The 72,089-nt window shown below is 36.9% G+C and overlaps 1 protein-coding gene across 3 annotated transcripts; it reads right to left on the bottom strand.

Moving 5' to 3' along the window:
• Positions 1-40,760: 40,760 nt before the first annotated feature.
• On the bottom strand, positions 40,761-59,402 carry LOC129891082 (3-hydroxyisobutyryl-CoA hydrolase-like protein 3, mitochondrial). Of its 3 annotated transcripts, none has more exons than XM_055966331.1 (10): positions 59,137-59,402; positions 58,475-58,576; positions 58,212-58,276; positions 56,384-56,518; positions 56,216-56,312; positions 47,570-47,699; positions 41,773-41,951; positions 41,502-41,647; positions 41,287-41,388; positions 40,761-41,007 (listed from the first exon to the last, which is right to left on the bottom strand). In XM_055966331.1, the coding sequence occupies exons 1-10, from the start codon at positions 59,237-59,239 to the stop codon at positions 40,909-40,911; spliced, it is 1,158 nt and encodes a 385-aa protein (XP_055822306.1). In that variant the 5' UTR covers positions 59,240-59,402; the 3' UTR covers positions 40,761-40,908. The 3 variants fall into 3 exon arrangements, with proteins under 3 accessions (XP_055822306.1, XP_055822307.1, XP_055822308.1); XM_055966332.1 differs by having other exon boundaries at positions 41,505-41,647; XM_055966333.1 differs by having other exon boundaries at positions 41,520-41,647; positions 59,137-59,400.
• Positions 59,403-72,089: the final 12,687 nt, after the last annotated feature.

The following is a 72,089-nucleotide window of genomic DNA, read 5'->3' as shown; positions in this document are numbered from 1 at the left end:
AAGACTTGAAAGGTGAGGAATCCACTTATTGTGAGAGTTTTAACATCCATAAGTGAACAAGGGTCTTGAATCCTACTCAAGTCTTTATGAATGGAATGACTCCCAAATTTTATATATATATATATATATATATAACTTAAGGCTGAGACATGCCAAAAGAAAAGAAAGGGTAAGCTTTACATACCTTTTGTGGATTAACTGTAATCCAGCTTGCCTCGTTACCTCCTTGACTTAATAACATGAGAGAAATACTGAGGTTAATGACCTTTATCTTTCCGATTTCCAACTCTACAACCAAGTACCCATAGGAATCATTTCCTTATCCAATACCCTCAACTAGTTTGATACTAGTTCCAAAGTTACCGAAAATCGGACAGCATCTCCCCTATAACTTCAACATCCCCAAGATTTCACTCGGAAAAAATGTCAACAACCATACCAAAAACAACAACCAGCAGCATATATATAAATAAATCACTTCAACATTACCCAATAACCCTCCAAACAACTAGCTCAAAACTACGATACCAAAATAGAGTTTTAAACCTTTATTTCACAAAACCTTTAACCATACTGAATGCGGGATCGTGTGGCTACAACCAGAAGCACCCACACCTTTTTAAGAACCCTTTACAACCCTGAAACACACAACCACACCAGCTACAACCGTGGCCCACAATCACAACACCCTACGCGACATTGATTTAGCTATGACGACTTCAATTTAGTTTTTTCTAACGTCAAGTATCCTTATGCAATTTTTCCACTTGCAACCTTATTTAAGACATGTAATATACCTTATAACATCATCATAAACTCCAATTTGAAAGAGAAACCCTTACCTTTCCTGACACGCGTCAAACTCGTCGAATTTTACCACGGAAGTTCCCTTAGTGCGACTAAAACTTTGTGGCTGCTTGCAAACGTTTTGGTGCTGCTCCAAACCAGAAATTTACATTAGTAAAATCTTATTAACATCATGGTATACCCTTTTTCTGTAGAAGCCTCTTGAACTTGGAAGATAATTACTTATTGATAAGGTTGATCATAAAATAAATATATATATATATATAGTCCACTTTAGGAGGTGACATGTGTCAACCCCTAAGTGGTGACACGTGTCAAGCCCTCATTAGGCCAACACACCACCCCCTCCAACCTTGGACTGCCTCATGGCATGTAGGGCCCACCACCCTTGCTCTAGCTGCTGCCATATGGCACTCTCTCATGCATCTATGTGGCACTCTCTCATACTGCCACATGGCACTCTCTTTTCCCCCTTGTAGGTTCGTAATCTCATCTTACTTTACAAACTTATGTAATCCTTGCTATGTAAGCTTGGTATGTTCTCAAGTATCTTAAGTATGTAAGATTTCCAAATTGGTAACTTACGTAAGTAAGTCGAGTCCTACAACTCATTATTTGGTCTCCAACTTCTTCTAGATTCTTACAATGCTATTTCCAATCATCCCTATCATGAGGTGTCATATTCTCCCTTCATTAGAGTTGTTTGATAGAGTTATGGGCTATCTGGCTCCCATGGTAACTTCTCAGAAGCTTGAGAAGCTTTAAGAAACTTAAGAATCCTTCCAAAGACTTAAGAACCTTTAAAGATACTTAAGAAGCTTAAGAACCTTCCAAGGTACAAAATTACGGGGTGTAATATCCTTTCCCTCTTTAGAACATTCATGCTCGAATATAAACAAAAACCCTCCTCAAGATCTCATACCGACTATATAGAGAGTTTTTTTGTTCAATCGCAATAAGACATACTTTCACCGAGCAATCAATATCAGATTTCCAAAGGATGGGATTACCTGTAGATGTAGAGAATAGGTACGGATACTTGTGCTTTATTTTCCTTTCAGCTCCCCAGGTCATTTTTTCGCGACTCTCATTTTACCATAACACCTTGATAGAATCTACGTCCTTAATTCACCACCCCCTACTCTGCTGATCTAGGATGGTGACCGGTTGCTTCTCGTAGGATAACTCCTCTGTGACCTGGATATCCTTTGTGGAATATACTCGAGATGGATCACCAACACACTTACAAAGCATCGATACTTGGAAGACTGGATGTATTGCTTCTAGATCCGCAGGTAAGTCCAACTTGCAGTCCACCTTGCCTATTCAGCGGAGGGTCTAATAAGAGCCAATGCATCTCGGACTAAGGTCCTCTTTCTTAATGGCTCTCATCACTTTCTCTGTGGATGACACTTTTGAGAGTGCTTAATTAAAACTTGAAACTCTAGAGATCGACGTCGATCATCCGCGTATGACTTCTGTCGACTCGGATATGCTAATAATCTATCCCGAATAAGCTTTACCTTCTATAGAGCTTATTGAACCACATCTAGGCGTATTAATCATGATTTACTACTATCAAATAAATCAATTAGCAACCTACACTGTCCGCCATACCAAGTCTCATACGGGGCCATCTGGATACTAGAATGATAGATAATATCATAAGTATTTTTGATAGGTGGTAGGCAATTGTCCGAGCTACCTTTGGAGTCAACCGCATAGGCCCGCAACATATCGTCTAATGTTTAGCTAGTAACCTTAGTCATTCCATCAGTCTGAGGGTAAAATGGTGTACGAAGACCTATCTGTCTTCCCAATCTCTCCGTAAACTAATCTTCGGTAGTTAATTATAACTTGGGCTCCTTCATTTAGGACAATAACTATGGGAACTTCATAAGGTCCTACCACCCTCTTGACCTATAATTTCACACTATCTTGGCTGACTAGGTACTCTTTAATTGGAGGAACATAGGCTGATCTTGTTAATCTGCGGATAACATTCCGTATAGAATTATCTGTCCAGGGAGTTCAAAGTGAGTCTTGTAGCCAAGGTCGTGTTTTGGAATCTTTGTCCTCGTATATTACTTCTTGCCTTCTTTAGAGGACATCAACTGGTACCCTCGCCTTTTTGGGTTTTTCTTTTTGCCCATCAAAGTCGGCTACCAAGTTGTGCTGAAGTCCACTCATACAATGACCTGTATAGACATTCCGTGGTATGCCTATTATTAACTGGTATTATGTTGAAGAATTGTGGCATACAAGTGTGTCATATGTTAGTAATCAGCTAATCCTTCTTGCTTTGCTTAAGCCCTTTTATAATTCCCTTAACGTAACTTATAACACTCTAGGTACATAATATCGTGTCATTGCTTCTCTGCTAGTTCGGATTCTACCATCTCGTGCGATCATAGAAGCACTAACGCACCTGATCCCACCGAAATTTTGAAGATAAATGTTCTTGGGAGAGAGTAGTACAAGGATGGGTGACCCTCCGGGGAAGTCCTCATGTCACGTTCCATTGCTATCCTTGCAATAATGTGTGAAGGCACTCAACCTAGCCCAAGATTTACCTTAGCGTCTTCTTTCTAGTCTTCATGCTTTGCCTTTCCCTCTCTTCCCCTTTCTTACACTCGATGTCAGGATAGATCGTTGGTTCAACCACGTCTAGGTCTTATTTTTCCCTTAGTACTCACCCCATCTCGGTAGTTTGGTCTAACCCATCTTGACATCTCTCTGTAACATATCCAAAACATCCTAGCTCTTTTTCTCATGTACTTCTCACTTGACCTTATACTCAACATATACATATCCATAGGTTACATAACCATTCTGATACAACCTATATAAGATAGACATAATCTTTTCATTTCTCGGCCCATCTTGCTTTACATATCGACTTCACACTAGAACTTGCTCGCGCCAATGCTATTTTGTTCTACTCCTTTCTTTTCTTCTTTTACGTACTCCATGGTCTCCTCATTTCCTATCGTAAGAGATTTTCTATTCTTTCTCCTTGCTACTTGTATGTCACCATATCAGCGGCCAATGACATTGTTTCCATATCTTAATCTTTACCCAAACACGGCCCGACTACCCTTTACACAGTCCTTAGTTTGCTCAGTCCTACTCTCTTATCGTATTCACCCTTTGTGGTAGGCACCCATCCCTTAGGGTTCTACCAATGATTCTTTGCATGGTCTCAAATACCGCAGCTCATATCTGTTTATTGTTGGCCTCGAGCTCCTGCTAACTATGCTAGTATAGGATATTGTTTGAAATTTTTGCATTCCTGTCAACATGTGATAGTGTCAGTTGATTTCATCTCACGCTGTATTTCTCTCATCCACTTCCCCCATTTAGGGTGTACCCATGTCATCCTCTGTTTAATTTCAACTGTTCATACGCATATGATTCTGTTCCAACACATTTGACATACTGCACCATGTCTACACCTTTTGTTAACTCATCTATACTTTAGGTTGCCCCTGTAAGAAACCTTAATACAACCATAGGGTGCTTGGAATTCTCGATAAATAGTACACAATCTAGTCCAATTACTGGTACTCGAGTTATATAACTAATGTAGTAGCTTAGTCGAAGCCACATTTTCCTTCATCCCAATTAATACGTCACTACTTCTTATAATCGTGTCCAATTCTCCATTCGGGGGCAGTTATACTCTGATGACACGTGTTTCTAGCTTTGCTATAACACTATCTTCATCCCAATGAATACCACTTGTTACTCTTAATGGACTCGCAACGCATTAATGGTCTTGCAGAGCTACCTCCCTCATCCTTGAGGGGTCTTACTATTTTCCATGGTGGAGGCACATATACACAATACCCCTTTCTGCTTCATGCGCTTTCATCCTTATTGTGTACTCAATGCTGACTCCTAATCTTACTCACAATCACATTCTTTAGTTACTTCATTACTAGGACCTACGTACTTCCATGATGATCATCATTATATTCACACTATATTCTGCTCATGGTCAATCCTGGAGGGTAATATTTCTTAACCTTTATTCACGACCCTTACTCTAGACTAATTCCACCTGGTGGAGAAAGCGTACTTAATCCCCTTATCCTTCCTCGTCATTCTCATCCTTAATACCTCGCAGGCAATCTTAAGACATTTATATCCATCACTATTCTTCTCACCAAATCAGTATCAACCTTCTAATTACCACCCATACCGTAATTTACTTATTTCCCAAAGTCAGTTATACTCCTAGTTTAGTCGGATCTTATCGTTACCATGGATACAATCTCTCAAGATATACTAAAACCTTATATCTCATTCTATTTTTATTTCAAAAAGAAATCGGCAGAGTTTCTCTATATTCCTTACTATCCCAAACCTGCACTCAAGAAATACCAACAATGCCTCACAGGGCCAACATATATATATTTATATCACCGCCACACAAGGCATCCAATATCAACAACAGTATAAAATAATGGACTTACCTCGTATGTCCAACTTAAACTACGCCCGTTACACTTTCCTGTCTATTTTTCCCTTCAATCTTTGAATTTACATTTCAATCATATTTCAATCTTCTTACCTTATCCAGCATGCCTCCTTCATACCATTATTTACCTGTATACAAGGTAGCTTCTAATATCATCCGTCATTATCTTCTGTCGATGTCGTTCTTCAACTGAAACCAAAGGTTAGAAAAAGGAATTTCATGTCCTATGGCTAGGCTCTATCGCACGATATTAGATATGAAGGAAAGGTGACATCCTAAATGCCTTGTATCCTCTTGTTTATATATATGGCGCACAACACACCGATAAACATGATACTACTAGACATGGTCTGTAGACATTCCGAGGAAGAACCGCTCGCATACCACTTCTATAACTACCCAACTCTATAGGCCATGATTGGGGTCCGACCTGGACCCCGTATACATAAATCTCAACTATAAGAACTATACACAAGAATCCAGAGGGTGATAGCAAATTCGTCTGCATATAGCCTTTTTCATTTGCACCATGTCATGCAAGGGCCGACAAGGCTGCCTTAACATAATAACATTTATAATATGCCATATAGGCACAACTAAATCAAACTCGTAAATAACCCACCTATATATGACTACAGACCTATAAGAATATTAACAGTGACATATGGCAGCACAAAGTCCCCGTCGTACCCCTGAATAAACAACTATATACATTATACGATCAACACCAAAAGCTAGGCTCAAGAATAGTGGAGCACTTTTGACATAGCTAAGTGGGAGTCCTAAGCTGGTGGATCTCCAAAGTAAGTACCTATACCTGTGAGCAAGAAATGCAGCCCCCCTTCCCCGAAGAAAGCGAGGTCAGTACGATATATGTACTGAGTAGGTAAAACATAACACATCATAGCTGAGACCATAACTGAAACAAGGATGCAGGGGACAAGTGTAATAATTAACCAATTTATGTACCTGCACCTTAGGACATGTAGTCATATACATCATCATACACTATGCTCGGCTTGCTAAGGAACTCGGTATCATAACTATTTCATCATATTACCATATCACCATATCATCATCCCCTCTCATCATGTATATTATTTCATTAGGTCATCATATACGTCATCATATCATCATATACGGCATAATCTTATTGTATATGTCATCATAGTACATCCGGTCCATTATGGGGCTCAGGGTCACAATTGTATCCCTATGTTTTCATATGCTTACCTACGTAAGTATCCAGCCCTTTAGTGAGGAACTCGGTGAAAGAGTAGTGTACATAACGTACCACACCCGGCCTCTTTATGGGATTTGGTGCCATTATCACATAGTAAAATATATCGAGAAACATTTGGCCTGATCCATAATTTAAAACAATGCTGAGGAATATACAGCTCGATCCCTATTTTCATCATATTATCATATATATATATATTCGGCCCGGGACTCAGTGAATAACTTCATCACATACGGCGTCATCGTATGCTTCAACTTCATCATATATGGTATTTTATCATCGTATACTTCATACATACATGTACATCGCCGGCCCGGGACTCAGTGAAGGAGTAATAAAGTTGTCTATGATAATGTTCCTGGCCCATCATGAGACTCGGTGAAAGAAGGGTTACCGTATGCACGAGTACAGTAGTCAGAAACCTTATGCAACTAGGTCATCTCTTGAGACTCAATGAAGTAGTCAAGTGAACCGTCACTTGAAGACTTGGGAAGTAATTATTCAACGTACCCTTTAGATGTTATTAGGGATTTCATCAATTAGGGCCTCAGGAACCACAGGCATGTACCAAGATAATGCCACACATTTTATGCAATCAAAGACACAATTTATGCAATATGACACATAGCTTATGCAATCAGAGATACAGCTTATGCAATCAGAGACATTTATCCTCTCAAAGCCTTTCAGAATAGGAGCTTATATATCCACATACTATTCAAGATATAGGTGGCTCGGGAGTAGTAATCTAACTACTTTAGGACCCTTAGTATTCAAATTTAAAATAGAAACCCTTACCTTTCCCGAAACTCATCAAACTCATCGAAACTTACCTCAGAAGTTCCCTTAGCGCGACTAAAACTTTGTGGCTTCTTGCTAACATTTTGGTGCTGCTCCAAACCACAAATTTACATTACTAACATCTTCTTAACATAATGTTATACCCTAGATAATTAATTCATGGAACAAAATCAGAGACTCACCTTTTCTTTCTCCTTGGCTAAACCTACTCTCTCTCTAGTTCTAGATTTCTCTTCTCTTCTTTCTTTCTATAGAAGCCTCTTGAACTTGGAAGATAATTATTTGTTCATAAGGTTGATCATAAAATATCTATATATATAGTCCACTTTAGGAGGTGACATGTGTTAACCCCTAAGTGGTGACACGTGTCAAGCCCTCATTGGGCCAACACACCACCCCCTCCAACCTTGGGCTACCACGTGGCATATGGGGCCCACCACCCTTGCTCCAGCTGCTTCCACATGGAACTCTCTCATGCTTTCATGTGGCACTCTCTCATACTGCTACATGGCACTCTCTTATGCTCCTCGTAGGTTCGTAATCTCGTCTTACTTTACAAACCTATGTAATCCTTGCTATGTAAGCTTAGTATGTTCTCAAGTAGCTTAAGTATGTAAGATTTCCAAGTTGGTAGCTTACGTAATTAAGTTGAGTCCTACGACTCATTATTTGGTCTCCAACTTCTTCTAGATTCTTACAATGCTATTTACAATCATCCCTATCATGAGGTGTCATATTCTCCCTTCCTTAGAGTTGTTTGATAGCGTTATGGGCTATCTAGATCCCATGGTAACTTCTCAGAAGCTTGAGAAGCTTTAAGAAGCTTTAAGAAACTTAAGAATCCTTCCAAAAACTTAAGAACCTTTCAAGATACATAAGAATATTAAGAACCTTCCAAGGTACAAAATTATGGGGTGTAACATCCTTTCCCCTTTAGAACAATCATCCTCGAATGTGAACCAAAACCCTCCCCAAGATCTCATACCGACTATACAGAGAGTTTTTTTGTTCCATCGCAATAATACATACTTTAACCGAGCAATCAATATCAGATTTCCAAAGGTTGGGATTACCTGTAGACATAGAGAATAGGTACGGATACTTGTGCTTTATTTTCCATTCAGCTCCCCAGGTTATTTTTTTGCGACTCTCATTTCGCCATAACACCTTGATGGAATCTATGTCCTTAATTCACCACCCCTTCTTTGACAATCTAGGATGGATACCGGTTGCTTCTTATAGGATAACTCCTCTGTGACCTAGATAACCTCTACAGAATATACTCGGGATGGATCACCAGTACACTTACGAAGCATCGATACTTGGAAGACTGGATGTACTGCTTTTGGATCTGCCAGTAAGTCTAACTCACAGGCAACCTTGCCTATTCGACAGAGGGTCTGATAAGAGCCAATGTATCTCGGACTAACGTCCTTTTTCTTACTAGCTCTCATCACTTTCTCTGTGGATGACACTTTTGAGAGTTCTTAATTAAAAGTTGAAACTCTAGATATCGACGTTGATTATCCGTGTATGACTTCTGTCGACTCAGATATGCTAATAATCTATCCCAAATAAGCTTCACCTTCTATAGAGCTTATTGAACCACATTTGGGCGTATTGGTCATGTTTTACTACTATCAAATCAATCAATTGGCGACCTACACTGTCTGCCATACCAAGTCTCGTACGGGGCCATCTGGATACTAGAATGATAGTTAATATCGTAAGTACTTTTGATAGATGGTAGGCAATTGTCCGAGCTACCTTTGAAGACAACCGTATTGGCCCGCAACATATCGTCTAATGTTTAGCTAGTAAGCTTAGTCTGTCCATCAGTATGAGGGTAAAATGGTGTGTGAAGACCTATCTGTCTTCCCAATCTCTTCATAAACTGATCTTCGGTAGTTAATTGTAACTTGGACCCCTTCATCTAGGATAATAACTATGGGAATTTCGTAACGTCCTACCACCCTCTTGACCTATAATTTCACACCATCTTGGCTGAGCAGGTAGTCTTTGATTGGAGGAACATGGGCTGATCTTGTTAATCTGCGGATAACATTCCATATAGAATTATCTGTCCAGAGAGTGCAAAGTGAGTCTTGTAGCCAAGGTCGTGTTATGGAATCTTTGACCTCGTATATTACTTCTTGCCTTCCTTAGATGACATCAACTGGTACCCTCGCCTTTTTGGGTTTTGCTTTTTTCCCATCAAACTCGGCTACCAAGTTGTGCTAAAGTCCACTCACACAATGACCTGTACATCCATTCCGTGGTTTGCCTATCATTAACTGGTATTACATTGAAGAATTTTGGCATACAAGTGTGTCATATGTTAGTAATCAGCTAATCCTTCTTGCTTTGCTTAAGACCTTTTATAATTCCCTTAACGCAACTTATAACACTCTAGGTACATAATCTTGTGTCGTTGCTTCACTGCTAGTTCGGATTCTTCCATCTCGTGCGATCATAGCAGCACTAACACACCCGATCCCACCGGAATTTTGAATTTTAAACATGCTTGGGAGAGAGTAGTACTTAGATGGGTGACCCCTTTGGGAAGTCCTCGTGTCACGTTCCATTGCAATCCTTGCAATAATATGTGAAGGCACTCAACCTAGCCCAAGATATACCTTAGCGTCTTCTTGCTAGTCTTCATGCTTTGCCTTGCCCTCTCTGCCCCTGTCTTACGCTCGATGTCAGGATAGATCGTTGGTTCAACCACAGCTAGGTCTTATGTTTCCCTTAGTACTCACCCCATCTCGGTAGTTTAGTCTAACCCATCTTGACATCTCTCTGTAACGTATCCAAAACATCCTAGCTCTTTTTCTCATGTACTTCTCACTTGACCTTATACTCAACATAGACATATCCATAGGTTACATAACCATTCTGATACAACCTATATAAGATAGACATAATCTTTTCATTTCTTGGCCCATCTTGCTTTACATATCAACTTCACACTAAAACTTGCTCGCGCCAATGCTATTTTGTCCTACTCCTTTCTTTTCTTCTTTTACGTACTCCATGGTCTCCTCATTTCCTACCGTAAGAGATTTTCTATTCTTTCTCCTTGCTACTTGTATGTCACCATATCAGCGGCCAATGACATTGTTGCCATATCATAACCTTTACCCAAACATGGCCCGACTACCCTTTACACGGTCCTTAGTTTGCTCAGTCCTACTCTCTTATCGTATTCACCCTTTGTGGTAGGAACCCATCCCTTAGAGTTCTACTAATGATTCTTCGCATGGTCTCAAATACCGCAGCTCCTATCTGTTTATTGTTTGCCTCGAGCTCCTGCTAACTTGTGCTAGTATGGGATCTCGCTTGAAATTTAAGCATTCCTGTCAACATGTGATAGTGTTAGTTGATTTTATCTCACGCTGTATTTCTCTCATCCACTTCCCCCATTTAGGGCTTACCCATGTCATCCTCTGTTTATTTTTAACTGTTCGTACGCATATGATTCTATTCCAACACATTTGACATACTACACCATGTCTACACCTTCTGTTAACTCATCTATACTTTAGGTTTACCCTGTAAGAAACCTTAATACAACCATAGGGCTCTTGGAATTCTCGATAAATAGTACACAATCTAGTCTAAATACTGGTACTCGAGTCATATAACTAATGTAGTAGCTTAGTCGAAGCCACATTTCCTTCATCCCAATCAGTATGTTACTAATGCTTATAATCATGTCCAATTCTCCATTTGGGGGCAGTTATACTCTGATGACACGTGTTTCTAGCTTTGCTATAACACTATCTTCATCCCAATGAATACCACTTGTTACTCTTAATGGACTCGCAATGCATCAATGGTCTTGCAGAGCTACCTCTCTCATCCTTGAGGGGTCTTCCTATTTTCCACGGTGGAGGTACATATACATAATACCCCTTTCTTCTTCATGCGCTTTCATCCTTATCATGTACTCAATGATGACTCCTAATCTTACTTACAATCACATTCTTTAGTTACTTCCATACTAGGCCCAACGTACTTCCATGATGATCATTATTATATTCACACTATATTTTGTTCATGGTCAATTCCGGAGGGTAATATTTCTTAACCTTTATGCACGATCCTTACTCTGGACTAATTCCACCTGGTGGAGCAAGCGTACTTAATCCCCTTATCCTTCCTCGTCTTTCTCATCCTTAATACCTCGCAGGCAGTCTTAAGACTTCATTTCCATCACCATTCTTTTCACCATATCAGTATCAACCTTCTAATTACCACCCATACCGTAATTTACTTATTTCCCAAAGTCAGTTATACTCCTAGTTTAGTCGGATCTTATCATTACTATGGATATAATCTCTCAAGATATACTACAACCTTATATCTCATTCTATTTTTATTTCAAAAAGAAATCGGCAGAGTTCCTCTATATTCCTTACTATCCCAAACCTGCACTAAAGAAATACCAACAATGCCTCATAGGGCCAACATATATATATTCATATCACTGCCACACAAGGTATCCAATATCAACAACAGTATAAAATAATGGACTTACCTCGTATGTCCAACTCAAACTACGCCCGTTACACTTTCCTATCTATTTTTCCCTTCAATCTTTGAATTTACATTTCAATCATATTTCAATCTTCTTACCTTATCCAGCATGCCTCCTTCATACCATTATTTACCTGTATACAAGGTAGCTTCTAATATCATCTGTCATTATCTTTTGTCGATGTCGTTCTTCAACTGAAACCAAAGGTTAGAAAAAGGAATTTCATGTCCTATGGCTAGGCTCTATCGCACGATATTAGATATGAAGGAAAGGTGACATCCTAAATGCCTTGTATCCTCTTGTTTATATATATGGCGCACAACACACCGATAAACACGACACTACTAGACATAGTCTGTAGACATTCCGAGGAAGAACCGCTCGCATACTATTTCTATAACGACCCAACTCTGTAGGCCATGACTGGGTCTGACTTGGACCCCCGTATACATAAATCTCAACTATAAGAACTATACACAAGAATCCAGAGGGTGATAGCAAATTTATCTGCATATAGCCTCTTTTATTTGTACCATGTCATGCAAGGGCCTATAAGGCTGCCTTAACATAATAACATTTATAATATGCCATATAGGCACAACTGAATCAAACTCGTAAACAACTTACCTACATATGACTACAGACCTATAAGAATATTAACAGTGATATATGGCGGGAAAGGGCCCCCGCCGTACCCCTGAATAAACAACTATATACATTATATGATAAGCACCAAAAGCTAGGCTCTGAAATAGTGAAGCACTTCTGATATAGCTGAGTGGGAGTCCTAAGCTGGCGAATCTCCAAAGTAAGTACCTGTACATGCGAATAAGAAATGCATCCCCCTCTGCTCGAATAAAGGGAGGTCAGTACGATATATGTACTGAGTAGGTAAAACATAACACATCATAGCTGAGACCATAACTGAAACAAGGATACAGGGGACAAGTGTAATAATTAACCAATTTATGTACCTGCACCTTAGGACACGTAGTCATATACATTATCATACACTGTGCCCGGCTCGCTAAGGAACTCGGTATCATAACTATTTCATCATATTACCATATCACCATAACATCATCCCCTCTCATCATGTATATTATTTTATCAGTCATCGTATACAGCATCATATCATCATATACAGCATAATCTTATCGTATATGTCATCATAGTACATCCGGTCCACTATGGGGCTCAGAGTCACAATTGTATCCCTATGTTTTCATATGCATGCCTACGTAAGTATTCGGACCTTTAGTGAGGGACTCGCTGAAAGAGTAGTGTACATAACGTACCGCACCCAGCCCTTTTATGGGACTTGGTGCCATTATCATATAGTAAAATATACCGAGGAACATTCGGCCTGATCCATAATTTAAAACAATGCCGAGGAATATACGGCTCGATCCACATTTTCATCATATCATCATAGATATATATTCGGCTCGGGACTCGGTGAATAACTTAATCACATACGGCATTATCGTATGCTTCAACTTCATCATATACGGTATTTCATCATCGTATACTTCATACATATATGTACATCACCAGCCCGGGACTCAGTGAAGGAGTAATAAATTTATCCACCATAATGTTCATGGCCCATCATGGGACTTGGTAAAAAATAGGTTACCATATGCACGAGTAGAGTAGTGAGAAACCATATGCAACTTGGTCATCTCCTGAGACTCAATGAAACAGTCAAGTTAACCATCACTTGAAGACCAGGGAAGTAATTCTCCGATGTACCCTTTAGATGTTATTAGGGATTTCATCAATTAGGGCCTCAGGAACCACAGGCGCATACCAAGATAATGCCATACAGTTTATGCAATCGAAGACACAATTTATGCAATATGACACATAGCTTATGCAATTAGAGATACAGCTTATGCAATCAGAGACATTTATCCTCTCAGAGCCTTTCAGAATAGGATCTAATATTTCCACTTACTATCAACATATAGGTGGCTTGAGAGTAGTAATCTAACTACTTTAGGACCCTTAGTATTCAGAGAAGACTACGAGTCATGAATTACGTCTGGAACCTCTAAATGGAATTATCTCTAAACTCGTATCAGACATCATTTCCCTTACCTTAAGCCCCTTTCAAAGAGATTAATAGGCGAGCATTATATGTACTACTTATCATCCTACAGAAGACTCGAAAGGCGAGGACTCCACTTATTGCAAGAGTTCTAACATCCATAAGTGAACAAGGGTCATGAATCCTACTCAACGCTTTATGAATGGAATGACTCCCAAATTTCATATATATATATATAACTTAAGGCTAAGACATGCCAAAAGAAAAGAAAGGGTAAGCTTCACATACCTTTTGTGGATTAACTATAATCCAGCTTGCCTCGTTACCTCCTTGACCTAATAATATGAGAGTAATACTGAGGTTAATGACCTTTAGATTTCTGATTTCCAACTCTACAACTAAGTACCCATAGGAATCATTTCCTTATTCAATACCCTCGACTAGTTTGATACTAGTTCCAAAATTACCAAAAATCGGACAGCATCTCCCCTATAACTTCAACATCCCCAAGATTTCACTCTGCCAAAATGTCAACAACCATACCAACAACAATAACCAGAAGCATATATATAAATAAATCACTTCAAAATTACCCAATAACCCTCCAAACAACTAGCTCAAAACTACGATACCAAAATAGAGTTTTTAACCTTTATTTCGTAAATCCTTTAACCATACTAAATGAGGGGTCATGTTGCTGAAACCAGAAGCACCCACACCATTTTTAGAACCCCTTACATCTCTGAAACACAAAACCACACCAGCTACAACCGCGTCCCACAATCACAATACCCTACGCGACTTCGATTTAGCTATGACGACTTCAATTTAGTTTATTTCTAACGTCAGGCATTGTTATGCAATTTTTCCACTTCCAACCTTATTTAAGACATGTAATATACCTTATAACATCATCATAAACTCCAATTTGAAAGCAAAACCCTTACCTTGCTCGAAACGCATCAAACTCGTCGAAACTTGCCTTGAAAGTTCCCTTAGCACGACTAAAACTTTGTGGCTGCTTGCTAACATTTTGGTGCTACTCCAAACCATAAATTTACATTACTAACATCTTCTTAACATTGTTGTATACCCTATATGATTAATTCACAGAACAAAATTGGAGACTCACCTTTTTTTTGTCCTTGGCCGAACCTACTCTCTCTCTAATTCTAGATTTCTCTTCTCTTCTTTCTTTCTCTAGAAACCTCTTGAACTTGGAATATAATGATTTGTTGATAAGGTTGATTATAAAATATCTATATATATATAGTCCACTTTAGGAGGTGACATGTGTCAACCCCTAAGTGATTACATGTGTCAAGCCCTCATTGGGACAATACACCACCCCCTCTAACCTTGGGCTACCATATGGCATATGGGGCCCACCACCCTTGCTCCAGCTACTTCCATGTGGCACTCTCTTTTCCTCCTCATGGGTTCGTAATCTCATCTTACTTTATGAACCTATGTAATCCTTGCTACATAAGCTTGGTATGTTCTCAAGTAGCTTAATTATGTAAGATTTCCAATTTGGTAGATTACGTAAGTAAGTCGAGTCCTACGACTCATTATTTAGTCTCTAACTTCTTCCGGATTCTTACAATGCTATTTCCAATCTTCCCTATCATGAGGTGTCATATTCTCCCTTCCTTAGAGTTGTTTGATAGCGTTATGGCTATCCGGCTCCCATGGTAACTTCTAAGAATCTTTAGAAGCTTTAAGAAGCTTTAAGAAACTTAAGAATCCTTCCAAAAACTTAAGAACCTTTCAAGATACTTAAGAACCTTCCAAGGTACAAAAGTACGGGGTATAACAAAAGGAACTATCCAAACCATGATCTTGAAATTGTGGTGGTCGTGTTTATATTAAAATTTGGTGCCATTATCTTTATGGGGTGCATATTGATGTGTTTACCGACTAAAAAAGGTTGAAATATGTGTTAAGTCAAAGAGACTTGAACCTTAGGCAAAGGAGGTGGCTGAAACTCCTAAAAGACTATGACATGAGCATATTGTACCATTCGGGTAAGGAACATATTGTAGCTGATGCCCTTAGTCGGTTGTCAATGGGTAGTGTTGCACATGTTGAGAAAGATAAAAAGGAATTAGTTAAAAAGGTCCATAGATTGGAATGTTTAGGTGTGTGTTTGGTTGATTCCAATGACGCAGGCATTCTTATACATAATGGTTTGGAATTGTCTCTTGCAGCAGATGTTAAGGCCAAATAAGACAATGATTCAATTTTGATAGAATTGAAAAAGTCGGTGCCGAAAAATCTGTTGAGGCTTTCTCCATAGGAGAAGACAGGGTACTACATTACCAAGGTCGTTTATGTGTTACAAATGTTGATGGATTAAGAGAGTTGATATTGAATAAGGCCCATAGTTCTCGGTATTCAATTCATCTGGGATCCACCAAGATGTATCATAACTTGAGGAAAGTGTATTGGTGGAATGGCATGAAGAAGGACATAGCGGAGTTTGTGGCTAAGTGTCCAAATTGTCAACAAGTGAAAGTTGAACATCAAAGGCCAGGAGGTCTAGCTCAAGAAATTGAAATTCCTACATGGAAGTGGGAAGATGTGAATATGGACTTTGTCACAAGTTTGCCTTGTACTAGAAGACAACATGATTCTATTTGGGTCATTGTGGACTGAATGACCAAATCAACATATTTTCTACTAGTCAAGACTTCTTATGGTACTGAAGACTATGCTAAGTTGTACATTCGTGAGCTTGTGAAACTTCATGGTGTTTTTTTTTTTGATTATATTGGATAGAGGTATCCAATTCACTTTATATTTTTGGAAGTCATTTCAGAAAGGTCTTGGTACTAGAGTCAAGCTAAGTACCTCTTTCCATCCTCAAATCGATGGACAAGCCGAAATAACAATTCAAACCTTGGAGGATATGTTAAGGGCATGTGTGATTGATCTTAGAGAAAGTTGGGATGAGCATTTTCCATTGATTGAGTTTACCTATAATAATAGTTATCACTCTAGCATCCAAATGGCTCCTTTTAAAGTCTTGCACGAGAGAAGATGTAGGTCTTCAGTGGGGTGGTTTGAAGTGGGTGAGATGGAATTGATTGGTCCAGATTTGGTAGTTTATGTAATGGAGAAAGTAAGGCTCATAAGAAACAGATTGAAAGCATCTCAAAGTCGTCGAAAGTCTTATTCGAACTCTAGGAGGAGAGAACTTGAATTTGATATGGATGATATGGTGTATATGAAGATTTCACATATGAAAGGGGTAATGCAGTTTGGTAAGAAAGGGAAGTTGAGTCCTAGATATATAGGACGCTATAGAATATTGAAGCGCATTGGAAAAGTAGCATACAAGTTAGACTTGCCACTTGAGTTGGCTTTGGTTCATCCAGTATTTCATGTGTCAATATTGAGAAAGTTTGTGGGCAAACCAAATTCTATTGAGCCAATGGAGAATGTGAGTATTGAAGATAATTTAACTTATGAGGAGGTCCTAATTGAGATTTTAGAATGGCAAATAAAGAGGTTAAGAAATAAAGAAGTTGTGTCTGTCAAAGTATTATGGAGGAATCAACAAGTAGAGAGTACTACGTGGGAAGCGGAATTGGACATGATGAAGCGTTATCCATATCTCTTTCCTTCCACTCAAGCCTAAAGGTACTAAGTTGTTCATGATCAAATCGATTAAACTCCTATGTTTTAGTTCCATATGTCATTCTTATGCGTGCATGATTCAAACTGAAACCAAACATAATATGGAGACTTTGTGAAAATAGGACATCATCTCATGCGTTACATACATGTATTAGGATAACCTATCTCCTAGGGAATCACAATCAAATTAACAGATCATAATAAATGAGCTGACAAGGCTGTCACTACATACAACATCCCAAAATATGTACGTATGCAAGCCGATAAGGCTGCCACTATGAATGGGAATGTCCCAACATACAAGTCCTATAGGCACAACCGAACATATATAGACACAACCCACACATATGTCTATAGACCTCTAAAAGTATCATTAGTATCATATGGCGGGGCAGGCCCCCTCCGTACCCCTAAATAAATATATATATATATATATATATATATATATATATATATATATATCAAAAAGGGTATGTACGAAAAGTCTAGGCTTCGAGACAAAAGAGCACTCCAAGATAGCTGAATAGAAGTCATACTATGGTGGATCACCGAAGCTAGCATCTATACCTGTGGTCATGAAATACAGCCCCCCCGAAGAAGGGGTGGTCAGTACGAGATGTGTACTGTGTATGCAAAGCATGAAATACAATAAGAAAGATCATAACTGAAGTAGAAAGTCCAGGAGACAAGTATGATAATCAAGAACTCACTATACTTGTGCCTTACGAAACAAATCATACATATCATTATCACATATCGTATCCGGCCCATTATGGGATGCGGTTCTATAATTGTATCATTATATTATTATATCATCATATATATATACTGTATCTAGCCCTCTAGTAAGGGACTCAGTGAACAAAGTCGTACGCACATATACAGTACCCGAACCATCATGGGACTCGGTGTCATAACCATATCATTACATCATTATATCATCATATAGTGTACCCGGCCCCTAGTGAAGGTTTCGGTGGATAGTGTAGTAAAATATGCATGATAACATACCCTGCCCTGGACTCAGTGAAAGTTGTAATAAAAGTATGCACGAGCAGACTAGTGAGTAACCATCTATATTTAGATCATTATTTGAGACTTCCAAAGATAAGTAGGCTAATTAATACTTGAGTATCATGGAGATAGTCATGTTCAGTATTCTTTGAATGTCATTATGAACCATATTAGATAAATCCTCAAGGATCATAGACACGTATCAAGATAACACGAGACAACTTATGAAAGTTAAGGACATTAATCATTATAGGGTCCTTAAGATTAGGGACTTTCATATACCAACTACTTTCCAACGTATAGAAGACTCAAGGGCAATAGTTCAACTACTTTAAGAGTTTTAACGTCAAGAAGTGAATAAGAATCATGAATCATAATCAGAACCTATGAATGGAATTATCCCAAAGCTCATATCATAGACCACTTATATTTAAGACATGCCAAAAGAAAGAAGGGATAGCTTTACATACCTTCAATGCTTATCTGCAACACAATACGTACACGCTTCCCATAGTGTCTCAACCTATATTGAGATGTCAAGAACAGTGGTTAAGCTACAGGAAGGTTTCAAAACGTACTCCAACGTTAGCAGCTCATTTCTAGAAAATTGGCGATATTTCTCTTATATTCAAACCAAGTACGTAACAACCACATCAACATCAACAACCACACGTTCAAGTGTGATATCAAAGTTAGCCAAGGAAAGATTCAAGAATATTCCAAAACAGTCCGTACAATACGATGTTCCATAATTTTTAACATAACGACTATGACGTAATCAAGTTACTCTTAATAATCTATAGCCACAATACTTCATGGAATGACCTTATAATAGTCCAATAATTACAACAACACTATAGCCTTAACTACTCTTAGTCCTTCAATTCAACAAGAATTTAGTCCTTCAATTCAACAAAAAAAACAACACACCCAAAATAGCCCCTAACTAATAATGTAAAGAGCTGCCTAATACTCTCACGAACACCTACGAACATGCCAAATAGACCATCGATGTTCATTATACATTACTTAATGAATTCTTTTTGTCTAAGTTTATGAACTACAGCAGCAACCACACGTTAACAAAATCACCTTCTTATATGCAAGAAAATTACATTAACATCATATAAACATCTACAACAGCCCACACAACAATTGCAACTTCCACTTTAACCATTTAATTCCTTCATTCTCATTACATAACCCATGACAATAACAACCAAAAATATTAATCCAATTCAACTCACCGACTTCAATTAAAATAGCCCCTATGGCTTCAACAACATTCTAACGCCCACATACATAATTTTATACATTCAATTAACTTTTACACATTCACAACACGTCCAAATTCATCCTAAACAAATAGAAAATGATTAACTCTTACCTTAACAAGTTGGCTTCTTAAGTTGGCTGAAACTTGTTGATTACACATTAGGCCATCTTGCTGCTTTAATGATTAGTTCACGTTGTTAATAACCTCCAATTGATCAAAAACTACCATAGAAAATTTATGTGGGGATCAGAATTTGGGAGCTTGATTTGCTCATCCATGGCCGTGAGTTGCCATGGCTTGGACTCTCCTTCTTTTTCTCTATATTTCCAATAGTTGACGATGAAAGAAATGAGCTTCTTAGTCATCAAATTGGGTACATATAGGCTGTCTAGTGGTTGGACATGTGTCCACCCTTATGATATGTGTCCATTGTTGACATTTGTCCCATTATCATCCACACACCAATCAGATTCTGCCACATATCTTGGTTGGGGCCCACTTAGTGGTCTAATTAAGTTAATTAATTATAATTAATCACTAATACCCACTTAATTCTTGCCACAAGTTTGTAAGTAGTTGCATCACCTACTTTCCTTTTTCATTTAATATGCAGCCCACATATTCCAAGTAGGTGCATCAGCTACTTGTTCTTTTCATAGGTTAGAAATTAGTCTTACCTTAAGAACCTGTGTGATTCATTCTACTTAAGCTAGACGTGTAATCAAGTAGCTTAATTATGTAATACATCCAAACCAGTAGCATAAGCAAGTAGGTAGATTACTTGATAAATTATTTGGCCTCGAACCATTTTCAAATCCTTCCAAACCTATTTCAAACCATCACTATCCACATAGAACTAGTCTATGCCAATTATGAGGCATTACATCCTCACCTCCTTAGGATCATTTTGATAACATCATGGATAACATGGATAATAGGCAATATTAGAGGAGCTTAAAAATGTTCCAATATACAAAAGTATGGGATATAACATCATTCCCCCCTTTAGAACATTCTTCCTGGAATATTAACTAGCCTCATAAGGTCTTACAAGGTTTCTGGAAAGTCTTTGTAACAGTTATCACATATAATTTTTTATTAATCAATATAACCAATGTAGGGGTTAAGTGTACCTATGGTTATAGGGAAAAAGTGAGAATACTTGTTTTTCATCTCCTCTTCAACTTCCCAGGTCATCTCTTCTTTATTCTTGTTTCACCATAATACTTTGATGGAAGCCACATCCTTGGTACGCAACCTTCTGACTTGGCGATCAAGTATAGCCATAGGGATTTCCTCGTAGGACAGCTCCTTCATCACTTGGACATCATCCACGGGGAATACTTTAGAGAGATCACCAATATATTTGCGAAGCATCGACACATAAAAGACTGGGTGCACTGCTTCCAAATCAGATGGTAGGTCCAACTCATCGACAACCTTGCCCACCCTACGAATAATTTGATAAGGCCCAATGTACCTCGGGCTAAGTTTTTCTTTCTTGCTAAATCTCATTACCCCCTTTATCGATGATACTTTTAAGAATACCCAATCCCCAACTTCAAACTCTAAGTGTCGATATCGATTATCTGCGTATGATTTCTGTCAACTCTGGGTGTCTAATAGTCTCTCTTAAATAAGCTTTACTTTATCCACAGCTTGCTAAATTATGTCTGGGCCTATTAGTTTAGTCTCACCAATATCAAACCAACCAATAGGTGACCTGCATCTCCTGCCATACAAAGCTTCATATAGTGCCATCTAGATGTTAGAATGATAGCTATTACTATAAGCAAACTAGATAAGTGGTAGATGATTGTCCCATATACCCCTGAAGTTAATAACACAGGCCCGCAACATATCTTCTAATGTCTGAATAATACATTCAGCCTGTCCATTAGTCTGAGGATGAAATGCAGCGCTAAGACTCACATGTGTCCCCCAATCCTTCCTGAAATGATCTCCAGAAGTTAGTTGTAAATTGAGCTCCTCTATTCGATATAATAGATGTGGGGACCCCATGAAGTCTTAATCTCTCCTTGATATATAACTTTGCATAGTCCTTGGCTGAATAAGTAGTCCTGATTGGAAGAAAATGGGCTAATTTTGTCAGCCTATCTACAATAACCCATATAGAATCATACCTCCATGGAGTGTGAGGTAAGACTTTAATGAAGTCCATATTAATTGCTTCCCATTTCTAAGTCAGGATTTCTATCTCCTGTAATAGTCCACCAAGCTTCTGATGCTCGATCTTAACTTGTTGACAAATCGGGCACTGGTTACGAACTCTGCTATGTCCTTTTTCAGGCCATCCCACCAATATAACAATCTGAGGTCATGATACATCTTTGTTGACCCTGGATGAATAGAATAACGGGCATAGTGTGCTTCCCCCATAACCTATTGCCATAGCCCTGCAATATCAGGTATGCATAATCTGCCCCTATACCTCAGCACTCTATCAAGTCTGATCTCCAATAGGGTCTTTTTCCCTTTTGAAGGGATACATCCCTATACTGTGCTAGAATAGGGTCCTCGTATTGGCGTCACTTTACTTCTCCCATCATAAAAGATTCAGCAACTCCTCGAACACAAACTCCACCATCATCGAAATCAGCCAAACAGACTCTAAGGTTAGCTAATCGGCAAATCTAATGGACTATCTCCTTCCATTTTGGTGGTACATCTTCCAAGCTGCCCATAGATTTACGGCTAAGTGCATCTGCTACAACATTTGCTTTCCCGAGGTGGTATAGAATGTCAACATCATAATCCTTTAGCAACTCTAGCCACCTTTTTTGCCACAAATTCAGCTACTTCTGCTTAAAGATATATTGGAGACTTTTGTTATTCGTGTAAATATCAACATACATGCCATATAGATAATGCCTCCATATTTTCAAAGCATGAATTATTTCTACTAACTCCAGATCATGAGTTAGATAATTTTTTTCGTGCTTTCTGAGCTGCCGGGCAACATAGGCTATAACTCTACCATGTTTCACCAGTACACAGCCTATCCCAATACCGGAAGCATCATAATAAATGACATAGCCATATGGTCCTTCAAGAAGAGTTAGAATAGGGGCCGTAGTCAACATATCTTTCAGCAACTGAAAGCTTCATTCACCAGCATCGATCCACTAAAACTTAGTCGCCTTTTGAGTCAGCCTCGTTAAAGGTGTTGAAATCGAAGCAAACTTCTCTACGAATCTCCTGTAATATCCTACTATCCCTATAAAAATATGTATCTTAGTAGGTGTCGTAGGTTTAGGCCAAGTTTTTACGGCCTCAATCTTCTGTGTATCTACTCGAATACCATCAGCTTCAATGATATGCCCCAAGAATGCTACTGAAATCAACTAGAATTCACATTTAGAGAACTTGGCATACAACTTCTGGTGTTAGAGCACCCTAAGTACCGACCTCAAATGATTTGCATGCTCTTCTTCCGATCGTGAATAGACTAGGATATTATCGATAAATATAATCATGAACAAGTCTAGGAATGGCTTGAACACTCAGTTCATTAGATCCATAAACACTGCTGGAGCGTTGGTCAGCCTAAAAGACATCATCCTGAATTCATAATGCCCGTATCAAGTCCTAAACGCAGTCTTTGAAATATCTACTTCCTTTACCCATACCTGATTATAGCCTGACCGTAGGTCTATCTTTGAGAAACACTTAGCACCCTGCAGCTGGTCAAATAGATCATCAATCCTAGGGATGGGATATTTACTCCTTATTGTCATTTTGTTCAGCTGCCTATAATCAATACACATTCATAATGACCCATCTTTCTTTCTCAAGAATAGTATTGGTGCTCTCCAAGGTGACGTGTTAGGCCTAATGAAGCCCTTTTCTAACAAGTCTCTCAGCTACTCATTTAATTCTTTCAATTCTGTAGGTGCCATTCTAAGAATACATATGGCTTGAGTATCTGGCAACACATCTATAGTGAACTATATCTCCCACTTAGGAAGAAGACCTGGAAGTTCATATGGGAATACATCTGGAAATTTGTTAACTACCGGCCCTTTCTAAATCATATCTTAGTGTCACAAACCCTTCAAAATTATCCTAGTATTTCTTTTCACCATATTGATATCCTCATAATTACTATTACCATCAATTCATCGGTTAATCTTTATCTCTTAAAGTCAGATATACTTGCGACTTAGTCAAATCTTATCGTTACTATTAGCGCGACTTTCCAAAAATATTACGAACCTATATATCATTTTCTTGTTAATCCTTAGAGAATTTTGCCAGATTTTCCTCTGTATTTCTTACTATCTCAAAACTTGCACACAGAAAATACCAACAATGCCTCACAGGGCCAACACACACATATTATATCCTATCATAGCCGCACCGGGCTTCCTATATTAATCACAAGATGAAAATAATGAAATTACCCCGTATATCCAACACAAATTGTACCGGTCACTCTTTCCTATTTATTTTCCCTTTCCATATTTAACTGCAGGTTTCAAACATACCTACAACATTCGTACTATGTCAAACATATATTCTGTTTATAGTTACTGGTTTCTTTAGCTTCTTCTTCGCACACTTTCTAACTGGACTTATCTATGATATATACATTCAACCCGTTTCCCTACTATACTTACTATAACTCGCCATAATGATTGCCAATTTGCCATTTTGTATATACAAATTCCCATTATATTCCCTTACTACCCAATTTTCACCGTATGTGCAAATATTCTCCAACTTAGATTTCAAAATTCCCATAGGTGGGAATGCCTTGGTCACTGTTACTCATAAATACTTGGTTATTAACTCCTTTGATTTCTGCTTGCAGTTATTAGGTAACAATCTATAACAAATGCACATACATAGGAAATTTTGATAAGGTCTTCTATACATGAAGTTGATCAGTCTCTAGTCTGATCAGGTAATCTAGAAAGTGAACTGTGCTCCTTGTCATCATTTGTATGCCATCTACTCGTTTGACCTTCATTTTCTTCTTTATCTGAATCTAGAGAATGTAGATAACCGGGTAATTCTTGGTTTACCGATGACCAGGACAATGGGCTGGAATAGTATGCAATATTTACCGAGGTAGCTTATCTGACATGGTGCCCTGCCATAGGAGAAATTGGTAGGGCTTCAGGGACTGTCTCCCTGGATATCAAAAACTCTAGAGGAAATATCGTTGGGTCCTTTGAGGGGACACTTTCAATGAATAACTAAGGCTCCTCCTACTCGATCCTAGATCCTGAGGTCCCAAATTTACCCTAAGGGGCCTTCTTAGCACACCCATTATCTGGAGTTGGCCTCTTCATCTCTCACAAATCTGCACCTACCTATAGGAAAAGAGGTCAGAAACAATCTTTCCTAAGTTTAGGCTCTATCGCACGATCTAAAATAGAAGGAAAGACAACATCCTAAATGTCCTTGTCATAATCTAACCTAGGGTCTAGTCGTAACACAGCAATTGAAATCCCGAAGGGCTCCAACCAAGCCTCTTGTACATATCAAGCATTCATAAGATAAAGTAAAAGCAGAAACATCATAAGAGAATCTAAATCATGGATAGAAATTTAAGAATGACACATGACAACATAAGCTCGAAACATTTGTCTAACTAGATGCCTCTACTCATGAATATAGGCGGGGGCTAAGACATGTCCCTAGCTCACCCTCAATATGAAACATAGCAAAAGTCTTTAAAAATAATAACTAACTCGATAACTAGTCCTCGATAAATGAGGACTCACCACAACTGCTGCATAGGAAAGCTTAACTAGCCATGTAGATGAGTGTGATCTTCAACCTCGACCCCTACATTATGAGACAATGTAGGCAAAATGTATTCATTAGTACCTTGGAATGTACTAAGTATGTGGGAGTGATATGCAACCTAAATCATGGAATGCAATGGTCAAGCAAATCACATGGTAAGATGAGGTAAGTAAAGACTTGAGAAAATCATATTGACCAGAGTATTTAAAAAGCATAATTTAAAATCATAGCATACCTAAGAGATCATACATATGTGGGATAGGAACCATAACCGATAATAATATCATGCGAGCTATAACATGGAATCCTATTATCTCCACATACAACTAAGAAAAAGGTGAATTTTGTCATGACCCAACCTCATAGGCCGCGACTGGGGTCTGACCTGGACCCCCGTATATATATCTTTCAACTGTAGTAAAATTGAACTATGAGCAAAGTGATACTACTCACAAAAACCCCAATGAGTTAAAACTTTTTTGTGTACGTGTGGCCTCTTTCATTCATATCGTATCATGAAAAAGAATGAAAGCCGACAAGGCTTCCATAACGTAAAAAAATTTATAATGTGTCATATAGGCACAGTCAAAATAAACTCATGAACAACCCACACATACATGTCTACAGACCTCTAAGAATAGTACGGTAACATATGGCAGGACAGGGCCCCCGCCGTACCCCTGAATGAACAAATACATATATACACCAGAGGACCAGTATAAAAAAACTAGGCTCCGAAATAGCAGAGCACCTCCAATCATAGGTGAGCGGAAATCCTGAGCTGGAGGATCTCTGAAATGAACGTATGTACCTGTAGGCATGAAACGCAGCCCCCAAAGAAAGGGCGATCAGTACGATACATGTATTGAGTACATAAGCATACATAACTGGGATAACAACTGAAATAGAGATGCAGGAAATCAAGTATAGCATTTAATAGGATACTGTACCTGCACCTTATAAAATAAATTCCTGTATACCAGTATCACGTACCGTATCCGGCCCACTCGGGGACTCAGTATTACAAATACATCATCTATCACTATAAGCATATGCATATTGTTAGCACTGTGGAACGTACAGCCCAATCCATATATATATCAAGCACATGCCGAGGAACGATGGCCCGATCCACATATCGTGTAATAATGCCGAGGAATGATGGCCCGATCCATATATATATCAAGAACATGTCGATAAATGACGGCCCAATCCATATATCGTGTAATAATGCCGAGGAACGATGGCCCAATCCATATATCATATGATAATGCCAAGGTACGATGGCCTGATCCATATAATATATAACAATGCCAAGGTATGATGGCCTGATCCACATATCATATAACAATGCATATACGTGCATGTAAAACTTGGTAACATGTCAAACATCCCTCAGGTATCACTATAAAGCATGTTCCAGAGCCCTTAGGTATAGGAGCTTACACATTCCATCACTATTCAGCCTATAGAAGGCTCGAGGGTTGTAGTTCAACTACTCTAAGACCCTTATCATTCAAGAGTGAGTACAAGTCATGAGTCACATCTAGAGCCTGTAAATAGAACTATCTCTAACACATATCATACCTCGTTTCACTTACATTAATCCATTCCAAGGAAAGAAAGAGATAGGCTTCACGTGTATTACTTTTTATCACATAAAAGGCTTACAAGACCATAACTCAACCATCGCGGGAGTTCTAACATCAAGAAGTGAATGAGATTAATGAATCATGCTCGGGATTCTAAGAATGGGACTATCTCCACATTACATATACCAACCACTTATGGCTAAGACATGCCAAAATAAGAGAAGATAAGCTTTACATACTTATGCCAAAACATGCCAAAAGAAAGCTTCACATACCTCGTATGGACTTCTCTTCATCACGTTCACGTCGTCATCCTCCAAACCTATTTAACATGAAAAAAAAAGCGAGTATCAACAACCTTAACTTTTCAGTGCCCTCGGTTGCACCTTAGCATTTATGGAACCTATTTCCTTATTCGTCTCCTCGACTATTTCTTTAATTAGTAAAGGCGTTAACGAAAATTGGGCAGCACCTCCCCTATAAAGTGTCGTATCCAAATTTTCAATTACATACCTAATCACTACAGCCGACCAACAACAACACCCTGCAGCATATAAATATAAAACATGGCGACATCATGCAACACATGCTCCAAACAACTTGCTAAAAATTACGACACCAAAATAGGGTTTCTAGTCTTTATTTTGCAAAGCCTTTATTTATACAAAATGAGGGATCGTGTGGCTATTACCAATAGAAAACACACCCCATTTAGAACCCATTTAGGCCCTGCAACAAACCCCCACACACCTGCAGCAGTACACCATAAGCACAACACTTTACTTCGACGACAATTCAACTATAGCGATTTCGATTTAGTTTATTTCGAACGTCAAGTATCTCTATGATGTTTTCACATTTCCATCTACTTAAACAACATATAATACACTTAATACCAACAACATAACCTCCAAATTGAAATTAAAGACCTTACCTTACCTGAAATTGGCCAAAACTTGCCAACACTATCAAAACGTGAATTCTGGACAGCCTACTGTCTTGTATTGTCGCTTAGTTTTGAAGGGGTAATTGAGGGAAAAAGAATTTGTAGCCTCAATGAAAGTTATAGACAAGTGTCTCATGGTCACATAAAATTTTGAATCACCCCTACAGAAATTGTTTACAAAAAGATATGCCCAAAATACCAACAGCATTCCGTGTAGGATTTCCCAAACAAAAATCTGGGCAGAACCTCCCCCATACTTCATCACCCTTTTTTCGAGTAGATAAAAGCCAAAATGGATTTTATAGGCTAAATTAAAGTTATACAAATATCAAATATATTTCCAAAACATCTTGAATCACATGAAATGAAGCCTTACACAAGGAGTTATACTTGTATTACTAACAGAAGTTTAATTCAAAAACAGGTCTGTTCCCTAGCGTTTTCTCTCTTTCTTTCTCTCACGTTTTCTCTCTTGTTCTTGGCTGAAATTTGGATGATAATCATATTATGAGCCATATAACACACATATATACACCTCCATGTTGTTGAGGAATGCCGTAAATAATTAATTCACGGAGAGAAAATTGGAAACTTATCTTAGTTTCTCTTAAACCGTGGCTGCTCTATTTTCTCTCTATGTTTGCTGAAATTTTGGATGAAGAATGAGTTAATAGTCATCATAAGACATATATATGTACCTCTTTAGAAGGTGTCACATGGCAGTCCCCTAGGGGTGACACGTGGCAGCCTCCTAGGGTGCCACCTCAACCCATACGGCCAATCACATGCTGCCATATGGCAGTGGGATCCAGCCCAAGCTGCTGCATCACCTACTTAAGCCTAAGTAGGTGCATCACCTACTTTTCCAAGTAGGTGCACCACCAACTTGCTTCGAGTAGGCGCGTCGTTTTCTTATTTCCCTTTCGTAGGTCCATAATCTCGTCTTACTTCAAGAGCCTATGCATTCCTTGCTACTTAAGCTCGACGTATACTCAAGTAGATTAATTACGTAGGACATCCAATTTGGTAGATTACGCAAGTAGATCGAGTCCTACGACTCATTACTTGGCCTCCAACTCCTTCTGAATTCTTATAACCCTATTTTCAATCTTCCCTATTATGGGGTATCTCATTCTCCTTCCCTTAGAGTTATTTGATAGCATGGTACACAATCTAAGTCATGTGGCAAATTTTAAGAAGCTTAAGAAAGCGTTCTGAAGTACCAAAGTACGGGGCATAACAAATCTACTTAACATGGTAGACTCTACCCCGCTAAGCGGGTCATGCATATGCTATATGTGGATCCACTAACTAGGCCATGAAAGCAATCCTACGGTGGCAAGTAGTTATGAGACAAGAGACTTTATATAAGGACCCTGTAGTTTGAGCCCCCACCTCAAGTCCACATTCGGTGTTAAGTCAAATCCCACGGAATACATAAATAGCATAAAAATCATAATTTCATATATCATAGTCATTATCATAGGTTTGAAATCATGGAGTAGCTCATTTTTCATAACATATGTGTAAAGTGAGAATTGTACTTTCATCATTATAATCATATTTATATAATTCACATCGTAGGGCCTTAGGTCACCATATAGGGCCTTAAGTCACCTTACTTCATAACTTGCATGAAATTCATACCTTGAACTTATAGTAGAACTCAATTGCATAATCAATTGACTTTGAAAACATGTAATTGACTTGAAAACATGCATGATCATAAACTTTATATCATCCCATACATAATTCATATAGATAATATCATTAGAAAGTATAATTGAAAATACTCATAATTTTCATCATGAATCCTAGAGATCAAAATAGGAGAATTCATGGAAACACTCTTCAATTTAATGCAATAACCATCAATTTATATCAAAATAGACTCATGACCATTCTTTGAATCAAAATTCATGCAATAGGAATAGAGATCATAGAACCCATAAAATACCAAACTTTAATTTGATAGAAAACCTTGAGAAATTGATTGGGCTTCATGGATGAAAGAATCTATGAATCAATACCCACAAACCTTAAGTGAGAACACCAAAGAATTTGGAAGAACTTGAGAGTTTTGATGGAGAGCTTGATTGAATTTACTTGAAGTCTTCAATGGAGTCCTTGAGAGTCTTTTGTTGAGAGAGAAATATTTTAGTAGGGGAATTATAGAAGATGAATAGAATTAGAGGGTTTAGGTTAATTTATAGAGTTGAATTGGGTCCTAAAAACATCTAAGTTTATTAGCTAACAATTTCATTAAGGTCTAAAATGCCCTAACTAAAAATCCAACTCGGCCAGAAAACCCTTGCCAGGTCTACGATGCGGACTTGTCGTTGACTTTTCTGTTTTGTGCAGTTTCTTGAGAAATCTATCTTTCGATCTATGATTCCTAAAAATCCACCAAAACTATTTTCATGCAGGTTTTGACCCCCTAATTGATATTTCGAACTCAGATTTTCCAAAAAGATTAAGGATAAGGCGTTACATGCGCGACCTAATTCCAAGGCATTCTTAGGTCACTTATGAGCATTTTTGAGGGATGTTACAATATCTTCTCCTTGGGAATATTCGTTCTCGAATGAGATTCAACTAATATGGGAAGGACATGGAAAAAGGACTAACAACCCAACATGATTATGAGGACACTTCAAAAAATGCATAGAACATGTAAACTTCATACTTAACATAAAACATAATCTTTGAGAAAATCATTTTCATTAATCATGCATGCATATGAATGACATATGGAACTGAAACATAGGATTTTAATTGATTTGATCATGAATAAATTAGTACCTTTAGGCTCGAGTGAAAGGAAAGAGATACGGATAATGCTTCATCATATCTAATTCTGCTTCCCACGTAGCACTCCCTGCTTGTTGATTCCTCCATAACACTTTGACGGATGCAACGTCTTTATTTCTTTACCTCTTCACTTGCCGGTCTAAAATATCAATTGGGACATCCTCATAAGTCAAATTCTCTTCAATACTTACATTCTCCATTGATACAATAGAATTTGGATCACCCACAAACTTCCTCAACATTGACACGTGAAATACCAGATGAACCAAAGCTAACTCAAGTGGCAAGTCTAACTCATATGCTACTTTGCCAATGCGCTTCAATATCCTATAAGGTCCTATATATCTAGGGCTTAACTTCCCTTTCTTACCAAACCGCATTACCCCTTTCATAGGTAAAATCTTTAAATACACCATATCATTCACATCAAATTCAAGCTCTCTCTTCCTAGTGTCCGAATAAGACTTTTGATGACTTTGAGCCATTTTCAATCTTTCTCTTATGAGCCTTACTTTCTCCATTGAATCAATTACGAAATTTAGACCAATCAAGGCCATCTCACCTACTTCAAACCACCCTACTAGAGACCTACATCTTCTCCCATACAAGGCTTCAAAAGGAGCCATTTGGATGCTATAGTGATAACTATTATTGTAGGCAAACTCAATCAATAGCAAATGGTCATCCCAACTTCCTCTAAGATAAATGACACATGCTCTTAACATATCCTCCAAGGTTTGAATTGTTCTTTCGGCTTGTCCATCGGTTTGAGGATGGAAAATGGTACTTAACTTGACTTTAGTACCAAGACCTTTCTGAAATGACTTCTAAAAATGTGAACTAAATTGAGTATCTCTATCCGATATAAACGAAAAGGGGGCTCCAACCAAGACTCTTATACATATCATAAGCATACATAAGGTAAAGTAAAATCGGAAATATCATAAGAGAGTCTAAATCATGAATAGTAAATGAAGAATATCACATGACAACATAGCCTAGAAACATTTGTCCAACTAGATGCCTCTAATCATGAGCATGGGCAGGGGTAAGACATGTCCCTACCTCAATGAGCAGTCCCCGATAAATGAGGACTCACCACAAACACCATCGGATAGGAAAGCTTAACTAGCCACGTGGATGAATATGATCTTCAATCTCAACCCCTACACTATGAGACAATTTAGGCAATGAGTATGCATTAGTACATTGGAATGTACTAAGTATGAGGGCATGACATGCAACATAAATCATGGATGCAATGGTCGAGTAAGACACATGATAAGATGAGATGAGTAAAGTCATGAGAAAATCATAATGGCCAAAGCATTAGAAAAGCATAATTTAGATCGTGAACATACATATGAGGTCGTACATATGTGGGATAGGAACTATAACCGACAATAATACCATGCATGCTATAAAATGTAATCCCGTTGTATCCCCATACAATGAATAAAAATGGGAATCCACTTGCCAAGGTAGACTCTACCCCCACCAGGTGGGTCATTTATATGCTATATGTGGATCCATAGCTAGGCCATGAAGGCAACTTATGGTGGCACGTAGTTTAAGAGATATGAGGTTTCTACTAGGGCTTTTGGTAGGGGCCCCCAACTCAAGTCCACTCGGTGCTAAGTCAAATCCCGCGGAATACATATATAGCATAGAAATCATAATTACATATATCATAGTTATGATCATAGATTTAAAATTATAGAGTAGCTCATTTTCATAACATACTTGTAATGTGAGAATTTTCCTTTCATCATTATAATCATATTTTCATAATTCATATAGTTAAATCCTAGGTCACCACATAGGGCCCTAAGTCACCTTATTTCATAACTTGCATGAAATTCATACCTTGAACTTAGAGTAAAACTCAATTCCATAATCAAGTGACTTGAAAATCATGAAATTTACTTGGAAACATTCATGATCATATACTTTCTATCAGCCCATACATAATTCATGAAGATGATATCATTAGAAAGTATAATTGAAAATACTCATAATTTACATCATGAACCCTAGAGATCAATATAGGAGAATTCATGAAAAAACTCCTCAATTCAATTCAATAACCATCAATTTATATCAAAATAGACTCATAATCATAATTCATGCAATTGGACTAGAGATTATAATACCCATAAAATACCATACTTTAATTTGATAGAAAACTTGAAAAAATGATTGTGCTTCATGGATGAAAGAATCCATCAATCAATACTCACATACCTTAAGTGATAAAACCAAATAATTTGGAAGAACTTGAGAGTTTTGAGTGAATTTACTTGAAGTCTTCAATGGAGTCCTTGAGAGTCTTTTGTAGAGAGAAAAATATTTAAGTAGGTGAATTGTAGAAGAATGAATAGAATTAGACGTTTAGGTTAATTTATAGAGCTGAATTAGGTCGTAAAAATGTCTAGGTTCATTAACTAACAATTAGAAAAAAATCTAAAGTGACTTGACTAAAAAAACCTAAATTTGGACAAAAATCATTGCCCAAGTCCGCAATGTGGAGGTGTTCCCTAATAGGCAAATTTTAAGCGAATGAGCTTTTGACCAGATTTTAACTAGGAAAAAATTGCACTGAATGGGAGAAAGTCCGCGACGCGGACTTGCCGCGCACTTTACTATTTTGCGTAGTTTCTTTGAAAAGTCTATCTTTCGATAAACGGGTCATAAAAATCCACCAAGACCATTTTCTCGCATGTTTTTACCCCTTGATCGATATTTCAGACTCGAATTTGCCAAAAAGATTAAGGATAATGCACTACGTGAGCGGCCTATTCCCAAGGCATTCGTAAGGCACTTGTGAGCATTTTGAGGATTGTTACAAACTCAATATGGCTAAGTATTTGATAATAATGTGATGATAGATGATACACCACAAAAAGGGATACCTATGCATAGGCCAAAGTGTCCTCCCCTATTTCCTCAAAGACTGATAAAGAAAGCTAAAGGTGAAGCTTGAGAACGAGAAGTTGATACTAGAAAAGAAAAACAAGGAAAAAGAAACTCCAGTGTTACCCATGTCTAGGCCTAAGTGTTATCCTCCCCCTCCACAAAAACTTATAAAGAAAGCTGAGGATGAAAAATTAGAAAAAGACTGGTGAAAATAACAGAGTTGAAACTCTTGAAGAAAAAGAGGAGTTGATTTTGAAAGAAAAGAGTAAGGAACGAGATACTTTAATCAAATCAATGCATATTCCTAAGTGTCATTCACCCTTCCCAAAAAAGATGAAAGAAGAACAAAGATGAGGCTAGTTTCAAAAAGTTCATTGATAAATTCAAGAAATTACATATAAAGATATACTGAAATATGAAAAATATCTACAAAAGGTGGCATGCAAAAGGCGTCTAGGAGATTGTGAGATGGTTGCACTTACAGAGGAGTGCATTTTGAGAGTCTTGAACAAGGTTCCTACAAATCTTGAGGATCCATGGAGCTTCACACTCCCTATACAAATTGGTAGAAGTAATGTTACACATGCACTATGTGATGTAGGGGAAAGTATCAATCTAATTCCCCTATAGGTGTTCAAGACACTTTATTTAGGAGGGCCACGTTCGACCAAAATCATTTTATTACTACCAGACAAGTCTCGTGTTGCTTCAGATGAGATAGTTGAGGATGTGCTCATCAGAGTGGGTATGTTTGTAATTCTTGTTAATTTGTAATTCTTAATTTTGATGATGATGCTAGGTTGCCTATAATATTAAGGTGTCCTTTCTTAGATACTGGATGTCATGACCCGGCTTAGGTCCTAGTCATAACATGGCGATTGAAACCCCAAAGGATCCCAACCAAGCCTCTTAGCATACATTGCATTCATAAGGTAAGATAAAATATTATAAAAATAAGCGGAAGATAATCTCAAACATGGAAGTCTAGAAATGGAAATGAAATCTCAAGATAATCATATGTCCAAATGGACTACATCAACTATAAGTCTAAACATGTCTCTATCATACTAACATATAAGGGGCATAGAACAAGACACTAGCTCTCCAAACAAGAAAAGAACGTCTCAAAATATCATCATAGTCTAGAAGTAGCAAGGGGAGAAATAAGCTCAATAGGTAATCCCCAATAATGAGGGCTTACCTAATCAAGTGAACATGTCTTCTATCCACGAGAGTGTGTAGGGTGATTGTTGAGTCCTACATTATAACGCAATATAGGCAACCAAAGTATGCATTAGTACTTTGAATGTACTAAGTATGTAGGAATGCAATGCATGACATAAAATCAATGATGTAAAGATCAAGGTTAGAACACATGATAAGTAAACCATTTATAAGTAATAGTGAATCATGAGTAAGGCTAATGTCATTTAAAACCATAATACACCCTTATGAAAGGAGCTTGTAAAATGCATAAATAGTCATGAGTCATTATGAGGAATCATAAAAGAGCTTGCAAGTTCATAAGTAGTAGTAAGGACCTTAAGTCGTGTTGAGATTCATAAAAATTATGAGTGAGAAAACATAATTTGCGTTGTGAGAAACATATTAGCCATAATAAAAAATATCTTAAACCTTAAAAGAGGGACCTTGTACCTTTGTGAGAGCAACCGTTAATAAACCATGTGAGCCATAACATTTAGTCCTGATGTTACCCCTACATTGGAGGAAAGGGGTAGATTACTTGCCAAGGTAAACTCTTATATGCCTAAGTGGATCCACTAAGCTACATGAAGGATCAAGCCTCTACTATGGCTGACCCTTAAAGGAATCGATCCACTACTACGGATGATCATTTATCCTATGGTGGTACGTAGTTATGGGACAATGAGATCTTTCTACAGGTCTCTTGCCTCAACTACGGGAAAGAATGCCTATCCCAAGGTCCACTCAGTGCTAGGTAAGCTCTCAACAGAATATCATACATAGTATATCATAAGTTTGTCATAAATTCAACATCATGTGGGAGGGGCCATATCTACTACCCGTCCACCATTCATAAAAATATAATCATAGAATAGTTTATTTCATAACATATGTGTAATGTAGGTATTGTCCTTCCACATTACAAATCATACATACATAGTTCATATCATTATGCCTTAGGTCACCACATAGGACCCTAAGTTACCTTTTCCATAATTTGCATGAAAATCATAATTTGAAACATACTCATAATTCGTGATCATAATTCATACTTGAAAATATGGTGAAAACTTGAATACAAGATCAATTAACTTGGAAATTATGAGATTAACTTAAAAACATGCATGATCATATACTTTTTATCAATCCACACATATTTTTTGAAGATGACATCAATTTAAAACATAATTGGATGTATCAATAATCCATATCATAACCCTAATTATCAATGTAGGAAATTTATAAAAAATTATTGAAATCATCATTTATAATCTTTTTTAATATTCCATAAGTCTCAAACATCATTTATAAAGCCTTCATTGAAAACCCCAATGAAACTAATCATAATTCATGAGAATCACCATTTGAAAATAGCATTATGCATGGGCATTCATAATCCAACTTTAAATCATGCAATAAATGTAGAATCATGCCTATAATGATCATTGATAACAATTAAAAATGAAATTGAAACAACTCAATGCAATCCATCAAAACAAGGGTTCATAACTATTGAAAATTGAATGAGATTTTGAGAAAACTTAGGGACTCCATGGGTGAAAGGAATCCATGGATCAATTCCCACATAACTTGATTGAATCCACTAAGAAATTGAAGACAAACCTTGTTGAGCTTGACACCCTAGCTTGAGTGTGGGAGAAGACCTTTGAGAGGACCCTTGGGAGAGAAGACTTGTGATTTTTGAGAGTTAGTAAGAGAATGAGAGTTTAGGAATACTTAGTATAATCAATAGTTGAGAACCTAGTCCCAAAAATGTCCAAATACATTGAGAAACTTATAGGTAAAAGACCAAACAACCCCTCATAAAATTGATCGGAAGACCCTATGAATCACTTTTTACGGTCGTCAAAATATTTACAGATTGTAGACCCAATTCATCCTGTCAACCTTGGAAAAGGTAAAAAAATGAGCCTCTGATATTTTTTTATGATCATGTTTATGGATCGTAAATATATCTACTGTTCGCAACTTGTTCTTACGGGTCGTAACTCAAGGTCGTAATATTTTTGATTTGACAGTCTTTAGTAAAATTATCATAACGTTTTACTCAGAACTTGAAATGAGGAAAACTTAGTGGCGTTAGAAAGAGGACTCAAATACCTTTATTTTGATAGGTCATGTACTACCTAATTTATTATATTCTAGGAGATATGATCGTTTAAAGTTGTCCCAAGTAAAATCTTTCACCAAAACTCAATCGGTAAGGAAGCTTTCGACTCGACTTTGTTCTAGAGGATTCTTGTGACCTTAAAACATCTCCAAATCTATTCTCACACTTAATAATTGGACTTAACATCTGTGCACAATTAAGAATCACCCTTTACAACACTACGAATGGCTTCTACGACTCGTCATTTGGTCTATGGGTCGTCAATATGAGTTGTCAAAGTAGTGCTCCAAAATCATAGGCTATTGGAATGAAACTTGGTCCCTACGACCCATCCTTACGAATCGTCGACTCTCCTACGAGTCGTACAAATGACTCTCAATTTTCCCCTTCACTTAGTCAAAGTCAGAACTCAGGACCCAATTCTACGAGTCCATTCTACGAATCGTAACTCATCCTATGACTCATCCTGTTGAGTTATTTCGAAAGTAATGAGGCTTTTCAATTTCACAAAATCAAAGATCAACTCTACGATTTGTCACCATTCCTATGAGTCGTCAACTTGACTCGTAAACTCAGTTCCAAACTTAATCGATTTTCCAACCTCAATATCATTTGTACGAGCCACTCCTATGACCCGTAGAAGTCCCTACGACTCATAGTCCAAGTCATATTATCTAGGACAATCCCTTTTCTTGTAATTTTCTTTCATTTTGACTTTTTTACTTTCGACGTCTTACACTGGAGGAGCACTGATTGATGTGAGGGCCGACAAGATTAATATGTGAATCAATATTGTATCTACTTATTCAATTTTATATAACTTTAAGTGCTTACTTTTACACACCTAAAGTTGAAGGAAATAAATGCTAGTTGAATCCAATTTAAAGGTCATTTTTATGTAGAGATAAGTGTGAAAAACACACCTGAACTATCCCTCTTTTTTGAGTTTCATACCTAAACTATTGAGAGTGTGAGTTTCACACCTAAACTATCACTTATTAGTTTGAGAAACACACCTCTCTTTTTTATTCCACTCTCATTATGGTGTGTGTACTACACTCTCTCTTTCATTTAAAAAAAATGGCATATCACACTCCACATGGACAAAACATTCCACCTTAACAAAAAATAAATAAACTATTAGAATTAGTTAAAAATAAAGATTAAACTATTATCATCTCCCGCTCAAAAAAAATTATAAAATTACCTCACTCCACCACTTTCCTCACCATAACCCCCCCCCCTAATTTTTTTAGTTTTATTTTTATTTATTAAATTTTTTTTATAAAAGTTTTTAGAAAAATCTTACTTCATCTCCCCTCCCTCCTTCAAATAATAATTTAGATATTTTTTAAAAAAACATTATTCTACCCCACCCTACCTAACCCTCCGCTTTCAATGTTTTTTCTCATTTTGTGTTAGATATATATATATGATTTTAAGAAAGTATTTTTTACTTGCCGCAAGACTTTCTTAAAATAAAATTTTTATTTTTGTTATATTCGGTACGCAAGTAGAAAAAAATATTTTTCTAAAAATATATGTACATATCTAACACAACGAGAAAAATTTTAAAAGATAAATATAGATTAAGAGCGGAGGGTTAGATGGGATGGGTTTAATTTTATTTTTTAAAAAAATAAAAATAATAACATTTTTTAGGAAGGAGTGGGGTTGTGGTGAAGTATGAACTTTTTTAAAATATTTTATAAAAGAATTTTTTTAAAAAAATTAAAAAAAATAAAAGGACGTGGATTGCGGGGGAGGGAGGTGGTGGAGTGTGTGAGCAAAATATTTTAAATTTTATTTTTTAAAAAAATACTTATTTTTTTAAAAAATAATTTCTTTTATAAAAAAAATAATTTCTTTTTTGGGGGGATAGAAATACTTTAGTCTTTAATTTTTAACTAATATTAATAGTTTATTTAATTTTTATCAAGACTGAATATTTTATCCATGCGGAATGTCATGTGGCAGGGTTTTTTAAAAAAAATAGAGAGAGTAGAGAGAGTGTATTATACACACCACTGAAGTGTGTTTCTAAAACTAATAAGTGATAACTTAGGTATGAAATTCACACTTCCAATAATTTAGGTATAAAACTCAAAAAAAAGGATAATTTATATGTGTTTTTGACATTTATCTCTTTTATGTATGATGTCTATCTCTTATTCTCTATTATCTATGTAGATAAAAGAATTTTGATTTTCATTAATGAAATATTTTTTAAATTATAATTTAAAAGATTGTTATGAAATATATCTTTATTTTTATTAATTAATTTTGTACTACTTGCATCGAAAGACGATTATAAGGTTATCAAATTATAAATTTATTGTTCTATTGTTTCATTATAGAACGATATTAGCTTATATACTCGATCAATATTTCTCACTTTTATTTGGATAAAATTTATATTTTTCTATAGGATGCTTTTTATATAAATTAAATAACAAAAATACTATGATTTTGAAGAAGTTTTTTTAAAAAAAAAGATAAAAGTTGATAATCTAATGGTAGACTAGATATTTAAAATGTCAACTATGTAAAAAAAAAAAGGGAGAGAATGATTGTTTCTCAAAATTGAGGAGGGAGTTTGATATTTAAAGTAAAAATTAGGGCGTAAATGATTTTCACCATTGAAAAAAAGAGAAGAAGATAAATAGAGGATTGTCTTCTATGGAACTTAATCTTTCATCGTCCCCTTGGTTTTGCTGAAATCATTTTTTAGCGCCCATTCTCATTGGTAATGTTGTCACCAATTAACATTAGCAAGTAGGGTTTCTTAATGGAGTATTTCATTCATTCATCAAACAAAACTAGAATAGCGAAACGGCTAGTATTTTGCAAATGCACATCCACCAACTCAAGTTGCAGGCCAACGCACGTTAAAAGGAATGTAACTGAAGTTCAAAGGTTGCATATTAGAGCTAGGGAACAAAATCTAATACAGCTCGCCCAGTCTGTTTAAGCTTGGGTGGATTATTGATCCCAACATTTATTAGTTCAATTCATTTTAGCCTAATACATTAAAAATTAAGTTGATATGTAACTCAAACTGACTTATGAAAAATCTTATCAAAATACTTTTAAAAAGACTTTTTTTAAAATTTGATATGTTATATATAATCATAGTAATTAAAAAAATAATTTTATTAGGTAATTAAATAATTTTAAAAAGAAAAATAAAATAATTAAAACTTAGTAAAAACTGAGCAGCTTAGACTATGACCCATTTTGACCCAAGCAAATTTTGATTGGGTTGGATCCCAACCGTTTGTTGTCTTGACCCATTTTGACCAACCCAAATTTGATCCCCGCCCAACTATCACCTCTGATTAAAACCAATTTGAGTTAGTTAAAAGTAAATGATGAATTTTTGCAGATTTTAACTTATTAAAAAGTAGTTTCGGTATTTTACCAAACATATCGCTAAGACAAAGAGTGTAGTTTGACTAGCTTACAAACCTAGCCAAACATGAAACACTCCTGTGATCTGTAAACAATGGGAGGTATTCATATACACTTAATACTAGCTGCACTTAAAATTCCAATAGATCGAAAATGGAAAATAATATCTGAATACATTTTGTATGTTAAAACATGTGAAATCGTACGTCATTATTTATCCAAAGATGAAGAAATATCGACTCCAAACTGCTGGAAACCTCAAACATTCAACTCAACTTCAGGGCTCAGTGGTTCAAAGAGAGCTTCCACTTCATTGAGGTTCACTTCCTCCAAGCTGGATGGATTCCATCTTGGGTTCTGCAGAAACCAAACCCATTGAAGGTTTTTAATTCTATAAGCCTAGAAAAACTTCACGCATTCTACAGTAGACTCTGTTTAATATGATAACTAATTTCCATTATCAGAAAGGAAAAGTGCAACAGGAACTCTCATCAAGTAATAAAAGTAGAAAAAAACTCATCTCTTCATTAATTTAATCAACGGAACACCCTATCAGAAAATGCACTACCAGGATTGAGAAGCAATCATACATTGATATAATTCCACTATCATGGGCTTGCAAAACAAGAAACGAACCTGATCCTTGTCCACTAAGACAGCACGGACACCTTCTGTAAAATCATTACGTAAAGCAGACCTTGTAGCAATGCGATATTCAGTTCGCATAACACCAGGGAGCTGCATGTAGAATATCAGAAAGAAACAGAAAAGTTTAAAGATAAAAGAAAAGTGAAAGAATCATGATATTTTTCAGAAAGAAGAAAAATAGTAAAAGAATAAAATAAAAGCACCACATGAGGGAAGCTCGCCTTCGACAAGTTATTCTCATTTTTGCCACATACAGATGCAACCCTAGAAAAGTACTGCTGGGTGAGGCAGAGAGAAAAGGGAGCCCCCTTTCTTAGCCCTTGCAGAGCATCCTGGGCCCATTCTGCCACTGTCAAGGAATTGAATAACAAATGAAAAATGAAAACAAAGCTTGTCCCACAAGTATTGATTTACACATTAAATTGGGAAGAATCTGATTCATTTATGAATGGAACACTGCGTGGACAAGCATACCCAAAGTATCAGCACTTAGCTGATGATTTTCGAGCTCCTCTATTATATTTTTAACTGGCTTGTTACCACCAAATGTTGAAATGATTCTGGGTAAAAGAGTCTTCAAACAGGATTCTGAATGAGGGTTAGTACTGTATTTTGCCAGAAGTTCTTTGATCTCTTCGTCCGGATCCTGAGAACTGTTTCAAAATAAATGTCACAGAACATCTTTAAACTTCAAACATACCACTGAAATTTCATGCACCAACACAATAAAAACACTTATCCAAAGGAATAAGGATCACTAATCTTGAGCATCTGCAATAGGACACCAGATGGCCCTCATGAAGCAACTATTACAAACAAGCAATACATTAAAATAGTATCCAATTACAAGGGGACAAAGAACTTTACCCAATTTCTGAAATCTATAAGGATCAATGGAGTGATAAGAGTCAAGACAACATAGATGAATGGAATGACAATAATTTTTTAATATATGGGAATCAACCCGACCAACCCCCCCCCCCCCCTCCCCCAAAAAAAAAAAAAGCCATACACAGCAACAATGGTTTTTCCTATTACTCCCTTGGTAGCTCAAACCACTAACCTCGCAGTTGGGGTTGGAGATGTTGAAGATAAAGATAAGGATGATGATCAAGACACCTATCTGACCGGGATTAGTGCAGTCACTTAGTCTAATTGTAATCCTTGTAGGAGTCTATGTGTATAAGTCTTAGAGTCCTAATATGAGTCTATGTCAAAGCATTGTATTAGTTAGAATAGAACTCTTGTGTTAGGTGAAGTCTGCTGTAGTATTCTCCTATATAAAGGAGCCATTGTAATCGAGATTATTATTAATCAATACACAAAAACAGTTTCTCCTAAACTAGCTTGAGAATTCTTCATGGTATCAGAGCTCTAGGAACTCCTCGCTGTTTACGTTTTGAAACTGGAAAATCTAATTCTGTCCAAAAAAATGGCACCAACAAACTCAACCAATACTCTCTCTACATCATCAGTGCACCATATGATTGCTTTGTGTTCTATCAAACTCAAACCAAGTAACTACTTGATTTGGAGGACACAAATGTTGCAGCTTATCCAAGTTTTAAAATTGACATATCTCATCAAGGAGATTGCACCACCATCGACAACAGAGAAGACTGCTGAAACTGTGTCTGGGAAGGCTGTTGAGGATAGTAGCAGTGATGGAGATTGGGAAGAGAAAGATGTCCTGCTTAGAAGTTGGATCTCAGGCACACTAACGGAAGAGAGCATGTATCTTATAGTAGGATGCTCTACTGCCAAGGAGATGTGGGAATGCCTAGAAGAAGCCTATATTCAAGCAACCAAGGACAAGGAGTTTCAACTTAAACAACTACTGCAGAATGTTAAGTTGGGAAGCAGGAAAATTGATGACTATATCAAAGAATTCAGAGGCATTTGTGATGGACTTGCAGTCATACACAAGCATGTTGATGTAAATAGCAAAGTGATCAATTCTGCCAGAGGCTTGGGCCTCAAATATAAGACATTCAGAACTGTCATGCTAGGTAAGGCACTCTATCCTACTCTAAATCAATTTGTCAATGCACTCAGGGGTTTTGATATGAGAGAGGATGAAGAGGAGATGCCTCAACCAAATCACAACATGGCATTCTATGCACAGAGAGGTAGAGGAAGAGGAAACTATTCTCAAAGAGGCAGAGGACACAACAATTTCAACTCAAAAGCAAGAGGTTTCAGGCCCGCTGGCCAAGGAAACAATAATCAGAATACTCAAGGAGGAAGTCAGACCAAAGGAAACCTACAAAGTCCACCATCTGAGGTATGCCAAATTAGTGGTAGGAATAACCACACTGCTTTAAAGTATTTTTACAGGTGGGACTACTCATACCAGTCTATAGGTGAACTACCACAAGCACTAGCTGCTGTGAACTTACAAAACTCACCTGCAGAGGATGACAACATGTATGTGGACTCAGGGGCTAGCAGTCACATGACAAATAACTCAGGTAACTTATCTGATCTTAAAGACTATAATGGATCTGATAAGATCATTGTTGGAAATGGTTCACAATTAGATATCACACTTGTTGGAAATACAACTAGATCAGGACTGAAACTACAAGAAGTGCTTGTGGTACCTAAGATCACTAAGAACCTGCTTTCAGTAAGTAAGATTGCCAAGGATAACTCATGCACTCTTGAATTTGATGAATTTGATTTTGTTGTTAAGGACAAGAAGACAAAGACACTACTAGCCAAAGGATCTAGAAAAGGTGGACTCTATGCACTGGAAGATACCAACCTCTATGCCTTGACTGCCACACAAGACTGGAAGAACTCAGATAGCATATGGCATGTTAGATTAGGACACCCTAACTTGAAGTCTTTAAAAATTTTTGAGTAGAAATAGTTGCATTGATGTTAGTAATTGGACTAAGTGCCTACTGTTTGTTCTAGTTGTCAGTTGGGAAAAGGTTGTAAGCTACCATTTGCTTTGAGAAATAAAACTGAGAAAGAACCTTTGTTAGGAATTCACTGTGATCTTTAGGGCCCGCTCCTGTTGAATCCTCACAAAATATGAAGTACTATGTAGTGTTCATAGATGATCACACGAGATTTACATGGCTATATCCTCTGGAAAAAAATCAGACATTTTTGAAGTATTTCTCAAGTTCCAGAAAATGGTAGAAAGACGGTTTTCGCAAGCTATAAAAATTTTCCAATGTGATGGAGGGGGTGAATTCATAAGTAAAGAATTCATTAAGCACTAGGAAAGTTGTGGGATAATCAGATACATTTCTTGTCCTAACACATCAGAACAAAATGGCATTGCTGAAAGAAAACATAGGCATATAATTGAGACTGGATTAACATTGTTGTTCCATGCTAAGTTGCCTATGTTCCTATGGGTAGAAGCCTTCTTGACTGCTGTGTTTCTCATAAATAGACTACCTTCTTCAGTGTTGAAGATGACAACTCCCTTTGTTAAGCTATATGGTGCACAACCTGACTATAATAGCCTGAAAGTGTTTGGTTGTAGGTGCTTTCCATATTTAAAAGGCAGCACAAAGTTCAGTCCAAAAACCTATCCTTGCGTGTTTATTGGATATAGTAGTTTGCAAGGGATACAGATGCTACCATCCTCAAACAAGAAGAGTATATGTGTCCAGACATGTGGTGTTTGATGAAACCACATTGCCTTATGCCCACTCAACTCAGTCACAAGATCAACCTGATTTTTCAACTCACTTAGCTAAATATGTTGAGTTTTTTTCTAAGTTGCAGGCACCAAATTCAGGGGAAGTGTTGTCCAACACTGAGAATGATCTTGCTAATGGTGAGAGCAACACTGATCCAACTGTTGCTGAACCAGTCCACACTCCTTTTCCTCTGGATGATATACTGCCAAACAATGTGGTTGATGGTGAAGTTGTGGTAAGCACTGGTGATGTTCCAAGGGATCAGCTAAATGGTGAATCTTTTGAATATGGAAGAACAGATGATGCACAAATTGAATCATCTGATCACACTACTTTATCTCTCCCTGATCCTCAAAGTTTCGAGTTGGCAGTTGATCTCTCAGGATGCACTGACCAACAAACAGACACTGGTACAACAAGCACTGAGGCTGTATCCAGTGTAAATACTGAAGATCCACCAGCTCCTAAGGTATCAGGACACCATATGATGACCAGGCACAAGGCAGTGCACACACCTCTAGCACACTTGTTTCTTGCTGCAAGTAGAGAAGAGATACATAAGGAATCAACAACCATAAAGGAAGCTTTGCAATCTCCCCATTGGCTTGCAGCAATGCAAGAAGAAATTGATGCACTCCACCACAATCAGACTTGGGTACTGGTTCCCAAAACTGCAGGTTTAAATATAGTTGGTTCTAAGTGGGTGTTTAAAACTAAACTAAAGGCAAATGGCACCATAGACAGATACAAAGCAAGGCTTGTTGCTAGAGGTTTCTCTCAACTTGAAGGAGTTGACTTTGAGGAGACATTCATCCCTGTGGTTAAAGACACAACTATAAGGATAGTACTCTCAGTCGCAGTCAGCTCAAGATGGGAGATCAGACGGTTAGATGTTGAAAATGTTTTCTTACATGGTCACTTGCAGGAAGAAGTTTACATGAGTCAACCTCCAGGCTTCACTGATTTCAGGTATCCAAATCATGTGTGTTTGTTAAAAAAGGCCCTATATGGCCTTAAAAAAAATTTCGCTCATTTGGTCTGCGCGGTCAAATCAGCTAGGCACCCAGGACCTGGTTTGACAGGTTCAGTCTTCATTTACTTCATCTTGGCTTCCTGTGTAGTAAAGCAGATCCCTCTTTATTTACTCTTCATTGTGTGAGAGGCACTGTTCTTCTTCTGTTATATGTGGATGATATAGTTGTCACAGGAAGTAATCCTACGCTTGTCTCAGAGATTGTTGCAAAGCATGGGAAGGAGTTTTCCATGAAAGATCTTGGACCTCTTCACTTCTTTCCAGGAATTGAGGTCAAATATTTCCCAGGAGGAATCCACTTGAGTCAGGTTAAGTATGCTGCTGAGCTTCTTAGCAGGACAGACATGACAATGGCAAAGGCAATGCACACACCTCTAGCACAGAAACATGGCTTACAGGAAGCTACTGGAAATCTAGTTGATGCCTCTATGTACAGGAACATAGTGGGAAGTCTCCAATACTCACTCACTAGACCTGATATCACTCATGCAGTCAACCTAGCCAGTCAGTTTATGCAATGTCCAAATAGTGAACATCTTCAAGGTGTAAAAAGGATCCTCAGGTACATTAAAGGGACACTCCAGCATGGTCTTAGAATCATTTCACACTCACCTTGCAGGTTATATGGTTACTCAGATGCTGACTGGGGAGGTTGTTCCCTTACTAGGAGGTCAAATACTGGATACACCATTTATCTTGGTGCAAACTGCATCTCCTGGGCATCCAAGAAACAAACTACAGTGGCGAGATCGAGTGCTGAGGCTGAATATAGAGCTTTGGCATCTACTGCAGCTGAAATGACCTGGATTATCTATGTTCTACATGACATTGGTGTGTACCTAAAGACAATTCCTACATTATTTTATGACAATCTGAGTGCCTTGTATTTGACAGTGAATCCAGGCATGCATGCCAGGACCAAACATGTGGAAATGGATTACCATTTTGTTCGAGAAAACGTAGCCAGAGGGCAGTTACTCAAGAAGTTTGTAAGGTCCAAGGACCAACTGGCTGATATACACACCAAAGCCTTGACAAAGCAGGCTTTTGCTGATTTTAGAAGCAAGCTAGGAGTGAGTGTTCCACCACTCACTAGCTTGAGGGGAAGTGTTGAAGATAAAGATAAGGATGATGATCAAGACACCTAACTGACCAGGATTAGTGCAGTCACTTAGTCTAATTGTAATCCTTGTAGGAGTCTGTGTATAAGTCTTAGAGTCCTAATATGAGTCTATGTCAAAGCATTGTATTAGCTAGAATAGAACTCTTGTGTTAGGTGAAGTCTGCTGTAGTATTCTCCTATATAAAGGAGCCATTGTAATCGAGATTATTATTAATCAATACACAAAAACAATTTCTCCTAAACTAGCTTGAGAATTCTTCAGGAGAGCCATTACCACTAGGCTATCCCTAGTCATGACAGAAAAAATTTAACATACTTGTAACAGCTAAATGCAAAATCATCATCAAATTCCATCGGCATATATAATACGAAAGAAAAGATTAAAGGCCAAGGATCTGCGTGTGTCACATCTTGAGGTTCATATTGTAAGAGAGGAAAATGCTGACATACAACGTAGCTGCCAAGAAAGCGTCTCTCAGTGAACCCAAATTTGCAGAAGGGACATAATGACTTCCCAAACCAACATACAGTGCATCAGCAGGTGTTGATATCCTACTTCCAGTCAGTCCAAGATAAGAACCTGTAAAAATTAATTTAAGGAAGCAAAGAGGGAAATGAGCACGGACAGCTATCACTTGCAGGATAATGGACACATACGTAATAGTATTAAGCATCTTAATCTAACAACCACCCACGCATATAGCTGAAAAAATGAGATAGAACGTTCCCACTTGAAATACTTTTTCTTTTACTAGAGCAAAAGAAAATACAAAGTTCATTACTGACTTGTATTGAAAAGAGAAGATTATTGGGAAGAACCTGATGCGGAAATGGATTCACCCTACACAAGACCCTTTTTTCCTCCAAAAAAAAACATAATATTGTTGTGCATCGCTTATGAATTGTAACAATTGAGGATATTCACAAGTTTGTTTAATGATCATTGCTTCCTCCACTGAAGAGGTTTTCCTTGTTCGAAATCAAGCTTTGACAACATCTTGGATAATCAAAGATTAACATTTCGGTACAACCAAGGATGATCCATCACCAGCAATTGAGCAACTGATGCATTTTTTTTAAAAAAATTAGTTATATTCGTCAGCACCCCAAAATGCCTGGTATATCATATCTACAGATACAGCACCGGTACTTACAAAGAGGACAAAAAGTCTAGTAATGATTCAACATCATCAACTAACTGTTCTTTACACCAAAAAAAAGTGAAATGCAGGAAGTCTTGATCTTCTGGATTGAACTACACCTCCCTTCAAAACATCTTGCATTCCTCTCTTTCAAAATTGTCCACCATAAGGAAGCTGGAACAATCTTCCACCAATCTTTGTGACAAGTTTCTCCTTGTATATTGTTCCAACTACATATTAGGTCAAAGATACACTGGCATCACCCAAACAATTAGAGCTAGAGCTGCAGAAAGTTGCCATAGTTGTCTGGTAATTGAACAATGTAAGAAAAGATGTCCATTCGTTTCAGTTTCCTGAAGACATAGATAGCACCTAGAATAGAGCTGAAAACCCATTCATTGAAGTTTATCACGAGTGAAACAAACTTTCCTTACTACTAACCCTCCAAAGCATACTACTTTGAATGGAACTTTTGTGTTCCATATCTCTTTCCATGGCCCGTGGGTCATTGAACTGCTCAAAATCAATTAAGCAGTTGTAAGATGCTTTGACAGAGAAAACAGACTTGATTCCACCTTTCCAAGTGGAGAGAATCCTCCTCCTCCTTTAGGCCTGAAAAAACTTCGAGCTTACTGAAGAAATCAGTAATTCAAGAAATCTCCCAATCATTATGGAGCCCTCTAAAGGCAATATTCCACCCTTATGGAGTCCAATGTTCTTCAACTGTAGCATTAGGAGAGGACGATAAAATGAACAGATCATGATTGATCTTTTAAAGGCCAATTCAATAACTAGTCATCTCTCCAAAAAGAGATTTTCTTCCTATTGCCCCTCTTGACCCCTGTATTTGCTATAAACACCTCCCATAGGTTCCTCGTGGATTTTCAATTCCCCACTCCATAATCAGATGTTACTGGTTTGGTAGTCCACTGACCCATTTGTTCACGCCTCAACTGTATAACTTGTCTCCATAATGCATGCTCCTCAGTGTTATATCTCCATAGCCACTTCAATAATAGGCTCATATTCTGTATTCTGAGATTTTTGATTCCTAGTCCTCCCACCTTCTTATGAGAAATTAGAATCTTCCACTTGAGCATATGCAAGCGTTTGCTATCCGTGTTCCCCTCCCAAATAAAGTTTCTTCTCAGCTTGTCTATGTTTTTCCTCACACTGCTTGGAATGAGGAAAAGAGACATTACATAGGTGGGGATGAGTCCAAAATATTGTTGAGTAGAATGACCCTTCCCCCTAATGAAAAGTGTTAGAATAGGAATAGGAATAGGAACAAGAACAAGAATAGTATCAAGAATCCTACTTGGAAAAAGATTAGTATATAGAATCCTACTTGAAAAAAGATTGCACTATAGTGTCTATAAATAGGCCTCAGGGTAATGTTGTAGATACACAATTCAATAATATTTATATTTCTCACATGGTATCAAAGCACATGTGAGAAACTTGAGGGGAAGAAACCTCAGTCAAACAGGTCATCGTGCATCAATTTCCAGCGATTGTTGGGGCTGATTTGCATCATCTTTTGTTTTGTGGGTGTTGTGCAAAACCAACACTATCACAAGGCTGAAAAAGCTCAGGCAAAAAAAAACCCCAACAAGAACAACCGGAAAACATCACCCCACACACTCTCACCCACCGGCTGGAGATGAGATTTTAAGTGAGATATGGGTCACGTGTCGGGCGCATGAGAGTTGTTCCGGTCGATTTTTTTAGCTGATCTTTTTCTGTTGGAGTCGTCAAGGTATTCCGACCAAACTCCTCAAGATTTTCTCCAGATCTGATTGTCGAGAATAGGATTCTAGCAATTTCAAGGCTATTTCCGGCGGATTTGGATTTTCAAACAACCAAATCTATGTTTCTTGTTGTTCTCAAGTCAAATTTTGCAAGATGTCTTTTGGGTGTGATATTATAGTCTCCATAAATACGGGAATTAGAAGTTCAAATCCTATGATCACTTCAAAAAACCAGTAATGGAAAGTTCAAACAATTTAGCTTGGGCTTCCTCGATTGAGTTGTGGTCCAAGGATCAAGGTGTCCAAGAATACTTTAAGAAAAATGCAAATGTAGTAGATGAAAAGGAAAAGGCTAGTGCGAAAGATGAAAAGGCCAAAGGGCAATGGGAGAAGGTTGACGCTCAAAATTATATAGTCTCCTATATTGATCTATTGATTCCAAGTTGATGCCCTTATTTCGCCCATTTCAGACATGTTACTCAATTTGGGAAAAGGCTTGTGCTTTATACACTAATGACATATCGCGTTTCTATGATGAGATATCTCGAATAACCAACTTACAGAAGCAAGAACCCGATATGTCTGCTTACTTGACATAACCTAGGACAGGTACTGGCAGTCATGGAAGAATTTGAAACATTGATGCCAGTCACTACGAATGTGGAAAAACAACAAGAGCACAGACAAACATTGTTTCTAATTTTTACACTTGTTGGACTTCCGACTGAACATGATTCAGTGTGTGATCAAAGTTTAGCTAGTTCTACGGTTCCTACAATTGATGAATTATTCTCTGGATTATTTCGTCTTGCCGCACCTCCCAGTCACAAAGTGGTTTCACCACCCACAGTTGACTCCTCTATTCTCACATCTCAAACCATAGAAAATCAAATATTTCAATCTATAGAGAATCGACGAGGAGGAGGTTGATTTGGAAGATCTCGACTTAAGTGTAGTTATGATCACAGGCTTGGACATATTTGTGACATATGTTATACTCTGCATGGTCGACCACCCAATAATCCTCCTATTTCTCAAAAGGATATAATGAGTTCCTTCGAAATCGAGCAAGCAGACATCTCCACAAGTAGCCTCTGTTACTCAGCCTGATCCGATAATGCTCATATTGCTCAGATAGAATATGATGAGCTCCTTCAGTATCGAGCAAATAAGCAGACATCTCCACAAATAGCCTCGATTTCTTAGCTTAAATGCTTTTGTTGCGGTTAATTCTTTTGTTTGTGTTTCACAGTCTAATACTCTTGGATCAAGGGTCATGGACTCGAGCGCTTTTGATCTAATTTCTGGTAACAAATCACTTATGTTTGATATTGTTAATTCACAATTTCTTCCTGCTATTACTTTAGCCAATGGGATTCAAACAAAACCAAAAAGAGTTGAACAAGCCAAACCCCTATCCTTCGTCACTCTAACCATTGTTCTTTATGTCCTTAGTTGTCCTTTTAATCTTGCATCATTAGTCAGTTGACGCATGCCCTATTTTATATTGTTTCCTTAATCACATTTCTACTTTATCCCTCTTCGTGTCTTTGGGAGCACATGTTTTGTTTATAACTTAGCCCCAAGAAAAGATAAATTAGCCCCTCATGCTCTCAAATATATCTTTCTTGGTTAGTCTCGAATTCAAAAAGGGTATCATTGCTACTCACCCGATCTTCTTCAATACCTTATGTCAACTGATGTCACACTTTTCGAATCTCTACCTTACTATACATCTTCTAATCATTTTGATATCTTTGAGGTCTTACCCATATCACAGGTCTTACCTATACAACGTTTGAGAAATCTATGGTTACTTCTACATCTCCAACTGCAGTGCCACCACTCCTGACTTATCATTGTCCTCCACATCTGGCATTAGACCCAGATGATTCATGTCATGCGTCAGATCTTGCTCCTACTGCAGACTTGCCTCCTCCAAGCTAATTGATTGCACTTCAAAAAGGTATACGATCTACTCGTAATGCTAACCCCCATTATACTTACTTGAGTTGTCACCGTCTATCATCACCATATTATGCCTTTGTATCATCTTTGTCCTCTATTTCCATCTTTAAGACTACACGTGAAGCACTTTCTCATCTCGAATGGAGGCAGGTTATTATTGACAAGATGTTTGCTTCACTTACGAGTGGTATGGGAGCTTGTTTCCCTTCCTGCAGGTACTATTGTTGGTTGTCATTGGGTTTATGCAGCCAAAGTTGGTCTAGACAGTCAGGTTGATCAACCTTTTCATTCTTTCAGCTAGAGTCTTGGAGATAATCTTGTAAATACTGCTAATCAGACTTCTCTCAAAAAAAAGCATGAGAGTGAAAATTTGGAATATCCACCATCAAAAAGTAACAACAAGCACTGAGAAATACCATTGAATAACCATCACGACCAGAGGCTTTGTCTTTTGCGCATAATTTGATACTGTGAACAACTCAAATTTATTGGCCTACTGACTGGACAGATTTGGTTAAAGTGGTGGAGAAGTTCACGCATGGTATTAGAGTTACTAGAGTAGCCTGGATGTTAAGCTAAACACTGATGGGAGTGCTATTGACAACCCATGCAGGATTGGAGCTGAAGGAATTATTAGAGATCATCACGGTAATATCATCTACGCCTTTGCCACACCTTTGGGAGTTGGTACTAGCAACCAAGCTGAGATTAGAGTAGCTATTTTCGGCATCACTTGGTGTATCCAACATGGTTATAGCAGGGTTCTTCTTGAGGTTGATTCGGAACTACTTACCAAGTGGCTCAAACACACTATTTAACCTCTTTGGAACATCCAAAAGGATCTGTTCAACCTTCAAAATCTTATTTCCATTATGGAAAGTTTCCAATCTAACCATACTTACAGGGAAACTAACCTTGTTGCAGACATTCTATCAAAGTATAGTCACCAATTGGATGCTCCTTTACATTTCTACAATCAACATCACCTACTAGAGGAGGCAAAATGATACTAGATGCTCGACAAGATTGGTATACCAAGTTTTAGGAGGAAAAAGTTGAAAAGGATAAAAAAGCCTCCTTGAAGTGATATTGCAGATACTCATGTATTTTTCGGTGTTACTCACTTCTTCACCTAGGCTTGTCCCTCCTGTTAGGTTATAGCTTTTGTGAAGAATTCTTAGGTCTCTTTGATTTTCTTCTTACTTGTAAAAGGAGAGTCTTCTTAATTTATACTTTCCTAGATACTTTGTATCAAGAGGAGTCCTCTCATAGGTGCATAGTTGATAGGTTTCTTTCTCTAGAATTGGGGATAGGTGGGCTTTCTTTAGTAGGAAGACCGACCTAGAACCACCATAGAGTTGGAGGTAAGATTTATGTCTCACTCCTTATATTTTTTAATTTGTTTATTAATGTAAGGCATGGAGGTGTTGCTCAGCCCCTGACCCCCTCACGGGTCATTAAAATAAAATTTAAAAAAATTATTAAAAAAAAGCCTCTCCAACCATATTTTTTCCTCATCTGTGATTGTGGTCTGATTCTAGATGGTAAAGCTGTGTCTCCATATTTCAGATTCAGAATAGAGTTGTTTATAGAATGTGATGATTTCTTCTTTATAGCATTTGAGTCACTGATTTCCTCCCTATCGATCTCCAGTCTGTCTAGTGTTTAATCTCCAAAAAAGATAAAAAAAAATTGTAGTGCCTACCCCTGATCCCATTTATCTGAACCCACCCCTGGGCTACTTGTACTCCACAACAACTCCAAGGCTGTTGGCTACTATAGCTCCATATACTTCCTCTCCTTTCAGCCTTCTTAGCTGGTAATCATGATACTGATACAAAGGCACACTTCACCTGGATTTACTTGGTACGACAAGACTAAAAAGAGCAAAGATGAAAAGAATTTCCCATCCCATGCGAGATAGAAGTTTCGTATACTTGTTCTTCTTCAATGTAGCTATGTCTGGTACGTAGCATAGTTGGAATAGGACTAGTGTAGGTTACTTTCCTTTTTTCTCATGGAAGGGGAGAGTCTCCCTCATTTATGCTTTCATAGTTGAATTGTACCGGGAGGAGTCCTCTCACAGGTTTACTGCTTTCTAGTTATAGTTAGTCCCTGTTTGTATCGGGGATGAGTTAGCCGACCTTAATAGGTTAGCCGACTTATGAACCACCATAGGATCGGAGGTAAGGTTTATGTCCCCCTCCTTGTATTTTATTTTGATTATTTATGTTAAGGCTTGGGGGTGTTGCTTAACCCCTGACTGTGCACGAGAGGTGGGAGCCTCGTGTAGGGTCTGTTCCCATTAAAAAAAAAAAAAAAAAGAACCCACCCCTGCGATCATAGTTGACTACACAAATGTCTTTTCATTTGTTTTTTCCCTCTTTCCCCGGTTTGCATGTTGATCGTGAATGTGTTTGCATTCCTTTCCCTTAGTAATCCTAGTCCACTTTGAACTCTCAATTACTGTTGACCTGTCTCTGATTTGCATGCTAGAGCCCCCTCATACCATGTCAATGGTGAAGTTGCACTAATAGTTTGAGAGGATAATTCAGTATGGGATGTGCTTATCAGGAGCCAAATCCATATCCATAAGCAGTAAGGTTGACGAGGTAATTGAGGGATATTCTCTTCTGGGTCTTTTTCGTTATTAGCTTCTGAGGGACAAACTCCTGAACATTGTTCGGAGAGAAGATTGGGGAGGTAATGTGTTGGTGAATCTGAGGCTCGTCAAATTGAATTGGTGCAGAATTCAGATGTTACAATACTAAACATGTTAGCATTTAAATCTGGTTTCTGACCGACCGACAACCCTCTAGACTAATTTCTTTTTATTAAACGGCCCACCTTCAACTGGGCCTTTCTTTTTATGCCTTCTTTCTGTGATGATTCATGTCTCAAATATGGCCCAAATTGTGTGCTTTGATCATGCATTACCCAGCGGGTTAACAGGTGGGTCGATTTTAGAATTAAAGCTGGCCAAGTGCCCTCCGAGGTGAGACTATTGAGGGTCTTCTCCATCAGACCCCCTTTTGCCATTTCGCCAGAGCCATTCTTCCCAGCTGATCTGAGTTTAATGTGATTGTCATTTAGAATTGAAATTTGAAGCTCTGTATGCTAGAATAAATTCTAGCACTGAAGCGAGCCCAATATAGTGCTTTGTATCCTCGTTGATACCAAGGTTACCACTGCACTTATCTCCAAAGGTCTTAAAATTGTTCACAGATCACGCTTGAAGAGGAATGCCAAAAGCTCTGACCGATCTTTGTTCTGATTTTGACCACCACACAACAGACAATTTCTACCATTCCAAAACCAGTCTCCTGCTTTGATTCTAACTGCTTCTTGTCTTGAAGGGAGATCCAACAAGAACTGATTGTGATTAATGGGAGTGACTTTGAGACCATCAGTCAACTGTCATCTGCAAGCGAACCATTTTTGTATCACCTCTGAGTTGGGACTTGGATTGAGACATTTTGAAATATGTTCACTTCCAAACTCCCTCTTTGGTACTCCTTGTGCTTCATGAGCAGGATTCCTTGGGTGCAGTCGGCAATCGAATGATCTGTGACGCTTCAATATATCACTTGGATTGGTCTGTCGCAAGTGGAATATTGGATTTGACTCCTTTCCCAGATATCTTAGAATCTTCTCTGCACTGTTTCGTTATATCCCCTATCGTATTCATCTTCTGGGATTATTACTGCAGATTTTCTTTTTTTTGCCTAGTAGAGTTTCTATTCTCGCATACTGCCCATAGTAGTTATAGACTTATAGTTCGGGAAAACTCTGAAAGTGTACGCCTGTATCTTCCTACACCATCTTCTGCATTTGTTCCAGTGTCAATCGAAGCTTCTTTCAAAGCTTCACAGAACCATTGCAAGTTGCTCTCGACAATCTTGATTTGCTCGTGAATCTGCTATTGCATTAGACAAGGACAAACCTTCTATCATAAACCTCGCTAACGCTTACTAATTCAAATGATTTGTCACCAGAAATAAAAGACTCTTCAATCCATAAATAAGCTGAAAAGGGAACTTCATCAAAAAAGTCATTGACCGGTGAGCTGAGAAGGGAGATGGAAAGAGGAGAGTTTTTGCACATTCTGAATAGAGAAACATTTTTTCGAGTATCGCAAAACCCTCTGATAGTAATAGGTGTTGCTAAAACTTCAATTCTGTTTTAATTTATCTTTCATTAATGCAACTTCCCCAGTAGAAAAAGAGAACACATACCAACTGCCCCTTCGCCAGGACTAAGTGCAGCTATATAAGAAAAACCAGCATCTGGAAACAACCCGATTCCATTTTCTGGCATAGCTAGAACAGTCCTCTGAAAAAATATAAAGAGTATAAATAAGACCATAGTTGCAACAATAAGTACTCATACAAGGGGGGGAATACCTCGGTGATAAGCCTATAGATACCATGACCTGATAAGCCAATGCCAAAGCCCATTGTTATGCCATCCATGAAGCTGATGTAAGGCTTTCTGTACTTGAATATTTTGCAAATCAGAGAATACTCGGCTGTGAATACCTGTAGATAAAGAAGGAACACATTTCAATTTTCTGAAAGTCCTACTAACAAACCGAGCTGCAGTGTTACTTCAAAAATACCCATATATTAGCACATTAACCATTAGGGCATCACTCAGAGGCTTGCAGAACTGATATATGGTGCTACAAGTGGTGGAAGAACAACAGTGGAGCAAATCACAGACTCAATATGGTGTTAAAGAGGTTCATAAATGGATGTGTGTCTGAGAAAGAGCATGAGTTTCCCCTCTTTAAATAGGATGCATGTACACGTACTGTCATATGTAAACGAAGGGTTATATATCTAAAACATTTTTGATAGGAGAATATCTTAAGAACATAAAGAAACACATCATCCAATTGAGCATGATTAAGAGCAACTATCAACTCCAAGGATACATGCTAAAAGAAAAGCCCTCGTGTTTTAAAAAGGAAAAACATTTCGAAGAAGAATAAACATGTTTTGCAATCACAAAATATTAACTTGTGGAAACAGACATCACTCAGTTAAGAACAGTACCATGAACTGGCTGCACCAACTACATACTTAAAGAATGCAGAATTTTCAAATGAATCACATTATTATAATAGGTAGAAAATCAAAGAGAAACGTATGTATGTCCTGTGGCAGACAAGTCAGCTTACTGCCAGTTAAGTTCAAGTTTCTTCAAGACTCATAGCTAGATGTTTGCTGTAGATTCTTGGTGAATGATGAATATTGATGTGAATTGACAGTGATTATTGACGAAAGCCTATATAACTCTAAACTTTTGAATCTACATACACCATTGTTCTCCAATGTGAATGGCATTAACCTGACAAGCTATATTATATGAATTATTAACAGATCAAAAGACACTCCCCATTGTGACTCAGATCTTGCTGTCTCTCCTTCTCTCTGGCACGTGAAATACGTGAGGCACCTTCTCCAGCGGAACTTGCTGGGTCTTTGCCGCAAGGAGGTGACGGACATGATGATGGTGCTGGTTTGTACACAGCACTCACAAAAACATGGGACAACTGAAACAGTAGTGATCACCAAAAAATATGTGCGGCGACAATCTTTCTCTCTCGGGAGTTGCTGTAACTGCACATCGACTACCCCTAACCTTGCTCTTATACCATATGTGAAGTAGAACACAAGAGAGAAATGGAAGAATGTTCACAGTTGATTATTCTCCCAAGCTATAGGGTGTTAAATAGTAAATGCATTTATTTTAAACAAGGAAAGAAATCAATGCTACATAGTTACAATACACAATGTCTCCCTAATTGATTCTAACAATATTCTTAACAATTCCATAAAAGACTAGGGTTCTTTTTATACTGCCTTATTAAGAACCAAACTAGAAAAGATACTGGTATTCTGATTCTTTTTGTTTGAAACACAGCTAGTGTATGTACCTCTGCTACCACAGGTTGTTATGATTTTGTGCATTTTAAAGGGACACTGAAAGACCTCAATCATATCTGATTGACGTTTTTTGGTCTAAACCGGATTGAGAAACCCCTTCAGGTAAAATCACTAGTTTTATGATATGCATCAGCATAGCAGCATCAACTCAGCAAGACAATATTTATCCAATGAAACTACAAACTACAGAGCAGAAGAACCAACAATGATTCCCAAACAGGGCAGGATAAAAGACATGTTGAGCACACTTATACGGTAAATCTCATAATGTGAAAAAAACCTTTTGCACAAGAGGTGTACTTTTGTCCTTTTGAATTTCAGCAACAACCCCCTTAATATCCATCCCTGCATCAGCAATGAGTTGTTACCCATAAATATTACTAGAACCTGTCAAACTACGCATCATAACTAAGACTAGTAGGCTCTACCAAAATTGACTAATGATGTACCGACAGAACTTCGTTAGGAACTAGATGCTGCAAATATGCCAAATAAAGTGCTATCCAGTATACATCTAGTAAATTAAAGATTTATGACTGTTACCTGCTGAAAAGGCACGAGGGGAGCTACTTTCAACCAAAACACACTTGACCATTGGGTCTGTTTCCCACTCATCCAGGAAACTCTTGTACTTGATGTCCATATCTGTGTCATATACCAATCAAGCATAAGGAAAACAGAAAACAAACTGCTTAAATGAAGATGTAGTATATCAATTCTCAAGCTTAGAGGAAAAATAATAGTATATCTTTATACTAGTATTCTGATTTTTCCTTCCTTCCTTTCCTTTAACTCCTGTGCTTCTTAATTGGAAAAACCATACATCATAATACTAATTAAATACTCGGTGCCCGGCAAACTTTCAGTTAGACACCCCAAATAGGGTTTGTTCATTTTAAACACCTATGTCATTTTGATACTTTTTGCTGAATTGAGGTTCTATTTCAACACAGAACAGAGGAAACAATATACTGGATGGGTAGCAAGAGTTCTGATACTTGGCTTGATTTAGAAAAACTATAAACTAAAGGATAGAAGAGAATATACCAATCCTAAGGATCTGTAGGATTAATTATGGCTCAACATTTAGCCCAAATGTTCAGCTCCAAACCAGTTAAAGGGAGAAAAAACATGTAATAAGAATTGTAGTAGGAGAAACAAATTATAATGGGAAAATATAAAACTGAAGTGAAATAAATGATCACCGAGGTTCATGGCATTGAGAGCTTTAGGACGATCGAGAGTGAGAACTGCAACGCCATTAGGGTGGACATGTCCTTTGACAAATTCGTCGGCGCCGGAGGCCATGATCTCGATAGTTGCAGCGTTGATGGAAGGAAGAAGCAGAGAGAAGAGTGGTGGATCTACCAAAATCAAGCTTTAGCAGCTGACAAGCACCAACCAAGTTTGGCATACTTTTCAGGATTGTTTGATAGGTGTATCCGCTGAGGAGGATCAGGATTTAGAGTTTGTGGGGCCAAGTAGACCCATCAATTGGATCACTTGATCAATTTTGAGCTTTTATTCTGGACAAAGTCACTAATCATAATTTTTTGACAGAAGTAATTTTTTTTGTTTCATATTTAAATTATTAGAAGCATGAGTTTCATATCTAAATTATTATTTATTAGTTTAAAAACACATTTCTTTTTACTTTATCACGGTGTATGTATTACACTCTCTTTTTCATTTAAAAAAAATTATGCATCACACTCCAGATAAACAAAATATTTCATCTTAGTAAAAATTAAATAAATTATTAAAATTAGTTTAAATTAAAATTAAAGTATTATTATCTCCTGCACAAAAAAATTATAAAATAAAAGATAAAATATTTTTCGTACCTCACTCCGGTATACTCTCCACCCCAATTTTATAGTTTTATTTTTATTTATTGAATTTCTTTTATAAAAGTTTTTAAAAAAATTCTTATTTCATCCCCTCCCCCTTCAATTATTCATTTATAGTTGTTTTCGACTAGTTTACATATTTTAAAAATGGTTAATGAGGGCATTATTACTTACATTTATAAATATATCACATACTACATAATAAACTAAATAATCATTTAACTATTGTTCATTAATCATATTTTATACTTCATTTTTATCTATTTCATGGATAAGAATGTTATTTCCATAGTTATGACAACTAAAAAAGGGCAGTCCGGTTCACTAAAGTTTTCGCTATGCGCAGAGTCCGGAGAAGGGCCCAACCACAAGGGTCTATTGTACGCAGTCTTACCTTGCATTTCTGTCAGAGGGTGTTTCCAAGGCTTATGACAGCTACATGTAAAATATTTGCTTAGCTAATTGGAAAAGATTAAGAAATAAAAATATTTTTTAATTTTATTAGAAAAAAGAATTTTATCATTATCTAAATGAATTAAAAATGAGGTTACTATGGTATTATTAAAAAAAAATATGAAGTTATTCTATTCAAATTATAAAACGAGATTAAGAAGAAAGAAACATTACTTCCCACTTGTTTTTTAGTTAAAAGGATTTTAAAAGAAAAGAAACAAGAAAGGGTAATTCTATAAAAAAAAAAAAAATTATTTGAAAAAGAAAAGAATACTATTATGTTTAATAGAAAAAGTCCTTTTTGACACAATAAAATAACAATAGAGACATTGTTTACGCCAAACTATTAATAGAGGTCATATTTTTGACCAACTATTAATAGTAGGGACATTTTTTAATCAAACAATTAACGAAGAACATTTTTATTCAATTTGACATAGTTTAAGGATATTTTTAAAATTTTTATTAAAGAGGTATTACATATGTGTAATATAACAAGAATAAAATGGACAATGAATAGGATAAAAGGGGGAATTTGATTATTGTTCAAAATTGAGGAAAAAGTTTAATTTTTAAAGCAAAATTGGGGTTGAAAATGATTTTTACTCTAAATAAAATTAGTTAACAATAATTACTAACTAAAACTAAGTCAACTAGAATTAGAAAGAAAAACAAATAAAAATATAAAATCTTTAAAACCATGCATTGTTGAACCTGAATTTACTATCTATTCACGCTACAATTTTTTTTTTATAAAACAAGTGTCATTGCCCAGATTTGATCCCTCATCCGGTAGGAGGAGTTTCATCCTTAGCTAGTGGCACCTGGCAACCTTTGGCTCTCAACGTGCCATTTATTAATATATCTACATATATACACCTATATATACCTCAAGTTTCGACCGAACCTTGTGGGTGGCGTGGCACCCCCACGGGCCTTAGTAGATCCATTCCTGGGTGTATTAGAATATTGTTAAATAGATTGTATTAGTAATGTTTGTATTAATTATAATTAATATAGAATATTTTTATGCATTATTTGGTTTGGTGTATTGAAAATAGTACGCATTGCATAAAAATATTTATTTATAAAGATATCTTCCACAATTATGGTGGAAGAAATGTAAAATAAAAATTGAGATGCAATAGAGTCTTTAACCATGCTAATGAATATATTAAAAGTACTTGCATTATTAATACCATGCATTTCTATGTATTAATAATACACACATCACTACATAATAGAGTGTATTATACATAAATTAAAAATGTCACAACTCAAGCTAGGTCTTAGACGTGATACGACGATTAGAATCCCAAAAGACCCCAACTAAGTCTCTTAGCATATTATACATAAGCATACATAAGGTATAAGAATATAACACGAGACATCATGGATGCGGAATACAAGTCTCAAAAGGAAAATCTCATCATAAGGGAAAAACAAGATAAAATCTCTGAATAACGGGACAACCTAGACCCCATGACAAATCTAACATGGCTCTACTAGTCTAGAAGAGGCGTAGGATAAGCTCCTAGCTCACCAACATAAGAAGTAAAAGTCATGAACACAAAGGAAAAATCATAAATGTCATGTCCTCGAAATATGAGGACTCACCAACAAAAGGAAAGTAAGCTCAATGTCTAGCCACGAGCGGAGTACGAGTGATGATCGTCGTACCCATTATGATACAATGTAGGCAAAAATATGTGTAAATATATGGAATGTACTAAGTATGTGAGAAAAATGCATGAATACGAATAGTAGGACATAAACAATATGAATGTATAATGCATGACCAATATCTTAAAAACATGAATAAAACTAGAAAACACTTAAAAATCATATCATAGGGTCAATGCATCATAAAACATCATTAAAACTTGTAGGTATAGTATATACATATATGAAATATTAACCTTCACCGACATGTAATACCATGTAAGCTATAACAGGATATTTGATGTAACTCCCACACCGAGAATAGAGAGGCTACTTGACAGGGTTGATTCCGTATCATAAACATAACATGAACTATATGTGGATCCACTAGCTAAGCTATAAAGGCACCTACAATAGTACGTAGTTTTGGAACTAAGCGTTGCTACTAGGGTTTCCTCATGGATCCCCACCACAAAGTTTGCTTAGTGCTAAGTTAATCCCAACTGAATACATAAAACATAGTCATTAGAAAAAGTAAATCAATCAATCCAACATCATGAAATACATCATAAGAATAGCTCCTCGAAAATCATTATTATAGCTTGAAATTTGTGGATACTTACCATTCTAAGCATCCAAATCATGATATCTTGCATATTATGATAAAACACTTCACAATTCATGATTTTATACTTGAAAACATGCTTGAATCATAATACATAACTTTCATAAATCATACATGAGAATTCATAGAAATTTTTGATCTTAAATTCATAGTTCATATTTGAAGTTCATAACATAATGCATGGGTCCTTGTAAAATTTATTGAAAATATGTATTTGAATTGAAATCATGCATGAAGCGATTATTATAATTGAATAAAAACAATTGAATTGACTCAATGCATATTGATCAAAACTAGAATTTAGATGAAATTCATGAAAGAGAGAATTGAGAAAACTTTGGGACTCCATGGATGGAAAGGATCCATGGATGAAATTCCCAACATACCTTGGTTTATCAGAGCCCTAGTTGGAATTGTAACTTGGAGACTTGAACTTGAAGATCCTTGGAACTCTTACTTGAGGAAGAAGATGGACTTGGGAAAAGAATTTTAGAGAGATGATTTTATGTTGAGTGAATAGGAGGGTATGAGGGATTTAGGAGGGTTTAGGATAATTAATAGACTAGGAATTAACCCCTAAAAATGTCCTAATACAAAATTTAAATAATGGGGAAAATATCAAAATACCCTTTGATAATCACTGAACGAGTCACTTTGACGGGCGAGCTTCACGGACCGTCAAACACTCCACGGTCCGTGAAGTGACTCATGAACTGGAGGGAAAATTGAAGAGTTGACTTCTACTGGATCCTTCACGGCTCGTAAAAAGCTCCACGGGTCGTGAAGGACTCCGTGAAGAATGTCCCATATAGGACCCTAAGGTTTGGGTGTTTACCGACCATTCTATGATTCATAAAAATTTCTACGGGTCGTGGACCTTCTCGTGGACTTTGCCCTAAATTTTCCCTTTTCCTGATCAATCCTACGGGACTCCTTTACGGTCTGTCAAGGGCATCCTGAAAACCCCACTGGTGCCAAATTTCTAAGATTTTCCCTTATTAATTCTATTTCGACTTTCCAACTTCCAGAGTATTACAATATCTCTCCCTTGGGAACATTCGTCCTCAAATGAGACTCAAGCTAGCATGAATAAGGTATGGAAAGAAACTATCAGCCCAACATGAATGCAATGATACATCAAAATGCATAAAATATGAAATATTCAATCTCAAGCTAAAACATGACTTTAAAACTCATTTTGTGAACATGCATGCATATGAAAATATGGGAATGACTGAAATACATGAATTCGAATGAGTAGATCATGAAGGAACTTAATACCTCAACTTGGAGCGGTAGGAAAGAGATAAGGATATCGTGACATCCTATCGACTCCAACCTCCCATGTAACACTCTCAACATGTTGGTTCTTCCAAAGAACCTTCACGAATGCAATCCTCTAAGGAACCTTCATGGATGCAACTTCTTTGTTCCTCAACTTTTGAACTTGCCAATCTAGAATCTCAATAGGAACCTCCTCATATGATACATTCTCATATTCTCTTTCACACCAATGCTCCCCAAAGGCACAATAAAGCTAGGATTATCCACATACTTCTTCAACAATGAAACATAAAACACCGGATACACTGATGCCAACTCCGAGGGTAAATCCAACTCATATACTGTCACGATCTAACCTCATAGGCCGTGACTGGTGCCCGAACTGGACACTCGTGTACACACCTGTTATCTATAATCATTTTGTAGCTAAACATGATATGGGACTTAAGGAAATAGAATGTCATCTCGAAACTGTTCCATATTTATATATTAACGCAACTTGTCTCCTAAAGAGTTACAATCAATCAAAATATCATAATACAGGAGCCGAAAAGGCTACTACAACACACGGGACCATCCCCAAACATATAAGCAAGCCGACAAGGATGCCATTATATACAACATCCCAAAATAAGTCATGTTAACACAGCCGAACAACATCTCTACTCAACCCATATGTATGTCTACAAACCTCTAAAAATATCAACAATAACATATGACGGGATTGGGCCCCACCATAGCCCTGAATAAATAAATATATATATTAAAATGATTTATACCAAAAGTCTAGGCTCCAAGACAATAAAACACTCCAAAATAGCCGAGTGGAAATCTTAAGCTGGCGAATCCCCGAAATGAGTATCTGTACCTGCGGGCATGACACGCAGCCCCCCTGAAGAGAGGGGATCAGTACGACATATGTATTGAGTATATAAATCATAAAATACCATAAAGGAGATCACATCTGAAGTAGAGATTCAAGAGACAAGTATGATAATCAAAAAATCACTATACCTGTATTTTATAAATGAAGTCATACATATCATTGTCATATGCCGTACCTGGCCCATTATGGGACTCGGTGAATAAAGTCGTATACATGTATACCGTACCTGACCCGTTATGAGACTCGATGTCATAATCATATCACCATATTATCATATCACATACCTGGCCCTCTAGTGAGAGACTCGGTGAATAATGTAGTGAAACCATTCATGATAACATACCCGGCCCTCTAATAAGGGACTCGATGGATAATACAATAAAAATATGCACGAATAGGGTATCATTAGCAACCATGTGTAACTATCATCTGAGACTCAATAGAACGGGTAAAATAAGCTAACACTCGAGTATCAAACGATAGTTATGCTAAGTTCTCTCTAACTATCATTATGAACTATATAAATAAAGTCTCAGGGATCATATAAATATATCAAATTAATACGAGACAGCTTATGATAGTTAAGGATATTAGTCATTATAGAGCCTTTTAAAAATAGGAACTTTTATGTATCATTTACTATCCAATCATATAGAAGACTCGAAGGCAGTAGTTTAACTATTCCAAGAGTTCTAACATCAAGAAGTGAATAAAAATTATGAATCATATAAGGAATTATGAACAGAATTATCCCTAAGCTCATATCATTCAGCACTTAGATCTAAGACATGCCAAAAGAAAGAAGGGATAGGCTTTACATACCTTTAGCGTTTATTCGCACACCACACGTATGCTGCCCAATAGTGTCTCAACCTATATTGAGACGTCAAGAACTATGGTTAAGCTATGGGAAGGTTTCAAAACGTACTTCAACGTTAACAGCTCATTTCTAGAAAATTAGGCGACATTTCCCTTATATTCAAACCAACTACATAACAACCAAGTCAACATCAACAACCACACATTCAAGTGCTATATCAAAGTTAGCCAAGGTAAGATTCAAGAATGTTCCGAGACAGCCTGCACAATATTCCAAATTAGCCCACACATTACAATGTTTCATAATCTTTAACATAACAACTACGACATATTCAAGTTATCCTTAATAATCTATAGCCATAATACTTCATCGAATGACCTTATAATAGTCCAACAATTACAACAACACTATAGCCTTAACTACTCTCAGTCCTTCAATTCAACAAGAACAACAACTCAACCAAGCCAGATCATTCTCAATACAATATAATTATAACTTTAAATATCAAAATCCTTCACTTTCATCATATAACCAATGACAACAACAACTATAATATTAATCGAAATTAATCCACCATTTTTAGATTAGAACAACTCCAACACGGCCCAAAGGGAGATTTAACATTAACATTTACAATCCCTTCACTTTTAACACATAATCCATAACAATAATAGCAACAATAATAATCAACCCAATCTAATTCAAGCAACTCCAATTTTGTCCATTTCAATACCAACACTACTCATGGAGTTTTCTTACTTCCAATTCCATTTAGTACAAGTTAATCTCTTCATTACAACATCATTGACTCCAATTTTATGACAAAAGAATAAACCTTACCTCAAATTTAATTTGGGCAGATTCTATAATGACTTACACCATTCGCACTATTTCATCTTCTTCAACTTGAACCCCTAACCTTGCTGCTCCCTTTAGTACTTAGAACATCTTGGAGATTAATAATTTTTATCAAGAACAACAATAACATATCGAAACAGCCCTAACTTACTCTTTACGATAATCTCACAAACACCTTCGAACACGCCAAACGAACCATCCACTTTTCCATTATACATTACTTAACACTTTCTTTTCCTCCAAATTCATGAACTATACCAGCAACCATACGTTAACAACATCACCTTTTTGTGTGCAAGAAAATTATATTAACACCATTTTAACTCCTACAACAGCCCACAAACAAATATAACTCCAACTTGAAATATCAAATTATTTTATTTTCATTATATAATCAGCCACAACAATAACATCAACAGTAGTTATAATTAATTCCATCATTTCTGGATTAAGGCAGCCCATTATTTACAATCAACACAATACAAATTTTAACTCTTAATCCCTCCAATCAACAAGAACAATAACACACCCAAAACAATCCACTAATTAAACAAAAATGATTTCAACTCTAACCATCAAATTTCTTCACTCCCTCATCATATAATCCATGAATACAACAATCAAAATACTAAAAAAAATCAGTTCATCATTTTTACATAAAATAGCCCCTACGGCTTCACCAACTTCCCAACATCAACATACATAATTTCATATATTCAATTCACATTTATACACTTACAACACATCCAAACTCACCCTAAAACGTATGGAAAATGATCATCTCTTACCTTGATAACTTAGCTCCTTAGTTTTTTGAAATCTGTGGATTAAAATGGTAAGTGTTCTTGCTACCCCAATGATCAAAGTCACGTTGCTAATCACCCCAAATGGTTGGAATACCTTAGAAACTTAATTTTTGTGGCATCAAATTCGTGAGTTCAACTTGCTCAGCCATGGCCGAAGCTTCACCTTTCTCTTTCTTTATTTGGTGAAGATGAGAGCTTCTCTCTCTTTCTTGATGAATGTTCTGGAGTTGGAAGTGCTTTGTGCTGATTATTTGGTCAGCAAGAAGACCATGTGTGCTGCCCAATATGCCTACTTGTCCCCTACTAAAGCATGGGCCAATCAGATTTGGCCATGTTTCCATGGATCTATGTATAATGCTAATGTATTTCATGAGTTAATTTTTTGGAAGATCAGTCAAGTATAAGTTCTTATAAAAAAGGTTACATTTTATATTTTTGATGACATAAAAGTCACTTAACTATATCTGTATCAACGCAAAAATCTTCTTTATTTATTTAAAAAATGCACAAACCTGATAAAACTCATTAGAATTTACTAACGTGCATGTCACATCAATTTAGTTAGTCCAAATTAATTGCATCAGTTAAAGCAATTTATAATACCCAACCATTAGCCTAAAATTGATTAAGATTGGAAAATTACTATATTTTGGTTATCTCTTTTCTAAGTTAAAAAATTATACATTGTAACTTATTATTAATATAATACTTAATAAACTCTTTATCAAAACCCCTTATTATTTCATTTGTCGCTATTATTCATAAGCATTTTAACAATTTTCTTAAAGCAACGTGTATTAGACCAACAACAAAAAACAAATATTAAATGTTAGGAAAAAACATAATATTCTAACATATTTCAAAGATAAATTACAGGGAATAGTGATAGAAAAGTCAACAAATGTTGCTAAGTAAAGTCCAATTCAAAGAAGGAAAAAGTAGACAAAAAAGAGGCAGAAAAAGGAAAAGGAAAGGAAAAGAATTTCCTAGTATAATTGGGTTTAACTTTTCCTAAAAGGAAAACACAAAGTTTCCATATATTTGGCTAGTCCTTTTATTATAGAAAAATGTTTATGACTCTATAAATATAAGCTCATTTCTTCTAACATGACAACATTCACAATGTAGTCCTAAGGGCTTTGAGAGTTTTGTGTAAAAGAGAGAGAGTAAGAATACAAAGAGAGCTATACACCAAGATAAATATTATATTCTTGAGTGTCCTCTTTAGTAGTTGTTTTTTTACAAGAGAGGAGTGTTAATTATTATTTTCTCCTTGTATTTGAGAGCAGTGTACTCCATATCATAACAGTAAAAATCTTTCTACCCGTGGTTTTTCTCCTCTATTTGTTTGAGGGTTTCCACGTAAAATTATTGTGTTCAATTTATTTTCATTATTTATCATCATATATAACTTTAATTATGGTGTTTCATCCCTCGAATAGTGGTATCAGAGCCCTCAATTATTCTATCTGTTTTATGCGAAAGTACTATTCATGAATAGTAAATGTTTGTGAATAGTAAATTTGGTAAAAAGTACTATTCACGTGAATAGTAAATTTTGATAACGGTACAACTTATCACGATTGCTCGCAAAAATATTCATAAATGGTCTAAAAGGGTGTAAAGCAAATAATAATGTCGAATACAACAAAGTTTAACGTTGAGAAATTCAATGGGACTAATTTCTTATTGTGGAAAATGAAAATAGAGGGGACTGAACAAGCGGAGCTTCTACTTCAAAGTCTGTCTGACTCATATGATCAATTCATCATCAATCTGACGAATAATATAGACAGTCTAGTTTTTAATGAAATTGCAGCCGCTGTCTTAGAAGAAGAAAATCGGCTCAAAAATAAGAAAGACACCCAAAAAGGTTTGCAGCAAGTTAAAGCTTTAATGATGGTAAGAGGAAGACCAATAGAACGTGGCCCTAGTGGGAGTCACAATCATGGTAGATCTCAATCAAGAAGTAAGAAGAAGATCAAGTGTTTGAGGACAGATAATGGAGGAGAATACACTAGTGATTAATTTGATAACTTCTGTAAACAAGAAGGTATTAAAAGGAAATTCACGATGGCATATACTCCACAACAAAATAGAGTAGCAGAGCGGATGAACAGAATCTTGTTAGAACAGACAAGAGCTATGTTGGCAACTGTAGGGTTGGAAAAACCATTTTGGGTAAAAGCAGTCAAAACCGCCTGTTATGTGATCAATCGGTAACCATCAACCGCAATTGATCTGAAACTGCCAATCGAGAAGTGGAAAGAAAAACCAGCTGATTATTCTCACTTGTATATATTCGGAAGTCCTACTTATGTTATGTACAACACCCAAGAAAAATCGAAGTTGGATCCAAAATCTAAGGAATGCATTTTCTTAGGGTATGCTGATGGAGTCAAGGGGTATCGCTTGTGGGATCCCACTGCCCGCAAGATGATAATTAGCAGTGATGTTGTGTTTGTTGAAAACAAGATACAAGCAAAAGAAGATAGAACTTCAAAAGAAAAATCAGAGACTACAACAGTTGAAGTTAAAGAAATAAAAAAAGTTTCAGTTTCTTCTGAAGCAGCACCAGAGCACGAAGAACAAGAGTAAGCTAAGAACAAAACTCCATAAATTCGATGGTCAACTAGGGAAAAAAGAGAACCATCTTGGCATTCAGATTATTCTATGGAGAGCAATGTTGCATACTGTCTATTAACAGAAGATGGAGAGCCTTCAACCTTTCACGAGGCTATGAAAGGCCAAGAATCATCTCTGTGGATGGCAGCAATGCAAGAAGAAATTGAAGTTCTTCATAAAAATAAAACACGGTATCTTTTTCAATTACCATAAGGAAGGAAGGCCATTGGAAACAAATGGGTCTACAAGATCAAACACAATAGTAATGATCAAGTGGAGAAGTATCATGGAAGATTGGTGATGAAAGAATTCGCTCAGAAAAAAGGTATAGACTTCAATGAGATATTTTCTCAGGTGGTTCGACTCACAACAATTCGAGTGGTCCTGGCGATGTGTGCTATATTTGACTTGTACTTGGAGTAGTTAGATATCAAAACTGCATTTCTTCATAGAGAGCTTGAAGAAGAAATTTATGTGCTCCAACCAGAAGGTTTTGAAGAACAGGAGAAAGAGAACTTGGTTTGCAGGTTGAACAAATCTCTATATGGTCTCAAACAGGCGCCGAGATGTTGGTATAAGAGAGTTGATTCCTTCATTATAAGCCTTGGATATAACAGACATAGTTTAGATCCTTGTATTTATTACAAAAGATTTGGTGATGAAGATTTTATTATTTTGCTGTTGTATGTTGATGACATGTTGGTAGCAGGCCCCAACAAAGATTGTCTTACAAATTTAAAGGCATAGTTGGCTAGGGAGTTTGAAATGAAGGACTTGGGACCAGCAAACAAGATTCTAGGGATGTAAATTCACTGAGAGAGAAATAATAGGAATATTTGACTTTTTCAAAAGAACTACTTGAAGAAAATCTTGAGACGCTTCAAGATGCAAGACTATAAGTCAATTTCTACCCCCACTTCCTATTAATTTCAAGTTATCCTCAAGTATAAGTCCTAGCAATGAAGCAGAGAGGATGGAGATGTCTCGAGTAATGTATGCATCATTAGTGGAAAGTTTAATGTTTGCCATGGTATGTACAAGACCTGACATTGCACAAGCAGTGAGAGTGGTTAGTCGATACATGGTTAATCCTGGTAAAGAGCATTGGAATACTGTTAAGAGGATCCTGAGATATATCAAGGGTACCTCAGATGTTGCAATGTGTTATGGAGGATCAGACTTTACTGTTAAAGGTTATGTTGATTCAGATTATGCAGGTGATCTTGATAAAAGTAAGTCCACCCAGGTTATGTGTTTACTCTTGCTGGAGAAGCTGTAAGCTGGGTTTCAAAACTGCAATATATCGTGGCTACATCTACGAAGGAAGCAGAATATGTAGCAGCTACACAAGCTAGGAAAGAGACAATATGGATGCAGATTCTACTGGACAAGCTCGGGCACAAACAAGAAAAGGTTGCTCTATTTTGTCACAGTCAGAGCGCTTTGCATCTTGCAAAGAATCCGGTAATTCATTCAAGGACAAAGCACATACGAGTTCAGTATCACTTTGTCCGTGAGAAGGTGGAAGAAGGCAGTGTGGATATCCAGAAAATTCACACTAATGACAACCTAACAGATATATTTACAAAGCCGATCAACAGTAATAAGTTTAAATGGTGGCGATCTTCTATTGGCCTAGCAGAAACATAACATTGCAGTAATTGGGTAGAAAGGATGGTGTGAAGACTTAATTGATTCTCAATTAAATCTTCAAGTGGAGAATGAAAGAAAAGTCAACAAATCCTGCTAAGTAAAGTCCAATTCAAAGAAGGAAAAAGTAGACAAAAAAAGTAGGCAGAAAAAGGAAAAGGAAAGGAAAAGAATTTCCTAGTATAATTGGGTTTAACTTTTCCTAAAAGGAAAACACAAAGTTTCCATATATTTGGCTAGTCCTTTTATTATAGAAAAATATTTATGACTCTATAAATATAAGCTCATTCCTTCTAACATGACAGCATTCACAATGTAGTCCTAAGGGCTTTGAAAGTTTTGTGTAGGAGAGAGAGAGTAAGAATACAAAGAGAGTTATACACCAAGATAAATATTGTATTTTTGAGTGTCCTCTTTAGTAGTTATTCCTTTTACAAGAGAGGAGTGTTAATTGTTGTTTTCTCCTTGTATTTGAGAGAGGTGTACTCCATATCATAATAGTAAAAATCCTTCTACCCATGGTTTTTTCCCTCTATTTGTTTGAGGATTTTCACGTAAAATTATTGTGTTCAATTTATTTTCATTATTTATCATCATATCAAATTTTAGTTGTGGTGCTTCCTCCCCAACAAATAGGTG

The sequence above is a fragment of the Solanum dulcamara genome, chromosome 6 (assembly GCF_947179165.1).
Source record: "Solanum dulcamara chromosome 6, daSolDulc1.2, whole genome shotgun sequence".
NCBI lineage: Eukaryota > Viridiplantae > Streptophyta > Magnoliopsida > Solanales > Solanaceae > Solanum > Solanum dulcamara.
Note: the sequence above shows the minus strand (reverse complement) of the source record. Positions and strands in the feature narration are given on the sequence as shown.

What these genes read in the sequence shown, in the direction of transcription:
- LOC129891082 (XM_055966331.1), bottom strand. Translation starts at nt 59,239, where the DNA reads ATGGCCTCCGGCGCCGACGAATTTGTCAAAGGACATGTCCACCCTAAT. An exon ending in GCTAAGTGCTGATACTTTGG is followed by an intron (nt 41,648 to 41,772) that starts GTATGCTTGTCC and finishes ATTCCTTGACAG; the next exon opens with TGGCAGAATGGGCCCAGGAT. An exon ending in AGGCGAGCTTCCCTCATGTG is followed by an intron (nt 41,389 to 41,501) that starts GTGCTTTTATTT and finishes TTCTACATGCAG; the next exon opens with CTCCCTGGTGTTATGCGAAC.